Source organism: Betta splendens, chromosome 10, assembly GCF_900634795.4.
Source record: "Betta splendens chromosome 10, fBetSpl5.4, whole genome shotgun sequence".
Lineage (NCBI taxonomy): Eukaryota > Metazoa > Chordata > Actinopteri > Anabantiformes > Osphronemidae > Betta > Betta splendens.
In genome coordinates, this window is record NC_040890.2 from 2,069,710 (window position 1) to 2,141,798 (window position 72,089).

Here is a 72,089-nt window from a genome sequence, read left to right on the forward strand (position 1 = left end):
TATTTTGTTTCAGTCACTCCAGTCACAGACAAAAGAAGAAGAAGTCACTCATTGTGCAGTCTACCATAGGAGGTGGCGCTAATGCACCTTTCAGTTGATTACAACCCGCCATTTAAAAGACAAAAAGAAGAAGCAGTCACTCAGGTTAAAGAAGCGCCCACTTGCTGCTTCCCCAAACGTAAGTACATGCTTGATACTTATTTGATGTATGTACTCCAGAGGTTTCTTTGTTCATAATGTAGCTTCCCTCCTGTGTAAGGAATGCTAATTGCTAGAACCGTTGAATCTAACAGCTACAGTGACAGAGAGAGACAGTGTTGCAAGGTGCCGACACGCAATTTGGATGAGTCCAAACCTCTCCAGCATTTGTCCGGTTCGAATCGTGTGATATATGGTACTGAGGTCATTCACTTAGCTCACATTGTAGCTGCTAGCACGATGGTAGCGCAGCGTTAGCGGCTAGCGCTAGTAAGTTGTGAGAGTCAGCTGTGTTTCTAATTACTACCGAGCCTGTCGTGTGTATGTTGTAGCCCGAGTAGACCCGTGAATTTGGGTTATTGCAAGTTCCATTTACAGTCGTAGCACTTCAAAGCGACCACCTTTTTTACCGCAGTACGTGCGCGTCGCCAGCGCGCCACAGGTGCGTCCCCGACTAAGGATTTTTAATCCTGCAGCCAGCTGAAAAAAATCAGGGTGCTAGTCTCGTGTTAACCACCAGGTGGCGCAAAGATGGGAGGTCCGACTGTTCATTTCTATCTGTGTCTGCACATTAAGCACAAAAAACGATGTCATGGTATTGTATCATTAAATGTAGAGTAGTTCATTTTTAAATATTAAAGATTAAAGATTATTATGCTCTTATGTCTTTGCTCGCTAGTGCGCTAGTGTTTGTTGTCAATTGCCGAAGCTGCTGATGTTTTTACAGTTTCCAGGCCAGCCGAGAGACACAGTCCCTCCTCCAGCCAATCCAATAGAATAATATAAGTATAATAACATAAAATAGGAATCTATATTTAGTCATCAATCTGTGTTATAAATGTATTTTATATGTATATCTGTACTCGTCTTCTGGTTTGTTGATCATGAGGAAAAAATACAAAACAAACTTGGTTTTTGTTTCAGCTCGTAATATTAATTAACGGAATTCAAGTATTGTTGTTTTTTTCGACACAACGCACAGAGTTGGATTTAAAGCTGATTTTTCGTTTTGAGAAAAAAGCAGAGAACGAAAAACTAATTCTATAATGACCTATAGTTTGCTCTGATTCTGAATGAAACGTAAGAGCCTGAATGACAGATGATGTGTCCAGGTAGAGCTTAACCGGAAATGTATGCTTGTCAAATGCAGGCAACAAGAGAATCGGGGAAGTGGCGTCACCGTCTGAAGCAGACAGTAATGTGACGTTCCAACGATGGTGCTGAGGAGCCGCTTATTCATAGGCAGATGACTTGGATCAAGTTGTCAATACGCGCTAGTGTTTGATGTCAGTTGCTGATGTCGCTGCTGTCTTTATACAGTATGTCCTCGTGTTTAAGTGTCGGGTCCGTGTACGTTTTAACGGTTTGATTTTCCCTCCAGAATAAAAGCTGGGAAGACGAGAAAACACGTTGTTTTAGAACATTTTAAACCCGGAGGACCTGTTAATGTGTTTGGACACGCTCCCAGTAAGTCCAGTAACTTCGTATTGTAACGAAAAAGCCCCACCATCTCGTTTAAAAAGGACAAACAGCATTTATTCAAAGCAGCTGAAAAGAGCTGAAAACGGTGTTTTCAAAACCAGACACATTAATGGATTTAAAGTCGTTTCCTGTTTTCTCGTTTCGGGAAAAAACGAATCGACTGTGGCATTGGAGCATTTTGCCAGAATGAGCTTTGCAAAGAAAGGACACTTGGTTTCCAAACCGCGACCTAAGCATCCCCTCAAACTCCACGTTTGGGGAATGATTTCTTGGGGGGGACCAGGACCGATGATTATTTTCGAGGGGATTATGGATAGACAGTTTTTCGAGGAGTCCATAATCAAACGCACAGTGGGGCCATATATTAGAAAATACATTGAAACACGGCATCGGTTTTTCCAGGACAATGACCCCAAACATGTCGCTGCAAGAGCCTGTCTGGAGGCGAAAGGAATCAGCTGGGTGCGCACACCGACAGAGTCCCCTGATCTGATCCCCTACTAATTAAACAACATCTGGCTTCTAAAACCAATGGTCTTTTTCTTATACTCCTGACATTAATAACCTTTCACTTCACTGCTTTAAACGCAGTTCCTATGGACGTTCACATAAAATCTGTAAGAGGATTTTATTTAATATAAATAAATACATTGTATTAAATCGTTCTCTATGGCGCGTCAGAACGTCAGGACTCAGCAGATCAACAACGCATTAATGCAGCAGCTTGTTTGTTTTACATGTGCTTATTATGCACAATAAATGTTAACGTTTTAACTGAATGAAAACGAAAATAACTCCTGCTCTGCAGCATAAACCACTTTGACCACTTTTAAGTTGGTCAAGTTAAACCGTTAAAACAGTTAGACATAGGCAATGTGCCCTTTAAACGGAAGCTGCATTATTATACTTTACCGTAATGACATTTACCACAGTATCTGCAGAAAAACAATGTTTTATTACACAGGCAACACAGTGGATTTGGAACTCGCTTCGCGCGAGTTACAGCGTCTGATGCTGATTCAGTTCTAAAAGCAAACTTCAAACCCCATCCCCTACTACGTATTGGCACAGAGACATTAACATATTCTCTCCACTCGGTCAATAGGTGTAAAATACTTTAGCTCCGAGACAAAGAAAAACTCCATGGGAGATCGGGCGCATGATCAGCTGCACCTACGTAGCTGTGAGACGCCAAAACCTTTCACTTGACTTTTTTAAACGCTCTTCTTATGGTATTTAACACAGGTCTGGCAGACTACCGCTGCTAACGTGTAGAGAATATCATATAATAAAAATAAATAAATTGTTTCTCTGCTGCTACAGCCTCAGCTGCGTTGGGTTGTTAGTGTCCCTTTCACCTCTACCATATGAAATGTGTTCCTACGAAGTTGATCAGCCACTTTCAGAATCAGAATCGTTTTTATTCCCCAGGTTTAAAAAGGGCAAACATTATTTTTATTTGTCTGCTTTGATGTAGACAAAACTCTTGAAAGCATTTTACTTTACATTCCGTTTATTTTGTTAGTCTCACTTTCATATCTGTCTGATAATAAAAGTGGGCGGGGCTATCAGTCCCGTAGCAAAGGTAAGCACTGACTGTGGGGGCTGGGCGCATCAACATACAGGACAAAGACCTGTGTTCCTCTGCCACAGCCTCCTCTTTCAGCCTGTTGTAATTGCAAATGCTGCACTGAGCTCTCTTTTACTTTGATGAGTTTTGTGTCTACATGAAAGCGGGCAGAACAACGTCCATGCGTGCGTCACGCTGAAAGCGGCTGGTGAACCTCTTGGGAACATGGCTCTAGCTCTGCAATGACTTTATGTGGTATAGGTGAAAGGGAAAATAACGAAATAAACGGAATATAAAAAGGAAACGCTTTCAAGCGTTTTCTGTTTATATTTTTAATGCACATTTAATAAAACTGTACTGTAACTGTACTGTAATCGTTTTTTCGTAATTTTTGGTGACATGACAGTGCAAACCGTATGGGATTTTTTTTGATAAACAGCTGGTTAACTTTGTAGGAACATGGCTGTAGCTCTGCAATGACTTTATGTGGTACAGGTGAAAGGAGGAATAACGAAATAAACGGAATATAAAACGGAAACGCTTTCAAGCGTTTTCTGTTCACCCAAACTTGATGGGTGTACAGTCATCTTTTCAGAAAATCTTTAGCATTTGCATGTTGTTGTAAATGAATAACGAAATCAACAAAATCTACGTTTAAAAAAAACAGTGAAGAGTTCCGTGTCTACATGAAAGCGGGCAGAACAACGTCCGTCTATGACTCACTGCCGAATGCGGCTGGTGAACCTCTTGGTAACATGGCTGTAGCTCTGCTAAATAATACAGGCAGCCAGCCCTATTAATCATTTGTTATTTTCGTGTATGCCAAAATATAAAAATGTTCAGTAATTACAACTTCTGCTTCCACCGGGATTCGAACCCGGGGTAAAAAATGGACACGTCAAGGCTGTTAACAATAAACACACCATTACACCACGGAGGCGTTGTGACGTACTCTACATGGGCCTATATAACATAAGTATAAGACAGCCTCATAAAGGCCAGTGTGGGGGTTGATCGCCACCTATAGGCGACGCAACACAGCTCCAACGCGCTGAAAACCCGGTGATACCGCGCTGAAAATGCAAACAGATTGCCGTAAAGGCTGACACATTGAAGTGCTACGACTGTACAGGTGAAAGGGAAAATAACGAAATAAACGGAATATAAAACGGAAACACTTTCAAGCGTTTTCTGTTTATTTTTTTATTGCACATTTGTTAAAACTAGGTGGGTGTACTGTCGTTTTTTCGTGATTTTTGGTGATGTTACAGTGCAAACCGTATGGGATTTTTTTTTGTAAATAAAAATAATGTTTGCCCTGTTCAAACCAGGGAAATAATAACGATTCTGATTCTGAAAGCGGCTGATCACTTGGTACAAGTGAAAGGAGTAATGACGAAATAAATGGAATATAAAACGGAAACACTTTCAAGTGTTTTCTGTTTATATTATTTATTGCACATTTGTTAAATCTTGATGGGTGTACTGTCATCTTTTCTCTAATTTTTAGCATTTGCATGTTGTTGTATATGAATAATGAAATTAACAAAATCTACATTTGAAAAAACTGTGAAGAGTTCCGTGTTTACATGAAAGCGGGCTGAACAACGTCCGTCTATGACTTACTGCCGAAATCGACTGGTGAACCTCTTGGGAACATGGCTGTAGCTCTACTAAATAGTACAGGCAGCCAGCCCTATTAATCATTCGTTATTATCTTGTATGCCAAAATATAAAAATGTTCAACAATTACAACTTCTGCCTCCACCGAGATTTGGACCCGGGACAAAAAATTGGCACATCAAGGCTGTTAATCAATAAACAAACCATTGCACCACGGAATCGCTAATGTAGAACTCTGCATAGGCCTACATAACATGAGTATAGGAGAGCGTCATAAATGCCAGTGTGGGGGTTGATCGCCACCTATAGGCCAAATAGACGTAACACAGCTCCAACGCGCTAAAAATCAGGTGATACCACGCTGCAAATGAAAGCTGATTGCCGTAAAGGCTGACACCTTTAAGTGCTACGACTGTACCAAGTGACTGTTGTGCTGTTAGACAACAATGTCAGGAAAGATGCAGAAAATATGTCACTTTAATTGTGGTGTGTATTTGCTTTCCTAAATTTTCACAGGGTTTGATTTACTTGTGGCATTTTGTGTCTTATAACTTGTCCACTGAAGCAAACTATATTGTGTTCAGTATATAGTGCTTGAGAACTGCGGCCAATTTTACAACGCCCACAAGCGGGCAACAGTGCCACCTGCTGTAAAATGAAAGAAATTAACAAATAACTTGAAATGATTTGCTCACTTTTACTTTACTGAGTTAAAAGAATCGAATTTCCAATCTCTACTCTCGCTGCTGAATGTTGGCTCTTGGCTCTCTGCTGCAGGCTGCTGGACTCCTCCCTACCCCTCCCTGCCCATGCAAGTAACCACGAATATCAGACTGTACTAACACGTTAAAACTTGTATCATAAATAATCCAGAGCAGGTCCTCCGGCCATTGAACATTAGTGCTGTACGTGTATGCAAGGAAAAACAATAGGGGTTAGAGCATTTGGGCTGCAGCAGGCTGGCTCTGCCCCCCACTCAGCCTGTCTGTTGCTGAGGCAGGTACAAAGAAAACCAGGAAGCACTAGTTGTGGTCTGTGAGCCAACAGGAATCCACCAGGACACTTGAGAATGACGTGTTTGACCTGTGTCATCTTTAACTGCCCTGGCGGATTGATACAGAGGAAAAAATAATAATTTCTTTGCATAGAAATTATGGAGGAATCTGAGTGTCCCTTCATTCTTACATTTTACTCGACAGGTTTTTGGTCACTTACTATTGAAAAATGGTATTTTCATTAATATAGAAAGCAACATTTAAAGTATCCCGTTAAATGTTGCCTAAATGTTGTTGTACAGTTATGCACAGCTCATCCGTGTTCACTTGTATTGAACTGAATCTAAACTACTAAATGAATTTCCAATGGTCATCTGACCTGATAATATAGCTTGACAGCTGGGGGGCATCCAGTGGACAAATCTATTACACCACAACCCATCTTAAATATGGTTGGGAAAACAATAGAATTGTTGTTTAATGCACCTTATATAAAAGTGGTGTGGTGCTTAAATTAATTTCTTACCCAAGTCAGTAAAAAGCAACAACTCTAGGGATATATTGCATTCAAGGAGATGAGAATGAGGAAGCTCAGTAAACCAAATAGTGTAAGATAAGAGTCCTCATTCTACGCTCTCACCTCTGCTTGGAGAAACGTTTTTTTCCCCTCTGATGTCCTCCTCCATCCATCATTCTCCTTCTCCTCTCCTCCTTGTCTCTTCCTCTGCTCCTGATGTCTGTTCTAATTCTGATTAATGAGAAGAGACCTGATTAAGCCTAATAACAATATGTAATACTGCTCAGTCTGCAAATAGCCTGCACTGTCCAGACCTACTTTACACTCAAGGTAGCAGTGGCCTATTATGCTACTCTCTGACTGTGTGCCATGTTGTCTCCTGTTGGGTAGCTGCTGCATTAACTCCCTCTCTTCCCTTTTTTTCTTTTTATTGCTGCCCCTTAGTTTCCTGTCCTGTTTTTCAGAACCCCCTTCACCTGTCTTGTCTTCCTCATCTCTCTTCATTGATTTATCTCTTACCTGGCCCCTATTATGTTGGGAAAGCTGGAATATAATTCAAATTGAAAACAATAATAAACGCAAAAAACTATAGGTTACTTCATTCATAAGTTTTAATTATCTAACGCTCAACAATCGGGATGGGGAAATCTTGTGTAGTAGGTGTTTTAACATCATAACACAACATGTAACATATTTTCTGACTTGTTTTAAATTCACATGGTCAATTTAAGTGGTTTCGCAATTTTAATATTTAGTCATTAATTTTCATTTGCAAATAAACGTCCGATCTCTCTCCATTAAGATGGACGAGCTTATAGTGCTAACACGGCTTCAGAGGGAGTATCAGGAGTGTAGCCTCATGTGTTTCACGGAGACGTGGCTGAACACATCGCTGCCGGACTCAGTGGTCGCCCTGGAAGGTTTTAAATATGTCCGGGCAGACAGGAGCGTGAAAGGGACCGGGAACAACGAGGGAGATGGTATGGTGGTGTTTATTAACAACAGATGGAGCAACCCAGCGCACGTCTCTGTTAGAGAGCAGTTCTGCACCAAAGACATTGAGCTTCTTGCTATTGTCATCCAGCCATGTCATTGTGCTTGCTGTGTACATCCCCCCGCGGTCGACACTGCAGCAGCGAATGAGCAACTACATGGACCAGATGCAGGCGCAGCATCCACAAACGTCAGCGGCGACTTTAACCATGTCTTGCTCTCGTCCACCCTCCCGACTTTCCCCCAGCATGTGAGGAACCACACCAGGGATAAAGAGATGCTTACCCTACTGTATGCGAACGTTAAGGACACATACAGCTCTAAACCCCTCCCCCCACTTGGCCACTCTGATCACAACCTGGTATATCTGCTCCCGGAATACACACCAAGGGTGAGAGGAGAACCTGCACAGAAGGAGTCTGTGTATAGACGGATCAGGCCTGTGAGAAACTAAGAGACTGTTTCAAGACCACAGACTGGGAGACACTCTGCAGCTCTCATAGAGAGGACATCAAAAGCCTGACCCACTGCATCACAGACTACATCAACTTCTGTGTCGAGAAAACAGTACCCACCCAGAGGGTAAGGTACTTTTCCAACAACAAGCCCTACACGTAAAGCACTCCTAAACAAGAAGAAGTTGGCTTTTATCTCAAGGAGCAGAGAGGAGCAGCGGAGAGTTAAGCATGAACTCTAGTACAAGATCAGGCAGGCCAAGAAAAGCTACAGGGAGAAGCTGGAGGAGAGGTTAGCACAGAACAACGTCAGATATGTGTGGAAGGGCCTGAAGACCATCTCTGGCCACGGAGAGAACAGAGGCTCAGGATCAGCTAATGGTGACATGGACCTGGCCAATGAGCTGAATCTGTTCTTTAACAGATTTAAATCCAGCCCTCCCCCCCTCCACTTCACACGTCTCCAGTCCAGCAGTGGCACCCACCCCCACGTCTTCACACATCTCCACCCTAAGTGTGGTTCCAGTCCCTAAGACGACGCACACAAAGGAACCGAACCACTACAGACCAGTAGCCTTTACCGCCCATCTGATGAAGACCATGGAGAGGCTCGTCCTTAGCCACATTCGCTCTGTGGTGGAGACAGCGATGGACCTGCTGGAGTTTGCCTACAGGCCAAACATCGTGGTGGATGACGCTGTCATCTACCTGCTGCACTGGGTGCTGACTCACCTGGATGCTGCTGGAACCGCTGTGAGGGTCATGTTCTTTGACTTCTCCAGCGCCTTCAAAACCATAAGGCCGGCGCTTCTGAGAGAGAAGCTTGAGGGAGCAGGAGTGGACAAATAGCTGACTGCATGGACAACCGACTACCTCACCACCCAACCACAGTACGTGAGGCTACGCAAATGTATGTTTGAGGTTTCCAGCACTGTCCTCTCCGGGGGATGTGCTATCACCCTTCCTCTTCACTCTCTACACCTCGGATTTCACATACACACAACAACAAAAACAACACCAACAAATGTCACATCCAGACGTTCTCCAACGACTCAACCACAGCATCCACAAGCAGTCCTGCTCGTCAGCGGCGACTTTAACCATGTCTTGCTCTCGTCCACCCTCCCGACTTTCCCCCAGCATGTGAGGTGCCACACCAGGGATAAAAAGGTGTGGCAAGCTGGTGAGGAAGGCCAGTTTTGTCCTGGGATGTCCACTGGACGCTGTGGAGGAGGTGGATGAGAGGAGGATGTTGGCCAAGCTGACATCCATCATGGACAATTCCTCTCACCCACTGCACCATACTGTGGGAGCTCTGGACAGCTCCCTCAGTGGCAGACTGATCCACCCACAGTGTACAGTAGGAAGGAGCGGTACTGCAGGTCCTTTATCCCCACTGCTATTAGACTGCACAATGTAGGTGTCAGACAGGCTCAAATCTGCACTGTTGTTTGGTCACTTTATCTTGGATACTATTTCTCGAGCTGTGAATATGTACATATGTTAATAATAATAATAATAATTATTATTATTATTATTATTATTATTATTATTATTATTATTATTATTATTATTATTATTATTATTATTATTATTATTATATTGCCTGCCTGCCTGCCTGACTGAACAGATAAAAGGTTTTGTAAATTTTGTGTTCACAGTCACACATTTTAAAGGGAATGCGGTTGCGACATTTGTTCTTTTATTATTCCAATATAAACCTATTGTAACAATAGGAAATACAAAGCCCCATACAATGTGGGCCTATGTGATACAACTATCAAAATTTACTAAAGATGTTAGAATTAACCTCTAGCCAAATGTAAAATGAGCTGTACACCAAATCATTGTACTGGTAGAATGTAACCTGGTTAAATTTAAAAAAGGATTAGAGCAATTTTTTTATTCATTAGGACTTTCATATTTTTTTCAAATTGTCATGTAACAATTTTCAGTTTCATTATTTAAGTGCAAATTGAGTTCCTGTCAAATCACTCTTTCCTTTATGCTGCTGTTATGACTCTTTTTTGCTATGTGTGATTCAGTAAGTGGAATTACTTTGCAGAATAAAATAACGTCTTTCTCAATGCAAAACCTGTTGGGTGGGGCAAAGGTGCTTTTCTCTGTGTACTCTATGTACTATACACAGAAGTTCCTAGCATTGCCCAATCACATCGGGAATATTATGTTGAATCTCAAGCAGAGTTTTTATAAAGACCAGAGCAACTGCAATGCAAACCAGTGCTTGGGCCTGGCTGAGAAGGGTTGCAACAATTTCAGACCAACGCAATTACCAGTAGTTGTTTTATTTATTATCAACTGGACCTAGGAGATGATTGACTACAAACAAATGAGGCTACTGAGATTTTGCAGAGGACGGAGTGAAGGGGAAAAAAGGGAAGGGTAAGCAGTGAGAGATAACTACACTTTTATTATTTTAAAGACTGCCTTATCGTTTCCGCTCTGGTTCAAAATGGAGAGACCTGCTAACCTGTTATATAAGCTAGTGGCACCACAAAGGCTGGCACAGGGAGCCAGAGGATGTTCATATCAGGATGATGATTGTCCTCAAAATCAGAACTGAAATTGAGGACAATGTTGAGTACAATTCTTTTGCTTTGCCCACTTCTTTGTGCCCAAGTAGAAAGCAAATCTACTGAGAACCGAAATACATTATAATAGACACTTGAATGAAACTGGGTTGTGGTCTCCTTTGTATATCTGCAATATAATTATCTAATTGGACTGCACTCTGGTGAATTTCTAACCTTGTACTTTCAATTTAACTCCTGACCCAAAAACACACTTTCCACTTTGCATAACATTTTACAATATGTCACACATTACAGTTATATATCAGGTACATAAATTCATTATAAGAGTTTTAGGGTTTTTAAATTGGGCATTTCAGAATTTCAGAGAATATGATGACCTGAGAGGTGGAAATAAACAAATAAACAGGAGAACAAACTGACTTGAGGTACACACAAAAACTGACTCACTAGAAATATACTAAAAGGACACAGAGCACAACCAGTAAGGAAATGGGTTGACAGGTAAACACAGTTAATGAGGGGATAGACTGACGGAAGGAAGCTTAGGCTTTGGAATAAACGCAATGACCAGTGGCACGTCTGAATATGCTGAACACAGAACAAAACATCAACTTAAATTCTAACTGAGAAGGGTTCAGATTAATGCTTTGGCATGGAATAAACATTAACATTGTTGCAGAAAGAAATGCAGTGTGTAACTAATATGCAAATACAAAGTGAATGTATATCAAACTAAATTAAGTATTAACAGTTATGCTCTTTGGAATGGAGGACATTTTGACCTCTTAAACCCATGTAATTACAACAAATTAAGAAAGATTTGACATGTATGTCTGTTAGTAAATGTCAAATTATTTTTGCGTTTTAGGCTTTTTATTTTTTTCTTTATTATTTTTTTAATTGCCCCCTGTTACATGTGTGTGGTTTTGCAAGCATATGGGGTTGCTGACAGTGTGTGCTGAGGGCTCCTCAGCATCATTGCAGTAGCATATTAAGAAAGTGATAAGTCAGGCTATTAATGTTGCTATTTATGAAAAACGAACATCCTGTTTAAACATGAAGTCAGAGTACAGTCTAGAATACAGTCTGGATCCCTTTATTCAGTTCCATTCTACTGTCAGAACATAAATAAGATAACACAGAACAGCTGTGATCATGCTGTATTTAAAATACCTTGAATTTAAACATTGTAAAAAATGACAAACAATAAAGTGTTGATTACATCTGTTACAAACTCCCCCCGTCGGTTACCTACCATTGAGGCTTGAGGAGATGCAGTGGATAAGGAACTGTTACCATAATCACACCGAGCAGGGAAATACTTCTCTCACTGAACTCGGAAAAAAAGGAATTCAAACCGAGCGTAGGGGTACAGGCTGCTATGGCCCAAGTGCACACAACACACTGCTGTGACTCTGTTGCGACAGCATGGCTTGACTCTAAACCTTAATGTTTCTCTGGCCGCATCTGCAGCCCAGGGCACAGGAAAACGGGAAGGGGAAGAACCCAAATGCAATGACCCAGCACAGAACTGAAATTAACAATTAATGATATATTAAATGTTACACAAACTTAAACACACTGCACTTGCAGGATATATAAACACAGGTGGGAAAAAAAATAAACATAAATTTACTGCTTGGCAGGACTAAAATTAAAACTAAAAAGTCAGAATTGAAAATCACTGCTCATGCAGAAATAAATAAACACTCTAACTTTAACTAATACGCTCCGTACACAACGGACAACATGAACTCTAAATTTAAAACACAAGACAGACACTTAGGACGACTAAGAGCTAAACAAAACACACATCAAAAAATCAAAAACTCCACTTCTTCAAAAAACTCTTCTGTAAATTCCCTCTGTTTGGCATAGCTTCCATAAGCTTACGACCAACAACACACCAGCAATCACTAAATAAAAGGGCAGGAATTAAATACACATAAACACAGGTAACACAAATAAACCATAAGCAGGACACAGGAAATGAGGAACAACAAAAGCAAGAGGGCCATTGGATAACCAAAACAATAGCCCCTCAAGTGGTGCGAAGGGCCCATTGTGACAACATCAGAATCTGAAATCGGTTTAGATACTCATTAAACTTTCTTAACTTAAAATGATCTTGTAAGACTTTTCTTCATTAGATGGTGTAATTAAAAATTACTTAAATCAACTTGATAAACTTATAAACTCATATGACTGAATCATAAATGATGAGGCAGTTCAGACTTTAAGGGTTTGGGTTTATAATATTTTCAATTCAATTTTATTTTTTGCGCCAAATCACAACAAAGTTATCTCAAGGAACTTTACAAGGTAAGGTTTAATACCTTACGTAACTAAACCTAACAAATCCCACAGCAAACCTTTAATTTCAATTTGACAGCAACAGTGGAGAGGAAAAACTCCCTCTCTAACGTCGAAGAAACCTCCAGAACCAGGCTGGATGTTTGTGGCCATCTGCCTTGACTGGTTGGGGTGAAGGGATAGAGAGAGAGAAAAGCAGAGCAACAACAACAATAACAACAGAGCACAGGCAGGATGGTTGGACCAGAAACTGGGCACAGGCAGAATGGTTGAATCTACAGCTGCCTATCACAGACACATAGGTCTGAGTCTGATGACACCTGTACTGTAAGTGAGGAGAGCGGGGGAGAAGCACAACTACTGGAAAGAAAGAGACAAGGTTAGTTAAACATGGAACAAGACGGTTAATAGATAGAAGAGACGAGGAGCTCAGTGTATAAATTAAGTCCCCCAGCAGTCTGTCTATTGCAGCTTAACTAAGAGATGATTCCTGTGACTAACAATCATTGCCAGTGACCTGAACCATCTCTAACTATAAGCTTTATCAAAAAGGAAGGTTTTAAGCCTAATCTTAAAGGTGGAGAGTGTGTCAGCTTCTCGAACCTGAAGAGGCAGCTGGTTCCAGAGGAGAGGAACTTGGTAGCTAAAAGCTCTGCCCCCTGTTCTACATTTAAACACTCTAGGAACCACAAGTAGCCCAGCGCTCTGAGAACGAAGTGTTCTGCTGGGAGCATAAGGAACTATGAGGTCTTTAAGATAAGAAGGAGCTTTATCATTAAGTTCTTTTTAGGTGAGTAGAAGAATTTTAAGTGCAACGCTTTCCTACTAAACTTCTCTCCTATATAAATACTGTCATAGAAATACTGTCGTGTTCAGATTGATTCACTATCCAGAATTACTCATTCTACAGTCACATCACTGTGATTTCTGATAGCCCAGTGGTTAAACTTGTTGACTTTTGTTTTGGCTGTGTGAGTTTGATCCCTCTATGCTCTTTTTATGCAACTAAAAAAAATTCTGAACAATGCCTTAGTTTTTTTCTGTTCACTGCAAAGTTATAATTGCTCTGTCATGATGTTTTCCTTCTCCTCAGCTTTTTTGTGTCTTTAGATAGCAGGCATCTCTTAATAGAACTCTACTAAGGGTAATTTGACTTCCCAAGCCAATGCTGCAACAAATGACCCACCAAGCCAGGGCCAAACCTTTTATAGATATTTATTTCATCAATCACTCACAATCCTGGCAATGCCATGGCATCTCCCTTCTGCATTTGTCACATAATGATAAAATGGTTGTTTAGTTAGTAAGTTTAGTTTTTAGAACCAAAAAAAAGAGAACATTACCTGATGCCCCATTTTGGAGGGACCTGGTGCCCCATTTTGGAGGGAAGCAGTTTTAGCACACATGGGTTTTTTTCTTAGTTGAGATTTATTGATAACATATTACAAAAAACACTGTTACGCATATTTGCAAAGAATAATAAAAAGTGAGTGAGTACATTTCTTGCCACATAATAATAAGTTGGCATTACCGTCTGCTTCCCAAGCCAATGCGTTAACAATTAGGCCACAGCTCCTGGCCAGGGAGAGACTGGCCACATTTATAAAGCTTGACTGACTAGCACAAAATAACAAAATAGCACAAACGTCGTGCGTGCTACCAGTTATAATACAATATGTGCTGCTGCTTCAAAAATAAAAATAAATTGAGTTTTAGTGAGAGCATGAGGGTCAATGAGATAAAAAGGGATCTGAAAGTGTTTCATTTGATTTTTACAAGAAATCAAGAAAAGCCTGAAGAAACTGCCAGCTGCCTTTTATTCTTTGCATATGTGTAAAATGTTTTTGGTACCGTATTTTGCGCACGAAAAGACGCACCGCATCAAAAGGCGCACCTTCAATAAATGACGTATTTTAATTATTTTTACATATATAAGGCGCATCGCATCATAAGGCGCACCTTTAATAAAACGCTTCGCATAAGGCGCTAAAGTAGAGGCTGGAGTTACGGTGCGTTATGCATCCATTAGATGCATAACGCATCCATTAGATCAGGGGTCGGGGACTTATGGCTCGCGAGTCACATGTGGCTCTTTTGACGACTGCATCTGGCTCTCAGATAAATCTTAACTTATATTCCTTAACACGATATGTAAGAAATAATTCCGCTGGAAATCACAGTGTTAAAATAACGATCACACTGTAACTTAGAGCTTTAGCTGCTTGGGCTGTTTCCGCAGAGATTTTGACTCTTACAAAGATCATCGCTGTATGAAACGATGCCACACTCTGTGATATTTCCTGACAATAGAACGCTAGTCACGCACAGAGAGAGAGAGAGTGTGACATCCTCACTGCAGAAAGGATCTGTGTTCACACAGACACAACAGCGCTGAACCAAACAGGTGACAGCGTCTTAGCAGAAGTGGAGCGCATTTCACTTTTCCTGCGTTTTACTCGTTTTTAATTAATTAAGTGCAAATAAATCTTGTGCTTATCAACGATTAGCGCCAATTTGTGATTTCAATAAATATACTTAAAATATTTTGGTCCTGTGGTGTGCCTCGTGTGTGCCTGACTGATGGATGCGTTATGCATCTAATGATTAGCAGTCAGATAGGTCAGTCAAACTTTATTAACAAGAAAACAAAACAACAAAGCAACAAGCAACAAGAACAATAATAACTCTGTAAACGTAAAGCTCACTTTCTCAGTTCCTTATCTAAAATCCCTCGAAAACTTCTTCTTCCGTGTCCGAATTGAACAGCTGGGCTATTGCGGCATCCAAAACGCCTGGCTCCGTCTTATCAAAGTCATCATTAACCGAGTCAGTGTCGCTGCTGTTGTCTGGCAGTTCGGTGACAATTCCTGCCTTCCTAAAAGCTCGGACCACAGTTGTGACTGATATACCAGCCCAGGCATTTACTATCCACTTGCAGATATTAGCATATGTCGTCCGGCGCTGTCTCCCCGTCTTGGTGAACGTGTGTTCGCCTTCGGTCATCCACTGCTCCCACGCAGTTCGCAGTCGAGCTTTGAATGCTCTGTTGACGCCAACATCGAGCGGCTGGAGTTCTTTTGTTAATCCACCCGGAATGACGGCGAGCACTGAATTAGTGTGCTTCACTTGTTTTTTGACATGCTCGGTGATATGTGCGCGCATGGAGTCATAGATCAATAGGGACGGAGCTGTGTGAAAAAAACCACCCGGTCTCTTCACATAAATTTCTCTCAACCACTCACTCATCTTTTCTTCATCCATCCATCCCTTCGAGTTAGCTTTTATGACAATGCCAGCTGGAAAGTTTTCTTTCGGCAAGGTCTTCCTCTTGAAAATAACCATGGGTGGAAGTTTGTGGCCATTAGCCTGGCAGGCGAGAACTACAGTGAAGGACGTTTTCTCATTCCCTGTGGTGCGAATATTCACCGTACGTGCTCCTGTTTTATCCACAGTGCGGTTTACAGGGATATCGAAGGTGAGTGGAACCTCGTCCATATTGATGATATGCTCTGGCTGGATCTTTTTTTCAGTTATCTTGTTTCTGCAGTATGTGCGGAAAGTGGCCAACTTTTCCTGATAATCAGCTGGTAGTTGTTGTGACACAGTAGTGCGCGTACGGATGGAGAGATGACGTCGTTTCATAAAACGGAAGCACCAAGAAGGACCGCCTCTGAATTCACTGATGTTATGTTCGCGAGCTAGCGCTATTGCCTTCATACGAATTGTGACTGTACTAACACTTCTGCTTGCTGCTCTTTGTTCAGCAACCCACTGTTCAACTTTGTCCTCTAACTGTGGCCATCTCGCTTTGTTCCCGCGGAAACTCTGTGTTGTCTTCTTTACTTGGCGGAGCTCATCCTCATACTTCCTCCACTTCCTCGCCATTGATTCATTGATATTAAATTCTCTCGCTGCTGCTCTATTGCCGTGTTCTTGTGCGTGGCTTATCGCCTTGAGTTTAAACTCAGCGTTGTACGCGTGTCTTTTGGTAGGAGCCATTTCAGGGTATTTACAAAAATATTAAAATGGAAATGAAACGCCAGTTTCCCGGTATCCCAGCATGCACTGCGCACTATTACGGGGGAAAATCGAGTCGCGGCTGCTTACCGTAACTGAGACCTGTATGCGTTTTAATACTGGGCCATATACAAGACGCATTGTATTATTAGGCGCATGATCAGCTTTTGAAACGATTGAAGGCGTTTAGGTGCGCCTAATCGTGCGGAAAATACGGTACTATTTTTATGAATAAATCTGTTGTATAAAAAATACATGTGTGTGAATCTCTCCATATAATGGCATAGTGAGGCATAGCTCCAGCGTGCCTCTCCCCTTGTGGTGAGCCACACATTTGTATGACAAAAACAGCCATTCACAGATGTCAGCCACAACACAAGAGGTCAATTGACTCAACCCAGGAAATCTAGGTAGGCACAGAAAATCCAGGAGGACTAGTGTTAAGAATATGTACACACCCACTGCTCTAACATCTAACATAAAATATATTGGCTTCACATATTTCCGTGAATATAGGTCGCGGTAAAACTCAGCAGATTTACATCATCTCATTATTGCTTCCTATATGTTTACTCTGTTGGCTCAAAACTGCAGGAATGAGGAGGGAGTTTAAATCAGTGGGTGCCACTGCTTACATCAAAACTTGTGTGGTGGATCTAGTTTTACATGCTCATACATAGATTTCATGCCAGTTGCCAACATGTGGTTTATTTTGTGATTACTCTTAGTTTTCGCTGGACAAAGCTTTTTTAGCAGAAGTAAAACCCATAGCGTTTCTGCCTTTTACTTAGAGCACCTTACTTCATTGTTTTAAATAAATGGGGGAGCTTTCTGTCACACGCCCGTGCCGCCAGAGGGCAGCACCTCCACCGGCTGCAGTGGGACAATCAGGCACACCTGTGATCATCATTTTGTTTTTTTGCCTCAGTGACAGCGTGCCGTTTGCAAGCGTCTTTTGTTATACCGTTTTGAAATAAACCCTTTTCGTTTTGAGAGAACCTGTGCCTCCCTTTGTCACGAACCACAATAGATGAAGGACCCAAATGCACAGCGTTGGCTTGGTTATGATAAGAAGTTTAATTAACAAGGTCCGGTAGGCAGAGGTCATACACGTGCTGGTAGCAATCAGAATCCGACAAGGCGCAGGCAGAGGCGAGGTTAAGGTACAGGCGGTGGTCAACTTGGAGGTGCACATAGGGAACGGATCCTCTGGAAGATGCTGTCCGGGATGCCTGCGATGGAGGTGGGGATGTCGTCTGGGGGACCGAGGAGGCCCTGTGCTGGAGGAGAGGGTTGCTTGGTTACAGAGGCCGGGCCCTCTGGGGCCTGGGCTTTGGATCCGTGCTTTTGCCGGTGTCATCCGGAACGCCGACAACTGGATGTGGACTCCATCTCCTCACCCACCGTGGCTGAAGCAGAGGATGGGGCTAGGGCATGAACCGGATCAAACTGGAAGGCGTCTGGGACGCGAGCTTGGCTTGACTGAGCAGCGACAGGAGAGTGAGCTTGGCTCAACTAAGCGGCGACAGGAGAGTGAGCTTGGCTTGACTGAGCGGCGACAGGAACGTGAGCTTGGCTCGACTGAGCGGCGACAGGAACGTGAGCTTGGCTCGACTGAGCAACGATAGGAACGTGAGCTTGGATTGCCTGAGCGGCGACAGGAACGTGAGCTGGAGCCGATTGATCAACGACAGGAACAGGAAATTGTGGCGATGAGATGGCAGCGGGAACAGTTGGAAAGACGCAGGTGGGTGCCGCGCGCAGCGCGCGTACCAGATCTCTCCACACTGACTTGAGCCCCTCAAAAAGTGCCTGTACTCCGAGGTAATCACGCCACCAGAACTCCTCCTCCAAATTAGCGGTCGCCGTTTTTACGGTACGGAGCTGACCTCTTGGGCTGGATGCCTCCGCATACTGCTGGGCGAGCTCCGCAAAGCACAAGCGGAGGTACCCCGGCAAGCCTGGGCAGGAAAACGCCATTGCCTTCGCTTTCGTTTTTTATGTGTACAAGAAAAAGTATTGCTGACCTCAGGCAGGAAAAAGCAGGGCGCCGGGTCCAAGTTTGGCCAGATTGTTCTGTCACAAACCACGATAGATGAAGGACCCAAATGCACAGCGTTGGCTTGGTTATGATAAGAAGTTTAATTAACAAGGTCCGGCAGGCAGAGGTCATGCACGTGCTAGTAGCAATAAAAATCCGACAAGGCGTAGGCAGAGGTGAGGTGATTACTGATGACCTACAGGTGACGATAACAAGGACAGGAAGTAAAGTAGAGTTAACTGGGTAAGGGGCTAAACAGGAAGTGGTTACAAAATAAAACTGGAAAAGATTAAGACAGTGACTAATAAACATGAGCTGTGACACGCTTGTGTTTGCATTTGGGCTTCAGATCATCCTGAGTGGGTAAACACTTTCCCCCACGGTTATGTATTTATATGTAAATACCTACTGCACACCTAGACTGCAGCAGCAAACTGACTGTTGAAAGCTTTAGAGATGCCTGCCTGATTTCTTTACAAGCCGCATCAGAAAACCTTGGACGGATTCTTCTCAAACAATCCTGTAACTTGGACTACAGGCACCACCTGGCAAAACAACGTATGAAGCATTACAGACAGTCTCCGGCAGACTCATACCCCCACCTGAGAGAGAAGAACGGTTCAACTCACGTCATGTCTGGTGAGTGAGAAGATGCTGCGTTTTTCCACTGTCAGAATGGTGTAGCCTTTCTGTTAGCTAGCTAATGTTAGCATTAGAGCCCAGGACGCAGAGTCGCAGTCTTACACGCCTCTCTGCATGTTCTCTACAGCCGCCACCCACTCTTAGTCTTAGTTATAGCGTAGAGACTCTGTCTGCTCCCTGACCACCTAAACTATACAAGATAACAAATCAAAGAAGAGTGACTTACCAGAATTTAATAAACATCAAAACAGTTCCTCTTACAGAACAAAGTAACAGTAAGTTAATAAAGTGTGGTTTATTAAATACCGGATCTCTCTCATCTAAATCCTTGTTTATAAATGACTTGATAAGTGACCATCACATAGATCTGTTCTGTCTCACTGAAACCTGGCTGCAGCAGGATGAATATGTTACTTTAAATGAGTCGACTCCAGAGAGTTACATCAACTATCATGTTCCAAGAAGTACAGGTAGAGGTGGAGGAGTAGCAGCAATTTATAACTCAGATTTATTAATTACTCCTAAACCTAAACATAGTTATAACTCATTTGAGAGCCTCACTCTGAGCCTTTCTCACCTAGACTCTAAAACACAGAAGCCAGTTTTGTTTTGTATTGTTTACCGTCCTCCTGCTCCATATTCTGAGTTCTTAACTGAATTCTCTGAATTCTTATCTGACTTAGTTCTTAGCACAGATAAAGTCATTGTAGTGGGAGACTTTAATATTCATGTAGATGTTGACAGTAACTGTCTCAGTACTGCTTTTAACTCCTTAATAGACACTATTGGTTTTACACAACAGTGAATGAACCCACTCATTGTTTTAACCATACCCTCGATCTTATGACATATGGGGTTGAAATTGATAATTTGATAGTTCTTCCCCAAAACCCTGTTATCTGCCCATTTCTTATTAGGTTGACTGTCTTGTAGATGATGCTGCAGGTTCTCTACGTACAATGTTAGACACAGTGGCTCCTCTGAAAAAGAAGACAGTGAATCAGAGGAGGTTAGCTCCGTGGTATAACTCAGACATCCGCAGCCTAAAGCAAAGGACTAGACAACTAGAAAGACAGTGGCGTTCCAACAAAATAAATGTAAACTGCATTGCATGGAAGGACAGTCTAATAAAATATAAAAAAGCACTTTGTGCTGCTAGAAAAACATATTATTCCTCCCTAATTGAGGAAAACAAAAACAACCCCAGGTATGTTTTCAGCACTGTAGTCAGGCTGACAAAGAGTCATAGCTGTGTTGAGTCTACTGTCCCCTAAAATCTCAGCAGCAATGACTTTATGAACTACTTTACTAATAAAATTATCATCATTAGAAAAAACATTCAGCAGCAACTTCTTCCAAACGACAGAAAGCACTGTCTAGATCCATCAACTTTAAATATTCCAAATTCTCTGTCTTACCTAGACAGCTTCTTCCCCATAACTCATATGGAGTTAACCTCAATAATAAACTCTTCCAAGTCATCCACTTCTCTTTTAGATCCAATCCCAACCAAATTACTCAAAGACGTTCTACCTTTAATCAGCCAGGTATCACTGTCGTTACCCACATGGGCAATCGTGATATCTCCCAGAAGAACGATGGGGTTCCCAGTTGGAGCGCTTTCCAACACTCCCTCCAAAGTGAGGAATGAGTAATGATGAATTCTCCACATGCACAAGGATTAGCTATGGAGTACCACAGGGTTATGTGCTTGGTCCAATTCTGTTTAGCCTATACATGTCTCCTCTAGGTGAGATTATTAGGAAGCATTCTATTAATTTTCATTGTTACGCAGATGATACTAAGCTATATATGTCCTTGGAACCAAATGAAACAGATCAACTAGTCAAAATTCAGGGTTGTTTAAAAGACATCAAATCCTGGATGTCCCAAAACTTCCTTGAACTAAATTCAGATAAAACTGAAATTCTTATTGTTGGGCCTAAAAATGTGAGAGAGACACTATTGAGTCAGATAGCCACCCTGGATGGCATAACATTAGCTTCAGATTCTACTGTGAGGAACCTTGGTGTCATCTTTGACCAGGATCTCACTTTTACATCATACATTAAACAAATCTCCAGAACCGCCTACTTTCATCTTAGAAATATAGCTAAAATCAGAAGCATCCTCTCTCAGAGCGATGCAGAGAAACTGATCCATGCATTTGTTACCTCTAGGCTGGACTATTGTAACTGCTTACTCATAGGATGTCTTTAAAAAGCCTACAGCCGCAGCCAGAGTTCTGCCAGGACTTAGTTAGAAAGATCACATTTCTCCTACTGTACATTAGATTCTCTGCACTGGCTGCCTGTAAAAAAATCTATAAATGTAGAACGGAAGGCAGAGCTTTTAGCTACCAACCCCTCCCCCCCTGGAACCAGCTCCCTTTTCAGGTTCAAGAAGCTGACACACTCTTCACCTTTAAGATTAGGCTTAAAACCTTCCTTTTTGATAAATCTTATAGTTAGGGATGGTTCAGGTCACTGGCAATGATTGTTAGTCAATAGACATAGACTGCTGGGGGACTTAAATTATACACTGAGCACCTCTGTTTCCTTCTACCACTTCTGTCCAATAACCTCCCATCATTGTCCCATGTTTAACTAACCTTGTCTCTTTCTCTTCAGTAGTTGTGCTTCTCTCCTCTCTCTCTCTCTCTCCTCCCCACTCTCTCTCCCTCTCTGTCCTCACCTACAGGTATCATTGGACTCAAAGTTTGGTGTCTGTGATGGGCAGCTGCGGATCCAACTATCCTGCCTGTATCCAGTCACTGGTCCAACCGTCCTGCCTGTGCTCTGTTGTTGCTGCTTGTTGTTGTTGCTGTGTCTCTCTCTCTGTGTCTCTGTGTCTCTCTCTCTCTCTCTTTTTTAGGCGTTACAATGGTTTAATTAGTAATGTCCAGATTAGGTCATTTAGTCATTTATAATTTGATTTTGCTTGCATTTATTTTTCGTGTGTGTTTTAGTGTTTACTTGGTGTTACATAACACAAGACCAGTCATCATGAATAACATTTCATTTGTTACAGCCTTTTAAGGGACCACGTATAAGACCGTAATATTTTAGTTCTACCAGTAACACCCTAGGCGAATCGGATTTCCCTCTACCTTCAAAGTTCTTTCACCTTCTATTTTTGCGTCGCATTACCTTTCTTTAAAGGGCCCATATCATGCAAAATCCACTTTTTAGACATTTTGGAGCGTCCCTATGACTCTATGGGTCACATATACACACACTGAGCACGGTAGAAATGCATTTCCTGCTTTTTTCACATTTTGAAAACGTAAATTTTCTCATCCAATGAAAACAGCCACGACCTACTCTGAGGCCGTTCCCCAGGTTTCGTCATACTGGTTGAAAGTTCTCCTTGCAAATCCTGAACCACCACCCCCACAATGATCCCGAACCAAAACTGGACTTCCGCCATTTCCCCCCTCTCACTCACCGTGAACAGACCAACACGGCAGCGCCCAAGTCCTCCCATAGAAGTAGTTCGGTTCTTAGGTGTTCTAACCAACACCAAAGTCTCTTCACTTTACCAAGGGAACAACAAGTGAGGATTTGTGGGTCACTTTTATTTTTAACGGACCGGTGCCAGAAACACTGCCTCAGCATTTATACGTATGTGCATTTCAAACGAGGGTGCGTACAATGCTGGATTTGTTTCACGGCTCCTGTTGGAAAAAAAGGACCTATTCCTAAAGTCCGTCATCCACTCACTGCAGTAAGTACATGCTTGATATTTATAATGTTTTAAAATGTTAGTTTGTCCGTTTAAAATGTAGTAACTTATGTGTGAGGCAAGTTACTAGCTAGCTATGCTAACGGCTACAGCCAGTCGACCGAGCCTTTGTCCCCTTCAAATGTGCTCATGTGGGCTCCTGCAGCCACACACCTGTGTGGAGAAAAGCTAATGACTATCGGCATCGAGCGGCTACGGGCAGGGAGCGGTGGGTCTAGCGTCTGCCCTTTTTCTGTAATCTCATACACCTGCGGGGAACAGCTGATCGTTATCGCCCTTCCAGCGGTGACAGACAGGAAGCGGTGGATCTAGCTCGCTGTAGTAAGTTTGTGCTTGATACTTGTGATATCTAAATATGTTAGTTGGGTCTGTTTAAAATGCAGTAACCCACATGTGAGACAAGCTAATCGCTAGCGTCGCTAACGGCTACAGTGAGTCAACTGAGCCTTTGTCCCTTTCAAATGTGCTACTCTGAGTTGGTGCAATCACATACCTGTGTGGGGAACAGCTAATAGCGATGGGCCTTCGATCGGTGACAGGCAGGAAGCGGTGGATCGAGCTTTTGTCCTGTTGACGTGCTGCCGCTCCTGTTTGTGTTGCGTTAGCCGTTAGCATGCCTTTAGGCCTTTGCACTTTAGAGCTACAGTTGGTCGATCGCTACAAAAAGAACCTGCAGATGAACGTGGTTGTGTTTGTTATTACCCCGTCCTGTCCAGCCTAAATCAACTTGTGATTTGGGGTTATGTCATTGTTCTATCAAATTCTAACATGATTAGTTGGAATGATTACTGTGTTGTGTTTCAAGCTTAGTTGCTAATTAGTCACATCTCTACAATACCTGCTGCTTATCTGGTCAGTTACCGATAGCTTGTACCATAGCCATTATATTTGTAGGACCAATACAATTTACAGTAAATGTAACAGTCTTTTCTATACTGTAGGAGGGCAAATCCCAGTTGCCCACATGCAAGGAGGCTGTGAAACAGAGAAATCACTGCAGACTGTTGGTACACAGACATCTGCTGCCCAGCTCAGGAGTGAAGGTATGTAAGTTTGTATGTACCAACAGTAAGATAGGTAATAGAAGATTTTAATTGGTATATACTGTTTAGATTTTATATTTGAATTGTAACAACTGTTTATCTGTTGTTTTAGCACAGACAGGCCTGTCCTCTTGTTTGGTTTAATTTTTTGTCTGGTATTGTGTGTTCTTACATTGGAGAAGGTTTTGTCCTACATAATAATTAACATTTCACTAATCTACAATTCTGATTGCACTACCTTTTGTTTTGATGAGGTGATGGTGAGGACAGCCACAGCTTCCATCTGGTAGAGGACTGCTTCCGCTCAGTCTTCCAAATAGTGATGAGAACAAGGATCACCACATCTCCCTGTTTACCCTACTTTCATGCATTTCGTCTGCAAGGCCCTGCAAAAGCTTCTCCTTCGTCCTCAAACCCCCAGACTTCTTAATTAACTCAGTAACCTATACATTGCACATTGGAGTGTGAAGGTAACAGTTTGTTCTAGCTTTGGAGTAGTGGTGTATTTTTTTGGTTTACAATAAAGTTGGCTTTAACTATTATGTATTTCACTGAACTCTGTTTCTGAAGGGAAAACACTTTTATTTAGGAAATCATAGTATTGAAATTACATGTTTTTCTCTTTCTAATATGGTAAGCTATAAAGTTGAAGCGGCCATAAATAAAACGCATATAAATTATATATAAATAAAGTTAAAAAAATTCTTAATGAGTGTTGCACTCACAAAAAACACATTTTTACTCAAACGGTAAAGGAGTTATTCTACAGGTGGTCTACATCAATCATACTATGAGTGTTTTAGTGTTTTATCCATCAGGAAACTGCCTTCATCTACAACCCAAGCATGAAGAGATGGCAACTCAGATTCTTCACCCCAGGAATCCTCAGCACCAGCTCACTAGCCTCTGTAGACTAGATACCTGTAACAACTTTAGATACAGAGACATATTACTGTCAAATTTATCATGAATGACAAAAAACATAATTAAAAGCAGTAAAAATACGTTAGGTCAATATATAATTTGAACCAATGCTTTTTGTTCCCAGGTAGGTCATGCAGTGATTGCTCTAAATATTAATGCACATTTTTTAAATAAAATTGTCAGAGCAGCAGCACAAGTAAGACAAAAACAGTGAAATGTGTAAATGTAAAATGTATTTATATTATTTCAGCTATGCTCTCAAACTTATTTATTTGTATAATGTAAGCTAAAGTAGTGTTTTCTATTAACGAGAGTTTTCCAGGTAAGTCGTGTTGTGAATATTGAAGCTGCACACGCCATTTAGCATTCGCATTAGCAACCGCTAGTCGCTTTGCAAATTACATAAATCAATTAAATTGAAGTAAATGCGACATTACCAATGAGACACATCTTGCATCAGCCGAAATGTGGTGACTTCAACAGCCTCCTCTTCAGCTTCAGGGTCAGATTCGGGATCGTAGACGTATGGTTCTACTACGCTACGAACCAGATGACTAATGTCGTGCAGTTCTGTAGTGGGTCTTCTTCTTCTGTGGAGGATTGCGGTGGATTGCATTCTCAATGTCGCACTACTGCCACCTATTGTATCCTAACCGTGCGGTGGCTCGTATCCATGGAGCCAATTTAAAAAAAAAACAACAACAAAAAAGGTATGCGCTTCCGCACAGAGGTGTGGTGAGCAGCTACGCTGGCGACACGCCCAGAAAACACAGCGTTTGCTGATGGAGAGTGAAAACCACACATTGACAGGGGCAGTGTGGACGATCTAAAGGGTTTTATGGGATGAAAATTTACAGAGACCTTACTGAGACATTAAAGTCTAATATTTTTTAGAATGAAAAGCATGATATGACTCCTTTAATTTTCCTTTGTTCTTGAGTTTTGTAAACTTAAGTTAAACTTAGAAATACGGACGAGCAACAGATTTTGTTAATTTTTGTTTGTCAAGAAACACAGCGAAACTGAAACTATTACAAACAGTCATTAGTTGACTCGCTATTTTTGATCGAACTAATAAAATTAGATTCCAGCCCGTTTCCCTTTTGGGCTAGTTTAAGTAGCGCTGACGCTTTAAAACACCTTGGAAAGTCCAGCCTGGCTGACTGTTACTTCGCTGACCCCGAGCCGTCATCATCACCGCGGGCGACGATTCCTGGCGCAGAGGCACCTGGACCAGAGAGGGCACGCCTGCTCAACCAACCGGTAACGGGAGACGCTGCTTAGCGGCCTACAGCTCCAAACTAAGGCAAGACGAACATCTCTAATCCTCTGAGAATTCTGGTGTTTCTCAAAGCGCTAAAATTGAACATTCCAAATTGATTAGTTATTCTTAGATTTGTACAAGTTAGAAACCTATACTCTTTTCGGTTGATCAAAGCCATCACACAATCTGGTCTTGGCCATTCTTTGTGTTTTTACTCATTGATTCATTCACTGTTTATCATCTCATTCTGATTGCTTTCTCATTTTCTGTTTTGCTTATTTTAGTATTTCCATATTATGTTATTCATATATCTAGTAGTGTTAGATTAATTAAACGTCAAAAGGAATCTGGTTTTGTGTGCAATGTTCTTCAGATTTAAGCAGAGGTCACTAAACCGCGACAAGAATTCATGGCACAAGAGACTGTTTTGTTTTTATCACAAGAAAGTTGTTATTGTTCTCCATAACTGGTAACTCATTGAATTGACATCTGGCGTTGACTAGATTGATACAAGCGTGGTTTCAGCTTTAAAACAAACCTGGTGCCCCGACTTCGAGGAATATTAATGTTTCTGCATTAATATCAAACTGTTAATTTGAATCTGCTACACCCCTCACCCCAACCGGTCGAGGCAGGTGGCCGCCCACATCCAGCCTGGCTCTGCTGGAGGTTTCTTCCTCGTTAGTGAGGGAGTTTTTCCTCTCCACTGTTGCTGTCAAATTAAATGCTTGCTGTATATGGGATTTGTTGGGTTTAGTTGTGTCAGGTCTTAAACGTTACTTTGTAAAGTGCCTTGAGATAACTTTGTTGTGATTTGGTGCTATATAAATAAAATTGAATTGAAAATTGAATTGCGATTATACTGTATCTTCACACCAGTGTACTGTGGTTGTGAAACAGTGAAGTCAGTTGGTATTTTACGGGAACCATATATTGACTATTTAATTGCATTTACCTACTGTACTTGTTGCATAGGTGGCTATGCCTAACAAAGTTGTGTCTATCTAAAATCTAAATATTGCTTGATTACACTTTCTAAATTGCAGTTCGGAGATGTTTTGATTCTTGTCTTTCCTTTGTTATTTGGGCTGATCTGCAGATATCAGTTTGAGTGTTGGATTTTCTCTTATTTTTAACTGAGTCTATGGCCACTAAAACCTTTAGACGGCTGAGATACATTTAGATCATAATAAATCTGCTTAATTTTAACTGGCATGTAAAACAACAACACATACAATTAAATTTCCCACTCACCTTTGGTTGTGCACACTTCTTCCAGCTATATGGAAACTGTGGTTTTCTTCCTGGGTTTGCACCATAAAGTGTGCCAACTGTATGTTTTCATCTCCCTCCGATCTCACCCTTGGGGGCAAACCAAACTGCTGGACGGCACCAAGGAGTGCATGAAGAACTGTTGCAGATTGGTTGTTTGTGGCAGCCATCATGTACACCACCATACAGCTGAAACCATTAATCCAACCATGGATGATAAATCGCCAACTTATTGAGACAAAAGCACAAGTAAATTGACAAAAGACTCCTACGAAAGATTTTGCACAATAGTTTATCATTAAATATATTGTATGTTTACTTACCGAATCAACCTATGATTAACATCTATGTGCCAGAGGCAATTTGGTGTGGGGACACTATATTGCCGGCGATATAATGTCCTGTTAGCAAGGGCTCGAAGTTCTGTGGCCTCAGGGTCAACTCTTTTTAGTGATTTTCGCATGGTAAACTTCCCATGGTAAAGGGAGAGAGAATTTTATTTTAAAAAGGTAATATAATCTTTATAATCTAAAGTAAATTTATCTCTAAAAGTATTTCTCTCCCAACATTCTGGCAAAAGGAAATAATTTTGGTAATTTTACCTTACCTAAATGAGGTAAGGTTTAGTCTGATTTAAAGTTGGACAATGAGAAAAAAAGTCTGTGTCTTTTTATACAGTGCATGATATTTCAACAGTATAATCACTCTTTTTCTTATTAACTTTGTAAAAGCATATTCAGTGTGTGCCGGTGAGCCCTTTGAATGGAGCGCGCGTGTCTGGCGCTCACAGGGAAAGAAGCGTGTAAAGGAGTGTTAAGTGGGACTAGCGTGGATAAGGCTTGCGGTCTCACAAACATGTGGGGCTATATTCTGCGATATAGTCACGTGATCGCAGAAGCGTGCAGTGGTTGAAACGTGCGCTTGGCGTGGTCGCAGCAGAAACAGAGCACCGCACAGTACCACAATAAAGCACTTAAGCTAGCGAAATCACAGGCTACAACGCTTCAATGTGCACCTCTTAGATTCACGCAGATCTATAACAGCGTTACAGTCACGTGATCGTGGAAATGCACAGTGATCAGATCACGTGTTCACAACAGGATAGGAAAATATAACAATAAAACAATTACTGATACCCTAAGAGTTCTACTCTGCTCAGACTTAAGAATGCCTCTGCCTTACTTCTCAATCCTGGTGGAAAAATCTGGCATTGCGTGCGTGCTTGCTTGCGCCGTTGCGGTTCGGTCCAGGTGTGCGTCGCGGTGATCGCGTCGTGATCAGCTGATGCGGCGGCGAGTGAGGCGGTTAAGCTGGCGGTTTCCTGCCGTGTGGCTGGGAGTAGATGGGTGATCAGGCCTGTTCTCTGTGACAACGTCCCCGTTAGTTCAGCTGCTGGCTGTGGTGGAGGCTCCAGGCGTGCAGAGGGAAGCTCCAGGTGGACAGAGGCGATGGAGAGAGGAAAGGTCTGCAGCGGACTCGAGGTTGAGAAGACAAGTTACGAGTCTTTGGTCACGGCAGCGGTCACGCCCATCCTATTGTTTGGTCCAATCATGACTGGCCTGGTTTTGGCGCTCAGATTTGAAATCTCTGTGTTCTCACTCACTACTATGAGGATGAAGACGTTACATGCAGGCCGCAGTACCTCCTTTGTTTGAGCATGTGGGAGCTTAATAATAATTCTGTTAATAACATATTATACAGATGAGGTCCCCCAACAGAAGAGACCAGTGTAGTGACACCTATACATTGCACATTCAAGTGTGAAGATAACAGTTGGTTCCAGCTTTGGAGTAGTGGTGCATTTTGTGGTTGACAATACAGTTAGCTTTAACTATTACATATTTCACTGAACTACTGGAAAACACTTTTATTCAGGAAATCATAGTATTGAAATTACATGCTTTTCTCTCTCTTATATGGTAAGCTATAAACGTGAACCAACCACAAAAAGCATGTGTAAATATAAATAAAAAGAATCAATTGTTTAAAAAGATTCTTAATGAGTATTGTCCACACAAAAAACACAATCCTTTCTGTCGGCTCTGTCCATCTGACGCAGTCAGCAAGAGCACACTGAAGAGTCTCAACGCTAACGCACAGCATGACTAAGGTCGCATAAACCACACAAACCTCAACAGCTTTCAATTGGATCTGCATGGTGTAAACATCTTGGCTGTGTTCAGCAGCATAAAGCTCATGATCCGGTAAAAATCCACAAATTTACCGCACCGTTGTATAAGACGCAGGGTTTAAAGCTCTGGAAAAAAGTAGCGGCTTATAGATCAAAAAATATGGTAACTATTACTATTGACTATAACATATATATAATTTTTCTTAATTATTTTTAATTGAATTCTAACTCAACAACTATGGCTTCAGTAATTTTTACGAAGATTAATATTTCTCTTGATTTCATTGAGAACACTGGTGTTTCTTCAAAGCGCTGAAAGGGGGAGCCTTCCAAATTCAGTAGTAACTTCAAATATTTAGAGGTTAATAAAAAATGCTTGTTTGTTTGCACCGTTTATTCAGCAACCTGTGTTTGACAATTGCTTGTCCTGACTGCCGCCCGCCTGCTCCTAATCTGTACCTCAGCCTGTTTGACCATTGTGCTTTTTGCCCTTCGCCTGTCTGACCTCATCCAGCTCTATGATTTAAATCCTTTAACTGATTCCTGAGTCTGCGTCATGCATGTGAGTCCGTAGCGTCACTAAGCCTGACAGTTTTAGTGTGTTAGTTAGTCTGCCAGCCATTGTAGCGGCCTTCCTAGTGTGGAGTGTAGGGGTGGGCAGATTGATCTTAATATCAATAATATCACTACCAACAGTAGTATTGATATCGATCGATACCTCAACGAAAATAGTGATACTTTGGTTGAATATTTACTCCTCTGCACTGCTATCGGCAATACTGTGTAGCGGATTCAAATTAATTGTTTAATATTAATGCACAAACATTATTATTTCTCGAAGTTGGGGCACCAGGTTTGTTTTAAAGCTGAAACCACGCTTGTATCAATCTAGTCAACGCCAGATGTCAATTAAATGAGTTACCAGTTATTAACAACAATAACAACTTTCTTGTGATAAAACCAAATCAGTCTCTTATGCCGTGAATTTTTGTCGCGGTTCAGTGACCTCTGCTTAAATCTGAAGAGCAATGCACACAAACCAGATTCCTTTTAACGTTTTATTAATCTAACACTACTGGATATAGAAATAAAATACTCAAATAAACAAATTGAGCAAACAATCAACATGAGATGATCATAAATGGATGAACATAGTAGATAGACTGTTGGTGAATGAGGGTTTGTGTGTGTTTGTGATGAAAGCTTTGTATGACAGATAATGCTAACAGCAATTAATGAACATATGGGAACACCAACACAGAAAACACAGCAATCAGCAATGAATGAATCAATAAGTGAAAGAACAAGGAATGGTCAAGACCTAAGTGTGTGATGGTTTTGATCAAGCGAAAATATAATTTGTTTTTAACTCATAAAAACCTAAGGATAGCTAATGAATTTGGAATATTCAATTTTAGCGTTTTGAGAAACACCAGAATCCTCAGAGGATTAGAGATGTTCGTCTTGCCTTAGTTTGGAGCTGTCGGCCGCTGTGCAGTGTCTCTCGTTACCGGCTTGGTTGAGCAGGCGTGCCCTCTCTGGTCCAGGTGCCACAGCCTCTGTGCCAGGAATTGTCACCCGTGGTGATAAGGATGACTCAGGGTCAGCAAAGTAACACTCAGCCAGGTTTAACTTTCCAAGGTGTTTCAAAATGTCAGCGCTACTTAAACTAGCCCAAAAGGAAAATGGGCTGGAATCGAATTTAATTAGTTCAATCAAAAATAGAGAGTCAACTAAGAATTGTTTGTGATAGTTTCAGTTTCGCAGAGTTTCTTGAGATGATTTTCTAACGTAACAAAATTCGCTGCTTGTTTCTATTTCTAAGTTTGACGTAAGTTTACAAAATTTAAAAACAAACAAAAATTAAAGAAAAGTAATGCAACGCAAAAAGAAATGGCGAAAGAAGTCTGAAGATAGAGGGAAATCTGATTCAACTAGGGTGTCACTGGAAAAATACCCCTGGGGCAGTGGTCACTTCAGGGCGGAGAAATGAGTTCAACCAGTGGTGAAGAGTTCCACCCCTTCAGATCAGGTATCAAACTATTTGATTTGGATTGCTCCTTAATTTGGAATAACTAAGCTTTCCTCTTTTCATCAAGCTCAAAGTTCCATCACACCATAACACAATACAGATGTAACGATCACTTTGGCACTCAAATAAGCAGAGAAGTCAGAATGGTTAACAGCAATAATAAATGCATAGAATATTAAGGTTTTATATGTGCTCCCTTAAAACGCTGTAACAAATGAAATGTTATTTATGATGACTGGTCTTGTCCCTATGTAACACCAAATAAACACTACAACATACACAAATAATAGTTGCAAGCAAAATCAAACTATAACTGGCCTAATTAGACCTAACCACAGTGGCAGCCGTTAAAAATGTCTACCCCCACAGTGCTTTGCCCTCGAATCTACCACGTCAGCGCCTTGGTTGCACTGGGTGAAAGAGTGTGTTACGTCCTTTTGGCCTGTAGGTGGCGATTGGCTCCCACTTTTGGTCCGAAAGAATTGTAGTTGACTGTGTCATATAGCCTATTGTAGTACAGTCACTTTTCAAGTCTTAGCTGGTCTAGTGGTTAAGAAGGGTGTCTGTATAGTTTTTTGTCCCGGGTTCGAGTCTCAGTGGGAGCACTCTTTCAGTCTTAATTATTGGAAAAACAGCGTCTCATCCTTATCATTTGACCCATAAGATAACATCGTCGTAATATTTAGTGCATGGATCCCCAAGACTACGAAATGCTGGTCGCCTGTGGCGGACAGTTATAGTATTTAGTATAGTAATGTACGTAAGTAAGTTATGGCAAATTACAGCAGTTTAAAACCGAAAAGAAGAAGCTGAACGGTGTGCCCTCTCGCGTGCAGCATTCGATTTGTGGCAGAAAAGCTACTGTAACCCGGATTTCTTGCTGTTGGTACAGGCTACAATTTTCTTTACATGGTATTCTTCTTTAATGCACCACACGGCAAGACAGTACAGCACATGTACACTTTTTTCTTTGCGCCGCCTTACCTAACGTGCGTCACCTTTTTCCTGTCCCCCGTCAACAAGGGCAGGTAGGAACTAATGTTAATTACAAATAAAATCACAGTAGCTGAAATGCCACATTTTCCAAACATAAAATGAAAAAAAAAATAATAAAAAGGAATACTAACTAAAGTTTCACTACTACAATTTAAAAAAGTGAATAAGGATGATCTAGACCAGAGGTCGGCCACCGGAAACACCCACGTTTTCAATGAAAAAAAACACCAGGGGGCGGCAATATTGTATTATTTAAGAACATTCAACATTTTTTTTTATTCCAAAGAAGACATAAATGTTAGGGCTCAGAGGTTTACAGACTATAAAACATTGTCAAGGCATTGACAAGGACAGCTAACACGCTTTTCCCTGCTTCAAACAGCTGCTGTAACTGAGAGCAACCAGTGCAACATTACCGGTCAATCTGGAAACGCATTTATTGGTTCGGCGGCTTTAACGTGTGTGAACTGGGGAGAGGACGGCAGCAGCGACTGAAAAGCAACTCAATAGAGTGGATGTCTTCCCCGCTGACAGGCGCATTCATTTGATAATGCACGTACCTTTGCTGACAGTTCAGTTGAAAAACACACTGAATCTTTATCAAACCGTCCCTGAATAACATCTATGAACTGCAGTTTGTTCCTTGATTATCCATGATTATTATGGAAGAAAAGCAAATTATCACCAGTCCAAATTGTGCAATTAATACTGTGTTTAAAATAAAGGTAGTAAATAAAAATAATAGTATTTTCAGTTTAAAATGCATTGCATATTTTAAACGACAGTCTAAGTGCTACAAATAAATTAGACCAGAAAGCTACGATAAATACATACATTTACCCTTGCAGAGTAAATATGTAGAACAAACTCCTTGCTGCATTAATGAGTCTTAGACCTGCAGCTGACCACGCCGCCCGCTTCTTAAAAAGCTGAAAATTTTGATATTGGAATGGTTTCTGTAGCTCAAAGGATGTGGGAGTAGTTAGGTGCAGGATTTGAAGCTGACACTGTAGGCTTTAGAGTCAAGGACCTTATCTACTGAGCCAAAGGAGCTACTGCCATCATTTTAAATGCCTACATTACACATTCTAGTGTCAATGGTAAAATTTTAGTTTGTTTTAATAGACAGAAGAAAAAGTTTCATATTTCCAAAAGTATAAAAGATATGACTAAGAAAACTAATAGCACACTTCTCATTGAAAAGCTGAACATTTTTGCATAAACATGCCTCAGACAAGAATCGAACCCAGATCTCTCACTCCACAGTCAGGGACTTAAACAATTGAGCTACTGGACATAGTAGCTGCAAGATGACTTGGCTGAAGAGTTTCCTCCAGATCCAAAGAACTCCTTAGTCATTTTTACGTGTTTATTTTATTAAACAAAGACTTGAGAGTTGCAACAGTCTCGCTGAACGCTAAACCTAAAGCAAATAAGAATATTTTAACACAAAATCAGCATCAGTATGGCAATTACAATTTTAACACATTGTAACATTGAAATAGCTCAAAAGCTGAATTCATAGATAAATATATCTAACGATTAGTTTTTCAAGAAGAGCTGTATGTGCACAAATGAAACAAAAATGGTTGAATTAAAAGTAAAGAACTACTATTTATTACTACAAGACCATTGCCTTTGAGGTTTATGGCGCTGTGAATCACTTAGTTTCACATCTTGCAGTTGCTCCAATTTGGAATTGAACCTGAGACTGTAGGCGCCAGAGGCAAAGACCTTATCCACTAAGCCAAAGGTGCTAGTGCAACCATTTCATGTGGCTGCATTATACACCCTAGTATCAATAGTAATACACCTGTTTATTTAAATCGTGAGAAGAAAAAAGTTCATATTTCCAAAAGTATACAAGATATGACTAAGAAAACTAATAGCACACTTCTCCTCAAAAAGCTGAACATTTTACAATTCGAACCGTTTCTGTAGCTCCTTTAAATAGGTGCCAATGTGGAAAGTGCCAGTCTATGCCTACAGAGGATGAAAACTGTTGCTGTCAAGAGATTGCACAGGTATGTATAACAATTTTATTAATATAAAGTGGGGTTTGATATCAATCTTTGGATTAACCTTACCGCTTGTTTTGAAACTAAGGTTCAGAGACGTCTGAATCAGTTGCCAAACCCACCATCATGTATGGTTGACCATCCAGGACTGGAGCCAGTATGCCTGAATGTTTATTCTTTAGAGAAAGAATTTAATATTTATCGGGCAGATTATGGGCGGTTGCCTGTGCGTGGAATAAACCAGTTAGTGTCACATCATTTTATAAACACTTTATTAATTACAGATAAATCAAAGCATGACCTACAGAGGCAGCCGGTAAAAGTGTCTACCCCCACTGTGCTAGTTATGTGCTGAATCTGCCGCGTCAGTGCCCTGTTTGCACTGCGGGAAGAGTGTGTTACGTCCTTTTGGCCTGTAGGTGGCGATTAACTTCCACTTTTGGTCCTAAAACATCATAGTTGTTTATGTCATATAGCCTCTTGTAGGACAACCAATGATTAGGTCTTGGGTGGCCTAGTGGTTAAGATGCATGCCTACAAAGTTTTTTGTCCGGGATTCGAGTCTGAGTGGAAGCAGTTTTTCAATTTTAATTATTGGAAAAACAGCGTCTCATCATCATCATCATGTGATCACGAGATGACAACGTTGTATTACTTAGTGCATGGATCGCCAAAACCATGAACCGCTGGTCGCGTTATAGTATTTAGTAGTTATGAACGTAAGTAAGTTATGGCAAATTATGGCAGTTTAAAAACGAAAATAAGCTCAACGGTGCGCCCTCCTGCGTGCAGCGTTTGATTTGTGGCAGACAAGCTACTGTAACCCTGATTTCTCGCTGTTGGTACGGGCTACAATTTTCTTTACGTGGTATGCTTCTTTAATGCACCACACGGCAAGACAGTACGGCACATGTACACTTTTTTCTTTACGTCGCTCTTATCCAACGCGCGTCACCTTTTTCCTGTCCCCCGTCAACAAGGGCAGGTAGGAACTAATGTTAATTACAAATAAAATCACAGTAGCTGAAATGCCACGTTTCCCAAAAATAAAATTAAAAAATAAAAAGGAATACTAACTACTGTAAGGTTACACTACTACAATTTAAAAAAGTGAATAAGGATGATCTAGACCAGAGGTCTGCCACCGGTAACACCCACGTTTTCAATGAAAAAACAAACACTGGGAGCTGCGGAGGGCGGCAATATTATATTATTTGAGAACAACACAAATGAAGACATAAAAGTCAGGGCTCAGGGGTTTAACATTTTATACTTTATTGACAGAAGATCATAGCAGTTAACAGCCTACCTATTCAGTCCTCGTCCCCTTTATATGGAATATGAGCAACGATCAATTGTAAGCGTCATATGACCCCGACGCACACACCCCATAAAAACTGTTCAGATCGTTAACAGATGATAAAACATTGCAAAGGCATCGACAAGGACAGCTAAGAACTTGTGCGGCATCACCGGTCAATCTGGAAACGTATTCACTGGTTTGGACGTTGTTCTGCCCGCTTTCATGTAGACACAAAACTCGTCAAAGCAAAAGAGCTCAGTGCAGCATTTGCAAATCACATGTGAACATTTTAAATTTTGTTGTAAATAAAAATAATGTTTGCCCTGTTCAAACCTGGGGAATAAAAACGATTCTGATTCTGAAAGCGGCTGATCAACTTCGTAGGAAAACATTTCATATGGTACAGGTGAAAGGGAGGCTAACAACCCAACGCAGCCGAGGCTGTAGCAGGAAGAGAGACGCAGATCTTTGTCCTGCATGTTGATGCATGTTTCCCCTTCCCCCCCAGTGTCCCTGCTCTGGGACGTGGATGGCCACGTCCATTTTCATTCAACAGACGGTCATGAAAGAGGGAATAACAAAATAAACAGCTGGTTAACTTCGTAGGAACACCTTGTAGTAGGAACTGGTATATTTAGAAAACCCAGTAAAGGTGTGTGAACTGGGGAGGAGACGGCAGCAGTGACTGAAGAGCGACTAAATAGAGTTGATGTCTTCCCCGCTGACAGGCGCATTCATTTGATAATGCACGTACCTTGGCTGACAGTTCAGTTGAAAAACACACTGAATCTTTATCAAACCATCCCTGAATAACATCTATGAACTGCAGTTTGTTCCTTGATTATCCATGATTATTATGGAAGGGCAAATCTTCGCCAGTCCAAATTGTGCAATTAATACTTTGTTTACAATAAAGGTAATAAATAATAATAATAGTATTTTCATTTTAAAATGCACTGCATATTTTGAACAAATGTCGAAGTGCTACAAATAAATTAGACCAGAAAGCTACGTTAAATACATATGTTTTATTTTTGCAAAGTAAACATGTAGAACAAACTACTTGCTGCATTAACACTAGAACTACTGGGTTTTCTAAATATACCCATTCCCACTAGAAGGTGGTCAAATGATCTGCTCGGCTAGCTGAGACCCTGAATCATCTGTGAACAGCTGCCTTTGTTAGGTAAAGAGGGCCATCACTGACGCACTCTAGGTGGTGGGTTGCGTGGGCTTGCTGACCCTGCTCCTGTCTGCAAGGCTGCACAGTTCCTATGAGTCTAAGAGTGACATCCACTGTTACAATGTTCAACCGCTATGTGCTTGGATTTACAACGTGAAAGGACGAGTGTCATTGTTGCGGTCTCACCGAAGGAAGCAATAAGATATCATCATCAATAATACAATAAGACAGTTTTAGATCCTTCTCAAATGTGGCGAAGCTTTGTTTATTTACAAAAAAAACTAGTTCAAATATTGTTTGCACTGTAACGTCATCAAAAATTACAGAAAAGATGACAGTACACTCATCAAGTTTTAACAAATGTGCAATAAAAAATATAAACAGAAAACGCTTGAAAACGTTTTTTATATTCCGTTTATTTCATTATTACTGCTTTCACCTGTAACACATAGAGTCATTGTAGAGCTACAACCATGTTCCTACAAAGTTAACCAGATGTTTATTTCGTTATTCCCTCTTTCATGTCCGTCTGTTGAATGAAAGTGGGCGTGGCCATCCACGTAACAGAGCAGGGACAATAGGGGAAGGGGAAACGCTCATCAACACGCAGGACAAAGATCTGCGTTTCTCTGCTGCTACAGCCTCGGCTGCGTTGGGTTGTTAGTGTCCCTTTCACCTCTACCACATGAAATGTGTTCCTGCTAAGTTGATCTTGAGCTGCTATCAGAATCGTTTTTATTCCCCAGGTTTGAACAGGGCAAACATTATTTTTATTTACAAAAAAATTAAAACGTTCACATGTGATTTGCCCGCTTTGATGTAGACAAAATTCTTGAAAGCGTTTTATTTCGTTATCCCCACTTTCATATCTGTCTGATAAATAAAAGTGGGCGGGGCTATCAGTCCCGTAGCAAAGGTAAGCGCTGACTGTGGGGGCTGGGCGCATCAACATACAGGACAAAGACCTGTGTTCCTCTGCCACAGCCTCCTCTTTCAGCCTGTTGCTTTGGGCCGTTATTCCCCCACTTACTGGAGCCACATGTTGACAAAGTTGACCAGCCGCTTTCATGTAGACACCAAACTCTATAAAGCATTTTACTTTACATTCCGTTTATTTCGTTATTAATATACATGTAATTGCAAATGCTGCTCTGAGCTCTTTTACTTTGATGAGTTTTGTGTCTACATGAAAGCGGGCAGAACAACGTCCATGCGTGTGTCACGCTGAAAGCGGCTGGTGAACCTCTTGGGAACATGGCTGTAGCTCTGCAATGACTTTATGTGGTACAGGTGAAAGGGAAAATAACGAAATAAACGGAAATATAAAACAGAAACGCTTTCAAGTGTTTTCTGTTTAAATTTTTTATTGCACATTTGTTAAAACTAGATGGGTGTACTGTCTTTTTTCCTAATTCTTAGTGACGTTACAGTGCAAAGCGTATGGGATTTTTTTGTAAATAAAAATAATTAAATAAATGGAATATAAAACGGAAACGTTTCAAGCGTTTTCTGTTTATATTTTGTAAATAAAAATAAACCCGGTGAATAAAAACGATTCTGATTCTGAAAGCAGCTGATCAACTTCGTAGGAACACATTACCATGTCTATGCGCCTCTACGGGGGAGAGGGAGGGATGAGAAGTTTGCCTTTGCCTAGGGTGTCCTGGTGCCATGTGCACCGATGGACACCCTTATGTTCGAACATGGTGTTTGTTATGGCCAAACTGTGCCTAGCACAGAAGTCCAATAACATAACACCATTCGGGTTCAGATCAGGGAGGCCGTTCCTCCCAATCACGCCTCTCCAGGTATCACTGTCGTTACCTACGTGGGCATTGAAATTTCCCAGAAGAACGATGGGGTCCCCAGTTGGAGCGCTTTCCAACACTCCCTCCAGGGACCCCAAGAAGGCCGGGTACTCCACACTGCCATTTGGCCCGTAAGCACAAATGACGGTGAGTGACCTATCCCCCACCCGAAGGCGCAGGGAAGCGACCCTCTCGTCCACCGGGGAAAACTCCAACACATGGCGACTAAGCTGGGGAGCTATGAGCAAGCCCACACCAGCCCGCCGCCTCTCACCGCAGGCAACTCCAGAGTAGAAAAGGGTCCAGCCCCTCTCAAGGAGTTGGGTTCCAGAGCCCAGGCTGTGTGTGGAGGTGAGCCCGACTATTTCTAGCCGGTACCGCTCGACCTCCTGCACAAGCTCAGGCTCCTTTCCCCCCAGTGACGTGACATTCCATGTCCCAATAGCTAGATTGGTTATCCAGGGATTGGGGTGCCTAGGCTCCCGCCTTCGACTGCTGCCCAATCCACTCTGCACCGGCCCCCTACGGTTCCTCCTGCGGATGGTGGGTCCACTTGAGGACGGCCCCACGTCGCTCTTTCGGGCACCAGGCGCTCGCATACGAGCCCCAACCCCGGGCCTGGCTCCAGGGTGGGGCCCCGGCTGCGCCATACCGGGCGACGTCTCTGGCCTTGGTGGTTTGCCTCTCATAGGGGGGTTATGAACACATAACATATGAGCACATACATATAAATACTGAGGCAGTGTTTCTGGCACTGGTCCGTTAAAAATAAAATTGACCAACAAAGTCTTCACTTGTTGGTCCCTGGGTAAAGTGAATAGACTTTGGTGTTGGTTAGAACACCCAAGAACCGAACTATTTCTATGGGAGGACTTGGGTGCTACCGTGCTCGTCTGTTCACGGTGAGTGAGAGGGGGGAAATGGCGGAAGTCCAGTTTTGGTTCGGGATCATTGTGGGGGTGGTGGTTCAGGATTTGCAAGGAGAACTTCCTACCAGTGTGACGAAACCTGGGACACGGTCTCAGAGTAGGTCGTGGTCTGTTTTCATTGGATGAGAAAATTTACGTTTTCAAAATGTGAAAAAAGGAGGAAATGCATTTCTACCGTGCTTAGTGTGTGTATATGTGACCCATAGAGTCATAGGAACGCTCCAAAAAAGTGGATTTTGCATGTTATGACCCCTTTAATTAAAAGTGAAGTGTTATGTCTATCCATTTTTAAAATTCCTGTTGTGGTTGATGTAGGATTTGTAAAGTAATGATAATTCAATAATCCAATATGTTTTATGGAGAGCATTTATTACATTAATGTAATTAGGTTTTTAAAAGTTACCCAAAACTCATGTAATGATATAAGAATTTAATTTCAATTTTTATGTAGTCGCAATCCTGCAGGCATAAAAAGACCGTGGCAGCAGCTAAAAATGAAATATAAAAACATAATTCAAACAGCTAAGGCACAATTATATGATGGGTGTAGACTACCTCACTTTACAACATTTAACATATTAGAGCATACACCATGAAAGTGTGATGCGAAGAGCCAACAATTCTCAAGTTGCTTCTGCCTTTTAACCCCTCTGTCTGACTACGGTGGAATGTCTGTGTAGCCCATTCAAATTGCATGCACCATCTTGTCCTTGTCACTGTGTGTGGAGATGTTTATATTCTAACACCTGCATCGATGGCGTCTGACTATCAGAGAGGAAGGAGTGCTTCTCTCTGTCTCAACAGACAGAGAGACACAACTCCCCGGCCTTGGGTTTGGGTTAGAGTCTATCAGGCAGAGACAACCACTGAACAATCTAGGTGAAACGTCAAATACATAAAACAGAAGTAATACAAAACACAAGATATTAATTGCAGAACGTAAGTCATAAATTATATAATAACTGCATAGAAAAGGTAGATACAATTTTTCCCATAACACTCCCCCCTTTTGATTAAACATTTATCAAACATAAAAATTGTCAAAGAGAATTTCCTAATAATAAAAGACCCCTTGCAAATAAAGCATCAAGATTCAAGATTTTTGTGGGTAGTTATACAAGAATAACCTCTGTATAAGCATGTGAAGAAAATAAATCAATAATCATATTTGTATCAGATTATATTTCGTGATCAAATAACAAACAACAAAGGAAAGGTAAAAGGTAAAATAAAGGATAATAGAGACTATAGACCGTAGTCTCAGCATCTTCGTCGTCATCATCAGAGAAACCAAGATTATCATTAAAGTCATTAAGTGTCGGGGTTTGTGTCATTTGATACAGTGATGAGTGCTGCTGAGGTTGCTCATATCATATGATGAGACCTCTAACCAGTGGGATAACGCAACAACCAAGTAAGAGAATCACAGCCATCACAATGATAAAGGAAACAGCTGCAGACATGAGAACAGATTTCTATTTTCCAGTTGTCCTATAACCTCTATCATCTGTAGTTGAAGGATAAGAACTAATTGTAGCAGTGAATAAAGTGATTGTGAATAATTAAACACCAAGTCAACTTTAGGATGTTTGAACTCAGCGTTGATGTGAGTCTATATGTTGTCCAGCGTCGGCAACTCAAGGCTGCTCGTGTGTGTTTTCTCAGGAGTGTGTGTGTAGATGTATGTTCTAATAGTGTGATTCACCAGCGCAGCTTCAGGCGGCGCTTGGCTCACACCTTTAGCCCTCACCACCGTTTGTAGTTCGAGTGCTTCCTCCTACACTCCTTAAAGGTCCATGCACGCACGCTTTTTTCATGCTCCACAATGCTAAAGAATTGGACCTTGATGCCTCAGTAAGGTGTCTGTAGCTTTTCATGCCAAAAAGCTCTGTAGATCGCCCACACGGCCCGTTTGAAAAACGGGCCGTGTGGCCTGAAGTCGAATGGGAGGCTGTTGAAGTGGTTACACTTCGACTGGTGCAAGGTACGTCTAACTGGCAGATTCACATTTAATTTAATTTGATTTATATAATTCGCCACTTGATTAGCTGCTAACCCTAATACTAATGGTTGCAAACTAGCAACCTGAATTAATACAACAGAATATTCATAATACGACTACAGCTTGTTTGGGAGCATAGCTTGATAATCTAATATAAACTCATTTTTACATCGTTCTGCTGCTGTGTGAAAATATTTTTTCCATAATTAGATCTTCAGCTGCAGCTTATATTTTGCCGTATTTGTCTGTAATTAAGTGCCAATGTAGGAACAGTGAATGCCTACAGAGGCATGGTGTGACAGCAGCTGTTGCCGTCAAGATATTGCATGTGTTTATTACTAGTATTGATAAATTAAAATTTGGATAACTCTTACCTCAAGACGCCTGATCTAGTTGCCAAACCTACTGTCATGTATGGTTGATGATCCAGGACTGGAGCCAGTATGATTGAATGTGTATTCATTACACAACACATTTAATATACAGTATATCAGACAATTACACATGCATGGAATAAATCAGTATCTCAGAAATTTATAAAAAAAAATTAGAACATTTTACTATGTACAGATTAATCGTAATGTACCTGGGAACTCTGGTTGGAAAACATAGTTTTGTTTCTAAATATATATTGACCTAATATTTTTTATTTACTTTTTGTAAGGTGTATGATATATCAAGTGGTAACTTTTTTTTTTTTTTTTTTTTTTTTTTTCTCCGGCGCCGGTCGAGCTGGCTGCTGGTCACAACAGCTCCTGTCCTCTTACTTCTATTTATTACTTTCTTCACTTATTTAAGTTTACCTTTCTAGTGTGTTTTTAGTAACATTAGTGTACACAACCTGTACACAGCTTTTTTATAGTTTTTCTAAGTTTGGCGCAGTACAAACGCTGTTTTTAAAGCTACGATGTGCGTCGGGGTCAGAGTGCGCATTGTTTACACCGCGGAGCAGCTGATCGCGCTGCGCAGCGCCGTAGTTCTGCCCAGAGACAGACACGAGATCACCGCTGAGGTGCTGGTGAAGTCCCGACGTGGGCGCCGCGCCGGAAAACTACGACGGGAGAAAACGAGACGCTTCAGGCCCGCTGTCCCCTCCGTTATCATGGGGAACGTGAGATCTCTCGCCAACAAGATCGACGAGCTCGCGGCGCTCACACGGTACCAGCCGGAGTACAGAACGAGCAGCGTCCTGCTGTTCACGGAGACCTGGCTGACGTCACTCATCCCGGACTCGACTGTCGCACTGGACAATTTTCATCTGCTACGTGCGGACAGAACGGAGAACAGCGGTAAGAGGAAGGGAGGGGGTCTGGCTGTGTTTGTGAACATCAGGTGGTGTATGCCACGACATTGCACTGTCAAAATGAAGCTGTGTAACAGAGACATTGAGCTGTTGGCGGTGGGCATGAGGCCATTCTACCTGCCAAGGGAGTTCACACACGTTATAATAATTGCTGTGTACGTCCCACCCTCCGCTAACGCTGACACAGCTTCTGAGACCCTGCTCTCAGTCACCAGCAGGCTGCAAACACAGCACCCACAGGCCCTCTTCCTGATCTCTGGGGACTTTAACCATGCACCTCCTTTAGCTGCTCTGCCTACATACACCCAGTATGTGACCTGCCCCACCAGAGACAATAAAACACTGGACTTATTCTATGCCAACACCAAAGAGGCCTACGCTGCATCCTCCCTCCCACCGCTGGGCAGAGCTGACCACAACATCCTGCATCTCCTGCCTGTGTATAAACCTGTTGTACACAGGCAGCCGGTGGTGCCCCGCACAGTGAAGAGGTGGACAGCTGAGAGCGAGGAGGCTCTCAGGGACTGTTTTAACACCACTTTGTGGACGGAGCTCTGCGACCCACATGGGGAGGACATTAACGCAATAACAGACTGTGTAACGGACTACATAAACTTCTGCTGTGAAAACACTGTTCCCACCAGGCGGGTTCGGTGTTTCACCAACAGCAAACCATGGGTCACCCCTAATATTAAAGCTCTGCTAAAGGAGAAGAAGAGAGCATTTAAATCAGGGGACAGGGAGGAGCTGAGGAGGGTGCAGAAGGAGCTGAGGAGGAAAATCCGTGAGGGAAAGTCCAGCTACAGGAGGAAGATGGAGGAGCAGCTGCAGCAGAACAATGTCAGTGAGGTGTGGAGGAGCCTGAAAACCATCTCAGGCTTCAAAGCTCCACACCCACAGGCTGAGGGGGACCTGAGCTGGGTCAACGAGCTGAACTCACACTTTAATAGGTTTGACCAAGCACCCACTCACACCTCCCAGCAGCTGCCTCCGAACCTCTTGTCACCTCATACCAATGGATTACCAGCCCCCACAGCCCTTCACACCTTTACACAAAGCCCTCTACCCTCAGCCCTGACGACTGGTGACTCATCCCAACCACACCCCCTCACTTCACACCACACTGAGTCACTTCCTCAACCCCTCACTTCACACCACACTAAGACACTCCCTCCACCCCTATCCTTCTCCAGCACCCAGGTGAGAAGTGAGCTCAGGAAGATCAAGGCCAGGAAAGCAGCCGGACCAGACGGCATCAGCTCCAGACTCCTTAAGTCCTGTGCAGGCGAACTGTGTGGAGTTATGGAGCATGTCTTCAACCTGAGCCTCAAGCTGAGGGTGGTACCACAGCTCTGGAAGACCTCCTGCGTGGTACCAGTGCCCAAGACACCGCACGCCAAAGACCCCAGCAGCTTCAGACCAGTGGCTCTGACATCACACCTGATGAAGACACTGGAGAGACTGGTCCTGGGTAACCTCCGCTCTGCAGTGGGAACCTACCTGGACCCGCTGCAGTTCGCCTACCGACACGGCATAGGAGTAGACGACGCTGTCATCTTCCTCCTACATCGAGCCCTTTCCCACCTAGAGAAGCCCGGCAGCACTGTGAGGATCATGTTCTTTGACTTCTCCAGTGCCTTCAACACCATCCAGCCGATGCTTCTGAAACACAAACTGGAGGAGGCTGGTGTGGACCTTCATCTGACGGAGTGGATTATGGACTATCTCACAAACAGGCCTCAGTTTGTGAGAGCCAGGGACTGTGTGTCTGACACTCTGACCTGCAGTGTGGGGGCCCCACAGGGGACTGTACTGGCCCCCTTCCTTTTCACCCTCTACACGTCAGACTTCAGACACAACACGGACAGCTGTGTTCTGCAGAAGTTCTCTGATGACTCTGCGATCGTCGGACTGATCACCGATGATGACGATGCAGAGTACAGAGGACTCACTCAGAACTTTGTGGACTGGTGCCAGCGGAACCACCTCCTGATCAATGTAGGGAAAACGAAGGAGATGGTGGTGGATTTCCGCAGACAGCAGCCTGCTCTCATCCCACCGATGCACATCCAGGGAAGGGACATTGAGAGAGTGGACTCTTACAAGTACCTGGGAGTGCATCTGAACAATAAACTGGACTGGACTCATAACAGGGATGCACTGTACAGGAAGGGTCGGAGCAGACTCTACCTGCTGAGGAGACTGCGGTCTTTTGGAGTGAAGGGGCCACTCCTGAAGACCTTCTATGACTCTGTGGTGGCATCAGCCATCCTGTACGGTGTGGTCTGCTGGGGCAGCAGCATCACAGCGAGGGACAGGAAGAGACTGGACAGGATCATCAGAAAGTCCAGCTCTGTCCTGGGCTGCACTCTGGACACGGTGCAGGAGGTGGGTGAGAGAAGGGTCCTGGCTAAACTGACATCCATCATGGACCAGGTCTCTCACCCACTGGAGGACTCACTCTCTGCTCTGGAGAGCAGCTTCAGTAGCAGACTGATCCACCCTCGCTGTGTAAAGGAGAGATATCGTAGATCCTTCCTACCTGCTGCTGTCAGACTGTACAATCAGAACTGTTGACCACATCCCACCACAGTCACTCACCCACTGCATCAGTGGTTTATATAGCAACCTGCTCTGCACAATATTTGTGTAAATCTGTGAACAATCATGTATATTGTTACCGGTACAAATCTTATACCCATTACTGTGCAATAACCCTGCAATGACCTCATACTCACTCTAACTGTACTGTACTGCTTTGTACTGTGCCAACACAAACTGTTCTGTACCTGTATTCTTGCTCATCTGTACTGCTGTTGTGAGAGGTAATTTCCCCACTGCGGGACTATTAAAGGTTTTCTTATTCTTATTCTTAATATATAACTAATAGAAATGTAGTTATTGTTTTTTCAGTACTATGTCTGTGTGTATCTCAAGTTGTTGCAGGTATCTAGCCTAGAAGTCTTGTTAGCTGGTGCCGGGGACTTCTAGGGCGAAGAGTCCAAGTCATCCCACCTTCCCTGGTCTGGATCAGGGCAATGTTTCCTGAGGGACAAGGCACCTATGTTGGACTTAGACCACCTGTGAAATACCTAAATTATTGTTTTTGTGGCAATACCATAATAAAAGCTGAAATATTATAAAACATTTGTCTGTTTTCCCTCATAAAAAATAGTTAAGTGAAACAGCAATAGTCAAAGCCAACTTTATTGTCAACCAATGCACCAGCACTATAATGCTGGATAAGTTACCTTCACAATTCAATGTGAAGACCACAAAATGAATGGTTAGGATTCATAGTTATGTTGAAAGCATAGTTTCTGGAGTAGAAAAGGTACAGTCATGGGCAGTTGGCTGGGGAGATGTGAGGATCTTTTTTATCTTCACGTGTTGGAAGACATCGGAAGCAGTGCAGCTGCTGTACAGATGGAGGATGCAGCTGTTTTCCTTGACACCACTCTAGAAGGTATAGAGAATATAATAGCAGACTAATGAAATGACCAGTATTTCCTATGTATCTCACAACCTTTACAGATCTAAACAATAAATAGAGGTAGTTAGATCAGTTTTAATGGTGTTTGGAGCAAACACGTTTTCAACTTATTTTATAGTGCTGGTTTGTTAAATCTTAGCATGACATTAATGACCACCTTTCTGTCAGGTTGCTCAAATTCTGCTTAGAGGGCCGGTGGGACAGGAATGTTTACGGTCCTCCATAGAACAACCTGAGTCCAGCAGGACTTTATTGAAGATGGTCACATCACATTTTCCACATAATCTGCACCATAACACTAGAGTTACAAATTACCCGTCAACAGACTAAAATATTAAAATAAGTTGACCAACTGCATACAGAGTAAATACATAGACAATAATATAGATCAGATTATGAATACCACAACTACTGAAATGTGAAATGCAAAATCTCTGTCAAATAAAACTGCATATTGGCCAACAAATGATTATACAGTACTGCTGTTAAATGTACATACCTTTGCTCCTGAGGTGAGCAACAACTCTTCTACAAGGTAGCCGCGTGTCCACAGCCTGCAGTGGCGTCAGTTTGAGAAGCAACCTCCCTGTCTTTTGGTACCTGGCATGCGTCAGCCTGTATAAAAAAAACGTTTACAGCTAAAGTAGCTGACTAGATAAGCAACAACACACATGTTAGACTTAGATAGAACCTGCAATAACCCAAATTCACGGGTCTACTTGGGCTACAACATACACACAACAGGCTTGGTAGTAATTAGAAACACAGCTGACTCTCACAACTTACTAGCGCTAGCCGCTAACGCTGCGCTGCCATCGCGCTAGCAGCTACAATGTGAGCTGAGTGAATGACCTCAGTACCATACATCATACGATTCGACCCGGACGAATGCTGGAGAGGCTTGGACTCACCCAAATTGCGTGTCAGCACCTTGCAACACTGTCTCTCTCTGTCACTGCAGCTGTTAAATTCAACGGTTCTAGCAATTAGCATTCCTTACACAGGAGGGAAGCTACATTATAAACAAAGAAACTGCTGGAGTACATACATCAAATAAGAATGAAGCATGTACTTACGTTTGGGGAAGCAGCAAGTGGATAACGTCTTGAGGAAGAGGCGGGTGGCAACCAACTGAAAGGTGCATTACCGCAACCTATTATGGTAGACTGCACAGTGAGTGACTTCTTCTTTTGTCTGTGACTGAAGTCAGTGACTGAAACGAAATGTTTCAGGTACATTTCGTGGTCCAGGTTTGTCTGGGGGGCTGAAGCTGGTTCTGTGATTGGTCAAGCGAATGCAGACGTATCCAGTCCGCCAAATTTGAAACGATGCTTCTTAAACCGGATTGGATAAACTCTCAAAATGTGAAATAAGTAGGAGGCGTACTTCTAACACACCAGGAGTGTCGTAACGTGACCCAGGGAGTCAAATAAACGTACCAGAATGTCCAAAAAGTGAATTTTGCATGTGGAGGCACGTTTAAGGATCGCCTAGTGCGCTCAAAGATAGGAAGAGGGAGGGGGTTGACCTTCGCAGCAGCATCTGCAGCTGCATGTCGGCAGAAACAAAGTCATCACTGATGGTGTGAGTCGGACAGTTACAAACAGCATTAGCGGCAGGTTGCAGAACAACGTCCAGCAGAGCAACAACCTTATCATGATGTAAGATAGGTTTGCAATCAGACTTTAAAACCTTCCACAGATCACCAAATTGTGACACCAAAAGCAACTGTGGAGACTGTGTAGAGGGTAACAGACTTTCTTTCTGCTAGTTTACTAGCTTTATGTGATCAACTCTGCAGCCTGAGCAGAGTAGTGTCTTAGCGAAGCACCAGACTTCAAGACGACCTGAGTAGTGCAGACTGCATACCCAACCTGACATTGGCCCGAAGCAGGGTCTCTAGAGACCATCAACACAGTTGTGAGGCTCGCCATCGTCAGGGCCTGGAAGAAGAGAAGCGTTAAACACATTGCACCTCTTGACAGTAATGTTCAGCAATGTAAGCAAGGTGGTGTTAAATCTAAGCCTTCGGGCTGCAGAAAGATGTGATGTTTTCTATTCCGAAAGGATCAAATACACAGTATGAGGAACCAACAAGGTGACGTCAGAGTAGCCAACAATTTCACCTGAGGACACTGTGGAAGTTTAGCAGCAGCTGGATCAAGCTTGGCAGAAAAACAGGCTACAGGACAAAAGAACAGAAGTCGTACAACCTGATTCGCCTTCACTGTTTGAGTAAAATGTTGCGTAGGGTCAGATCAGGAAGATCCAAAGCTTGAGGTCGGTGAACGTTGTTCAGCCTCAGCCATCTGTGAGAGAATGGATGGATTGCCATCAGCTGCAATTGCAATGACCCAGAAAGGCAGGCTTTGTGGCCTGTACTGTAGCATCCAATGTTTCAGTAGCTTAGTGGTGTCTACAGTAACGCCATCTATGGCTTCCCTTCAGAGGGTGTTGTTGTTCACATGGTCTGTGGTCAGATTTAGTTGTGATGACCACTCAATTACTTTATCCGATCAAGCCTACATCATATCTATGTGCCAGCCACAGGGGAAGCAGCGGTTTTCTGTAAGGCTGAGCGTTGCATCAGAGCGTCCTCTGAAAAAAAATCTAAAAAAAAAACATTAGAGTGTGTCATTAGAATGCTGAGGTACCAAGTTCAATTTTGCTGCGCATGACAGGCAGATTTAAAAAAGTAGATAAATATGTCACATGGGGTTGGAAGTCGTTCACCAGTCTCCACCCTGTTGACATCTGTTCATGAAAGGACCCACGTCCTGCCATGGCAACATGCAGACACATTCTTCCCCAGAGTTATCTTTTTAATTCCCATTACTTTTATATCTCTTTTTACCTTTGGAGGTTTTGTTTCAATAGTTTTGCTTTTTCAAATCTCATCTTTATGACTCTAATTTTTTTCTTTTTTTCCAAATAAAATCAATCACCACAGAAAGAAATCTCTCTCACCGGGCCAAGCCAAGTTAAGATTTGAGTTTGAATTTGAGTTTGTTGGATCTCGTCAGAGGCGATTGTAATGGAAAACTTTTGCCTTTGTGCTATTTCTTATCCAACACAGTCGTCATGTGCTGGTTAGGTGCAATACTGAGGTGAACATTCTTACTCAAACAACTAATATCTTTCCTGTCATCCATTCAGCCCTGTGATACATCAAGTCTAAACATCTGATGTTCCACTTGACTTACTAATAATTTATGATATATGTTTGTCTTTTACACCCGGACTCTGGCTCCTTCCTATCTGACTCCCCACCAGACCCAAGGCTGTTAAAGCGAATGCATATTGTCTTGGAAGCTTGGTGTTCCTTACTTTGGATAACAAGACATGATGATGCAGAAGTGAGAAAGCAAACATTCTCACTCACAGCAAGATAAGGTGGAACAAACAATTCTATTGGTGCAGAGAGACATTCCACCAGAGAAAGGGGGGGGGGGTTAAAAGGGGTTAAAAGGCAGAAACAACTTGAGGATCGTGGGCTCTTTGCATCACACCTTTGTGGTGAATGCACTGATCTCCCCAGCTGGTTTTTGGTTTGTTGATGTGCACGATCAACATCCATGCTTTTTATTTGCTTTCCCCATTATTTTTATTTTCTTTATTATTCCGATAAATTGCACAAAAGGCCAACTCTCTTAACTGCCTCTTTATGGAAAATTTCCATCACAGCGATCCAGATGGGTGAGCAGTCCTCCCAGTTCTGAATGTCTGTAGAGGTTTGGAGGCTGAGCGACCCTAGGTCTCAGGACTATTGTCCCTGGTCACAACGTGCACAAGACCTGCAGCGAATCCTGTTCCGTGACGCCAAAAATGTGCTGGAAATTTTTCATAAACAAGCAGATAAGAGAGTTGTCTTTTGTGTGATTTATTATTATTATTAATTGATGATTATTAGTAATTATTAATTGCAGAACATAAGTCATAAATCATATAATAACTGCATAGAATAAGGAAGAAACTATTTTTCCCATAACACAGTCTGGGGGATAATTCGATGCCTAGGTATCTAATGTTCCCTGAGCGGATTGTGGTAGATGGAATCAGGCTAATAGTTGTATGGAGAGATACCTGTGGCTTTAAGAGGAACAGTAATACATCATCAGCATATAAACTTATTTTATGATGAAACTAATTTTGTCGATATTCCAGTAATTCCTTCATGCTATCTAATGCTGCAACTAAAGCTTTCATAAATATTGCAAATAGTAATGGAGAGAGTGGACAGCCCTGTGTGGTGCCTCTATGCAGACTAAACCTTGATAAATGGTAAATGGTCCATACTTATATAGCGCTTTAACCAGCCTTCCAGGATCCAAAGCATTTTACACTACTTCTTATTCACCCATTCACACTCACATTCACACATTGATGCCAGCAGCTCCGACGCACCGGCTCTCACTTGAAACTTCAGGGGCAACTTGGGGTTCAGTGTCTTGCCAGACATATCGCCCACAGCGAAGGCTCTAACCGTCATGCTATTGCCACCCAAAACCGAGGCTGGCTATTTGTTCTGACTGCTGTATAATATTTGGATCCAGTCTATGAATTAATTTACAATGCCAAATTTATGCGAGTGGCTAAAAGAAACCTCCAGTTTACTCTGTCAGAAGCTTTTTCTGCATGTAAGGAGACTGTGGCTGACTCTAATTTATGGGTGGAGACATAATCTATAAAACTGACTAATCTATTTATATTGTTTTTTTTAACTGTCTACCTTTGATGAAGCCTGTTTGAGTGAATTATGGAGTGATTTTTTTCTTATCTTCTAGCAAGTGCTTTGCAAATTATATTTAGATCTACATTTATTAAAGAAATTGGTCTCTATCTTGAAAGGTCTTTTCCTGTTTTTTGAAGCAGGCTTACGAAAGCTGAATTCATATTTGTGGGTAATGAATGCTTTTATTTACCTTCAACTACCATGTTATATAAAAGCCAGGTGCCAGTATGGACAAGAACTCCTTCTAAGACCTAAGACACTTTTTATAGTTCTTCATTAATAATCTGTCTTTTGCTTGACAAGCAATCTTTTTCTTTTATCTATTTCTGCAATATTGGATATGGAAAAAGGCCAATGTCTGGCAATGTGTCTTCACTACCTTGTGTCAGGAACGCTCGGAGACGCGGCCGGAGCCGGGACAGTACCCCCCTCCCAAGGGCGGATTCCAGATGACCAAAAGAAAAAAAACAACAAACCCGAGCAGGGCTGGCGGAGGGAGGACCGGCGGAGGGACAGAACCAAAAACTACCCGCACGGAACACCGACAGGGCGGGCGGAGGGCGGACTGGGGGGGGGGGCAAAACGGGAACCCCCATCAAACAAAATTCACGCCCGAACACAACAGACCAGAGGACCCACCAAAAACACAAAACAAGGACGAGCCTCAAACCAGAAAACAACATGAATGTCCACGAGACAGGAACAAAGTCCATGACCAGGAAAACTCAGAGTCCAGGAGTTCCCTCACGGCGGGTGGAGACGCGGTGAGATCCTGCTCAGCCGCCGCTGAGGCAGGGGGCCACACCCAGTGCCCTTGGGCTGGGCCAGCGTCCACGGGGACCACCCTGGACGGCGATGCCCTCCAGGTGGGCGCTGATCCAGGAGGCTGAGGAGTCGAGGCGGACGACGCCGCAGGAGGCAGCGCCATCCAAGCAGCAGGATGCGCCGAGGGCGAGGCCACCAGTCCGGCAGCAGAGACAGGGACGAGGCAGGAACCAGAGACAAAGACAGACGTGGAGACGCGGCCGGAGCCGGGCCGCCAGGAACCGATGCAGGTGCGGCCGGAGCCGGGCCGCCAGGAACCGATGCAGGTGCGGCCGGAGCCGGGCCGCCAGGAACCGATGCAGGTGCGGCCGGAGCCGGGCCGCCAGGAACCGATGCGGGTGCGGCCGGAGCCGAGCCGCCAGGAACCGATGCAGGTGCGGCCGGAGGTCCGCCGAGACTGCGGCTGGCGCGACCCCCTCCTGGAGGTCCGCCGGGACTGCGGCTGGCGCGACCCCCTCCTGGAGGTCCGCCGGGACTGCGGCTGGCGCGACCCCCTCCTGGAGGTCCGCCGGGACTGCGGCTGGCGCGACCCCCTCCTGGAGGTCCGCCGGGACTGCAGCTGGCGCGACCTCCTCCTGGAGGTCCGCCGGGACTGCGGCTGGCGCGACCTCCTCCTGGAGGTCCGCCGGGACTGCCACTCCGAGACTGACTGGAACGGCCGCAACATGGCCGACAGGAACAGGGGCTGGAACGGCCGCAACATGGCCGACAGGGACTGGAACGACCTCTACTTGGCCGACAGGAACAGGAACTGGAACGGCCTCAACATGGCCAACAGGAACTGGAACGGCCTCAACAAGGCCGACAGGGACTGGAACGACCTCAACTTGGCCGACAGGAACAGGAACGGCCTCAACTTGGCCGACAGGAACAGGAACTGGAACGACCTCAACTTGGCCGACAGGAACTGGAACGACCCCTACTTGGTCGACAGGAACCGGAACAGGGACAGGAACGGCCTCAACATGGCCGACAGGGACTGGAACAGGAACTGGAACGGCCTCAACATGGCCGACAGGGACTGGAACGACCTCTACTTGGCCGACAGGAACAGGAACTGGAACGGCCTCAACATGGCCAACAGGAACTGGAACGGCCTCAACATGGCCGACAGGGACTGGAACGACCTCAACTTGGCCGACAGGAACAGGAACGGCCTCAACTTGGCCGACAGGAACAGGAACTGGAACGACCTCAACTTGGCCGACAGGAACTGGAACGACCCCTACTTGGTCGACAGGAACCGGAACAGGGACAGGAACGGCGTCCTCACTTGAACCGGCGGCGCTGCTCTCAGGCTCCTCACAGGAGCCGGCGGCGCTGCTATCAGGCTCCTCACAGGAGCCGGCAGGGACTGAAACGGCGTCTCCGAGCTGGCACGGCTGCTTGCCACTGCCGAGCTCGACGGAGCAGACGTCGGGCCTGATCGGGTGTGCATAGCACTTGTTCTACAGGTGATGACCTCTGGCTGGGACAAGACCTGCGCGGGACTGGGCTGGACCGGGACAGGACTCGACTGTACTGGGACAGGACTCGACTGAACAGGGGCCTGGACTAGACTCGACTGGACTGGGACGGGACTCGACTGGAACCTGGACTGGACTCGACTGGACGGGAACCTGGACTCGACTCGACTGGACGAGAACCTGGACTGGGCTCGACTGGACTGGGACGGGGCTCGACTGGACTGGAACGGGGCTCGACTGGACTGGGACGTGGACTAGAGACTGAACAGCGCGCGGCTGGACTGGAGACTGAACGGCGCGCGGCTGGACTGGGGACTGAACGGCGCGCGGCTGGACTGGGGACTGAACGGCGCGCGGCTGGACTGGGGACTGAACGGCGCGCGGCTGGACTGGGGACTGAACGGCGCGCGGCTGGACTGGGGACTGAACGGCGCGCGGCTGGACTGGGGACTGAACGGCGCGCGGCTGGACTGGGGACTGAACGGAACACGGCTGGACTGGAGACTGAACGGAACACGGCTGGACTGGAGACTGAACGGAACACGGCTGAGCTGGGGACTGAACGGAACACGGCTGAGCTGGGGACTGAACGGAACACGGCTGAGCTGGGGACTGAACGGAACACGGCTGAGCTGGGGACTGAACGGAACACGGCTGAGCTGGAGACTGAACGGAACACGGCTGAGCTGGAGACCACGGAGACAGGGGACCGCATGAGTGCAGGAAGTCCTCCCAGCGGAGTAAACGTGGAGCTGGGCAGGCTGGTGCAATCATGACGGTCCGACGGGGCTGGGAGGAGGAGACCGAAGCCATCGGCGGTGCGACTGGGGCTGGCGTGGCCCGAGCGGACGGCGTGGAGGCGGGTGTGGTGCGGAGTGCGCTGCTTAACTCCCCAAGCCGCGCGCACAATTGCTCGTAGAGGTGACGGACACTGGAGCGTTCTAGCACGCCGTCCTCGTCCTCTAGGGTCCACACCGCCACTTCCACGGCGCTGCGCTGGGCTTCCGGGTTGGGCGCCCTTCGGTAATCCTCCGCGAGGATCGAAAAATAATGGCGTAGATCGCTGGGTAGCTCGGCGCATGTAAACTCCATTTTCCCCGCGGGTGAATGGGACTTGCCGCCAAAAACAAAAACCAAAACAAGAAACTAAAAACAGTCACTGACCTAGACGGAGGCTGGATGCTGGCTGGGTCCAAGTCTGGCCAGATCGTTCTGTCAGGAACGCTCGGATGAGGACCCAAATGCACAGCGTACACAGGTTGACGGTGATCAAAAGGTGGTTTATTCCGGTTAGGCAGAGACGGCGTCAGGGACAGGCAAGGTTCATACACGAGAGAGATACAATACCAGAATCGTCGAGCGTCAGATCGTGGTCAGGCAGGCAAGGTCGGTAACAGGCGGGTACAACACCAAGGCAGACAGAACAGGCAGGGATAAGGCAGGCTCAGAATCAGCAGTCCAGAAACAAGGTACGTAAAACACGGCCGGACAGGATCAAAGAAACTGGGAGCTATGACGGGTACACACAAACAACGATCTGGCGGAGAACTAAGGAAACAGGTGGTGGTTAAATACAAAGTGGCTTGATTATTGATAAAGTGCAGGTGTGGATAACGACCAGGTGAAGCAGGGACAGCTGTGACAAGACAAAAACCGGAAGTAAAGCTCGAGCAGAAACAGAAACCAGGAGACTACCAAAATAAAACAGGAAACAACTAGACACAAAACCCAGATCGTGACACCTTGAGCCTAATGTGGCCCAGATTCCAGAATAGAGAAATCCACCAAATGCCGCACTCCTTTAGTAATTGCCTAGTCTATCATTTATGAGGCAAAAAGAAGAACAAGCAAGGCCCATATTCATATAGTAATTGCTCACAGTTAATCATTGGTTTCTGTGTGTCATGAGACTGGACAAATTCTGCTTTGGGGCGAAATTATGGTGTGATTGTACAGCAACGGTTGCCACAAAAGTCAGGCATCAAATTAAAGATAAGGGGAGGTAGTATGGGGATTTTATTCCACTAGATTCACTAGATTTCTGACACAGAAACAATTACACCTGGGAAGGCAGTTTCAGCAGCTTTGGTTAAAGGGGAATACTATTACTTTTTTCAATTCCCACATTGTTGTAGACTGCCATTTGTTCCCCTTTGTCTTTTAATTGATATCAGAGCATTATCTTTTAATTGCTGCTAACGTTAAATCTCCTTTGAGGTGAAAACCAAAAAGTGCATTTTAAGTAGGGGTCATCCAGAAGTCAGATTTTAAAAAAGAAGATTGACAAAAAGAGGAGATGCTCTCCTTTCTTGGTTGATGGTGTAACTTTCTTAATCAAGGAAAAGGACACTGGTGCATGATTAGTGAATATTGATGTCAGAGACATCTGGTAAGACTGAGTTATTTACTAAAATGTAATCTATACGGGAGTGAGAGTGGTGAACCGAAGTGTATTCCGCATTAGACAGACATGAAAGGGGGAATAATAAAATAAACAGAATGTAAAGTAAAACATGTTGATGAGTTTTGTGTCTACATGAAAGCGGCCAGAATGACATCCGTGTATGTGTCCGAAAGCGGCTGGTCAACTTTGTAGGGACGTAGTTGTAGCGCTGCAATTACTTTTATGTGGTAAAAGTGGTAAAAATGATGTTACAGTGTAAACCATATGTGAACTTAAATAAAGCCTCACCACATTTCAGAAAGATCTTATACTGTCTCATTGCATTGTCTATATCTAACTACTAGGTCTGTGTACCTTTCGTTTGAAATCAAAAATTTAAAAATGAAAAAGCGAGCCGTTATTTTATTTGAATGTGGTAATGAAAAAACAAGTAAACCTACTTTTTTCTGACATTTCGTTTAATTTACTAATGCTTGTTTGGAGCCGTGTTCTTTTTCTCCATTACCAAACGCTGGAAGCACTCATCGATGTACTCAAAACTTTCTTCGGTGTCATCCAGAATGGTAAGATGATTGATTGTTTTCCATAGGATGAAGTAGTAATTTATATATATTTATTGGTGGATAGTTTATCAAGCTGTTGTTTACTGCCAGTGTTGGGCCACGTTGTTGAATTTCTGGGGCTGTTCTCGCAGTCTTGCATTCTCTCATAGCATCGTGTTTCCTTAATATCAGGGTCACCCCTGATATAAATAGTGTTTAGATCAGTACACGGGGAGAAGCTAAGGAAGGTGCAAAAGGACTACCCTCCACAGCACTTCAGACCTCTATACAAAGCCCTGCACAATCAGCCCTGCAAACCCAGCAACACCCGCTCACTTCACACCACCCTGATACTGCAAAACTCCTTCAACCCCTGTCCTTCACTAGCACCCAGGTGAGAAATGGGCAAGAAAATCAAGGGCATGAAAGCAGCCTGACCAGATGGCGACACCTCCAGACTCCTAAAGTCTTGGGGCCAGTTTCAAGAAGGAGGTTTTATGTGAAACTCTGAGTTTGTTAGCCCTGAAATGAGGAAAACTTAGTTATTGCTTTCAGAAAGGGAGGTAACTTAAACCTGTAAAAGCGGGGTAAGTTAAACCCGTTTCAAGAAGAGAGGTAATCGAAACTCAGTCAGTTACTGTGGCGATTTGACTATTATGGTGAACCTAACCTGCTGAACACTGTTTAAATAGGCTGACCTCGTTTAATCTTTCAGTACATTCACAGATTGCACATGTTTCCTTTGCGCAGAGACCAAAATAGCATGTCCGTTACTAGACGATCCAGTAGATGAGGAGGCTGTATTAACTCGCAGGGCATTGGATTTACCCCACGAGAGGATTTTAAGGCCACGAGTTAATTTTCTTTCATATCCGCATGCATATTTATTTGAGCCGTACCGTCTTTCTCAAGACTCCATAACATATATAAATAATTGTATCCACCCATACATCAGACAAATCACCCATCGTCTTACATCCGAGCATATTCTTTGTGTTGCATTATGTGTTTTTGCAAACGGTAGTTTTCTTTAACATCGTGGATGCTGAGCACATTAATAAAGCCACTGTATGCAGAGTAGTTAGAAAAGTGTGCCTCGCCCTCAAGCGCTTTCTGCAGATGTTGCTTGTGTTTCCTGGCCACAAACCCCTCAGAACCATTAAAGAGGAGTTTCACAGAATTGCAGGTATGTGGTATTTAATTTGTTTCAGTAAGGCTAATCTGAAAAACGATGATCAGTTAATAACATCTTGCTGTGACCTCTGGAAATAAACTAATAATTAGAGTCCCTTTCAGGATTTCCAAATGTGTTTGGATGCATTGATGGCACACACATTACCATCAATGCACCTTCTAAAAATGAAGGGGACTATGTGAACAGGAGTTCCATCCACAATATAAATGTGCAGGTACACTGACTATTCTTTCTAAAGGTCAAAGACTACATCACCATACTGTAACTGAGATGTATCATTTTTTGCACCACCAAGATCATATGTGATGCTGCACATATTATCAAAAACGTGGAGGCCAAGTGACCCGTCTCGGTTCATAACTCACAAATATATCATGAGTAAACCCTAAGTAACAGGCTGCACTGTGGTAAGTACATGTATGTCCTATACACTTATTTCAATGCATGCACTACACGCACTCACATGAGCACTTCTATGCAGCACTAAAGTAATGTAAACTTTCTTAAAGGAGAGATTGACGGCTTTCTGCTGGGAGATAGGGGTCACCCGTGGCAACCCACACTACTGACCCCTCACCCAGAACCTGAAGCAGGCCCCCAGCAGCACTTTAATGTGGCACACTGCAGAACAAGAGCCCGGGTGGAAATGACCATAGGCCTGATAAAGGCACGTTTTCAGTGCCTACGTCACCTTAGGGTAACACCTGAGAGGCCTGTGACATTATTGTGACGTGTTGTTCTCCACAATATTGCAATTATTAGAGGGGAGCAACACCCTGCCCTACAAATACAAGACCCTGAGGAAGACCCCATCCACCCTGCAGAATACCGTGATAGAAGGACAGTCAGAGATGTGATTTGACATAATGTCTTCTCGGATTAATCAACCACCACCACCACCAATAAAAGGAACTGAATCAATGCAAATCATAATTTATTTTGTTTTCTTAATTTCGTACAAATACAAAAGCAATATTTAGATTTCATGATTATTCCAATAATTCACGAAATTCACCTGCAACTATACACTCACCCCCAGCTTGTGTTTGAGAATTTCTATTTCAAGATCAGTTTTCTCAATCTGGGGATGAAATTTATATACAAGATGAACTGGTAACTGGACTTAGAGAAGACCTAGAGTTATGTGACATAGATACTCATTATTTTTACAGAATTGAACTCTGGCATTTACTGTACAGTGTGCATCTGTGCAGCAGAATGTGATGGACCCTCCTCCTGCTGTTCTTCCACAGTCTGGGACAGAGGGAAGATAATAAAGTCAGTATACTTGGAGATCAAGATACATCATTTAGGCTATGCAACACAAACATCAGAAATCATGAGATGTGTATGTACTGTATTAATATTACCTCTAGACTTTTCTGTGGCAGCCATGGTTTCATTATTGTCATAGTCCTATGAAGACGAGCATTTGGTTAGAATACACCTTATGATACTACTCATCATAATCTAAGCTTTATTTAGTAGGATACAGCCTGGGCTTCTGTGGTGACAGGAGGATCAAAGAGGTTAAGACCAACAAAGAACTCAACTCAGAGTCTAACAAAAAATATATATATCAAAAGTAGCCTATGTGAAAAATAAAATATATAGGTAGGCCTCTTACATCTTACAAATGCACTCGTATCTTGGTTGAGTGACTGTTTCTGATGAACTTCCTCTGGGAATTCCTTCAGCCACTGGCCTTCCAGTATTCAGGCTGTGGGCAATCTCTCTCTGATAGCCAGACGCCAGTGATGCAGGTGTGAGAATGTAAACATCTCCACACACACAGCGAAAGGGATGAGATTCTGCATGTAGTCTGATTGGGCTACACAGGCGTTCCACTGTAGTCGGACAAAGGGGTTAAAAGGCAGAAGCAACTTGAGGATCGTGGGCTCTTTGCATTACACCTTTGTGGTATGTGCACTGATCTCCCCAGCTGGTTTTTGGTTTGTTGACGTGCACGATCAACATCCATATTTTTGTTTTGCTTGCCCCATTTTTTTAAATGTTCCTTTATTTTTACAATAAATCACACACAAGACAACTCCCTTTCATATTCATGGGAAATTTCCACCACACTGTGTGAAATCATTACATCTTGAAAATGCTGCTGCACTGCTATACTCTGCGTGCTACTTAATTTAATATGTGAAATGTTTGTAACATCAGGTAGTCTACACCCATAATATGATCATGCCTTACCTGTTTGAAATATGTTTTTATTGTATGCCTGCTGGATTGCACCTACATCCATCCATCCATCCATCTTCTTAACCGCTTACTCCCTAGTGCGGGGTCACGGGTGGTGCTGGAGCCTATCCCAGCTGGCTACGGGCGAGAGGCAGGGTACACCCTGGATGGGTCGCCAGTCCATCACAGGGCAACACATAGACAAACAACCATTCACTCACACACTCACACCTACGGGCAATGGAGAAGGACTACATGGCAATGAGAAGCCAATCAACCTAATGCACGTCTTTGGACTGTGGGAGGAAGCCGGAGAACCCGGAGAGAACCCACGCAGACACGGGGAGAACGTGCAAACTCCACACAGAAAGGCACCAGGGCCGCCTCCGGGAATCGAACCCAGAACCTTCTTGCTGTGAGGCGACAGTGCTACCCACCGCACCACCGTGCCGCCCGATTGCACCTACATGAAAATTGAAATTAAATTCTTATATTATTACATCAGTGTTGGGTAAAGTTCACAAAGGTAATTAGGCTAATGTAATAACCCATACAACATGTAACATGTACATGTAACAACCCCAGAACACCACATGCCTAAGACCTCATCAGCTTTAGACCAGTGGCTCTCACTTCCCATCTGATGAAGACACTGGAGAGACTGGTTCTAGGTAACCACAGATCTGCTGTGGGAAGCTTCTTTCTCACCTGGAGAAGCCCGGCAGCTCTGTGAGCAACATGTTTTTTTATTTCTCCAGTGCGTTTAAGACCATTTAGCTGGTGCTTCTTAAACACAAACTAGAGGAGGCTGGTGTGGACCTCCATCTGACGGAGTGGATTATGGACAAACTGTCGCCTGTTTGAGAGCCAAGGACTGTGTGTCTGACACATCACTTGCAGTGTGGGGGCCTCACAGGCGACTGTATTGGCCCCTTTCCTCCTCACCCTCTATAAGTCAGACTTCAGACACAACACGGACAGCTGTGTTCTACAGAAGTTCTCTGATGACTCTGCGATTGTCGGACTGATCACCGATGATGACAATGCAGAGTACAGAGGATTTACTCAGAACTTTGTGGACTGGTGCCAGCGGAACCACCTCCTCATCAATGCAGGGAAAACAAAGAAGATGGTGGTGGAATTTTGCTGATGGCAGTCTGCAGTGATCCCACCAATGTACATCCAGGAATGGACATTGAGAGTGTGGACTGTTACAAGTATCTGGGTGTGTATCTAAACAATAAACTAGACTGGACTCAAAACATGGATGCACTGTACAGGAATGGTCAGAGCAGACTCTATCTGGTGAGGAGACTGCGGTCTTTTGAAGTTAGGGAGCCAATCCTGAAAACCTTCTTTGTGGCTCTTTGGCGGCATCAGCCATCCTGTCTGGTGGTCTGCTGGAAGTCCAGCTCTGTCTTGGGCTGCACTCTGGACATGGTGCAGGAGGTGGGTGATAGACAGGTCCTGGCTAAACTCACATCCATCCTGGACTTGGACTCTCACCCACTGGAGGACTCACCGTCTGCTCTGGAGTGTGAAGGAGAGATATCGCAGATCTTTCCTACCTACTGCTTTACAATCAGAACCGGTAACTACATTTGCTCTGTTGATGGATGTGTGCTCTGTTTATGGTGTGTGTTTGTATGGTTTTTCTCTGTTTTCTGTTCTCTTGCTGTTGTAAGGTGCAATTTCCTTGCTGTGGGACTAATAAAGGCATTCTTATTTTTATTCCATGATGAATGGTCATGTCACCATCTAAGTAAAAGCAATAAAACATACACAAATGTAACACACAATAAAAAGCAAAATCACAAATTATAAAAATGGCTTAATGCAAATATTACTAATTACACTATTGTAGGATTGAACTACTTAAAATACAACACAATAATGACCTTGTGTAATTTACCTGGTATATCTAGAATATATGCATGGTGCACGGATTAAAAGAAGAATGTGAGTATCATTAATTCAACTTTATAAGTTCACACAAAGAAAAACATGGTGAACAGTTGTCTTAGGTCCCTTTGTTGTTCTTGAGGATTTTCCTGGCAAATCTGGAGATTAAGAATTAAACATCACACAGAAACCAATCTGGTATCAAATAGCAGCATTTTGTCCACAGAATACACTGGCACCAGTCTCATGACTGTTGGGGATATGAGAGGAGCACAAATTATAATAATTAGATTTATAGCTCCTGAGTGGAGATACCAATTATTTTTATAATTTAGATTCACAAATTTTGGTTATTAGCTTAAATATATATATAAATATGACAAAGGTCTATAGTTTGGTAAGTGAAAGACTTAACTATTATTGATTAATAAGTAGTAATTGAATTAATAGTTAATTAATTTAGGGGGCACCACCCTGTTACCAGGGACCAATAATCAATTTGGAATAGCCAATATAGTCTCAATTGTATTTAAGTTAGTTGAAGGGTAACCTTCGTACCACAGCCGACTGAAATACCAGTGCTGTAAAATCATATACAAACAATCACATACAACATTCAATTAAATTATGAACACTTCATTAAACAATTACTATTAACTCCAGTATCAACAATATTTTGAATAACTCAGAAAATCACAACTTAATCGTATGGGGTGTTTGTCTGGAAGTAATATATATGTATGCGTGTTACCTGAGATAAAAGTGTGTGTGTGTGTGTGTGTGTGTGAGAGTGTGAGTGTGTGAGAGAGAGGAGGAGGGAAAGCGCGCCCCCCTTTAGAGGCATGGTGAGATGGCACAGCTGCGCGGAAGCTGCATGTGCCAGTGAGCCCTTTGAATGGAGCGCGGGTGTCTGGCGCTCACAGGAAAAGAAGCGTGAAGTGGGACTAGCATGAATAAGGCTTGCGGTCTCACAAACACGTGAGGCTATATTCGGCGATATAGTCACGTGATCACGGAAGCGTGCAGTGGTTCCTGCTGTGACCACGCTTGGCGTCATAGATCATAGATTACAGCACTTCAATGTGCACCTCTGAGATTCACGCAGAGCTATAACGGCTATAAGTTACACTTACGTAATCGCGGAAATACACAGTGATCAGATCGCGTGTTCAGCAACAGAAAAAGGAAGCAACACAACAATAAAACATCCCATTATGTTGTCCAATCAGGATGTCTGACATCCAAATTCTTCTGCTGTTTGTTTCTTGTATCAGCGGGGAGTCCGAACGTCTCAGCGGGGTTGGTAAGCCCTCTTAATGAGCACACAAGAGTAGGTCCATGGTATTTGATATGGGAATGTAAGATGTTGGCCCCAGTTGGTCGCCTTTTGTGATAGAGGCTAGTCTCCTGTGGGAATGAAAGGGAGTTCTGTGTTTCATCTGATTCACAGGTTCCTTATCTATGGGAAATGGCAGGGGCTTAGAGGATCTTCAATGAGGGAGATAAGTGTCTTAAATGTGTTAGATTACCTCAGTCCAGACATAGATTGCTACAATACTGATGTAGGAATAAATTAGTAAACGGAAGGACCTCTACAATTCTAATTTGCTAAAAAACACAACTCATAATCAGGTGTCAGACTAAAAAAGCCATCATGTAGACAAAGAGTAATTAGAAGAAACACCAACACCATCTTATATTAAAAGCTTTTACATTCATTTCTTTTATTTGCAAGTTACAGCTTCCAGTGCAAAACTGTACAGTTACTGTATATTGATAGTATGCTGTCCAGCTTAACCTGACACACCAGGGAAAGTTTGGGGTTTGGTGTCTTGCCTGACGACACTTTAACACATAACTGGGGAAATAGAGAATCCAACCAGATTCTATAATGGGTTGATTTCTGCTGAGCAGCAGCGGTAGAGGTGATAATTACAAGGCACGACTTTAAATGTAGTTCAAAGAGTGATCTGTCTTTCAAATCATAAAAAAACTCCACATAACCGTCACATGATGACAAATGTGGACTAAATGCCATGTGCTGTAGCATTCATCATTCAGAGCAGACACTCCTTATAGTTCTTCCTTGATAATCTGTCTTTTGCTTGACAATGAGCCTTTATTTCTGCAATATTGTGCAGTGCATGGAAAAAGGACAAAGTCTGGCAATGTGTGTTCACTGCCGTGAGCCTACTGTGGCCCAGTTTCCAGAATAGAGAAATCCACCAAAAATGACAGGTCACACACAAAACACACTGCCACACTCCATTATTAATTGCCTACTCTATCATTAATGAAAAAGAAGAACAAGCAAGGTCGTTATTCATATAGTAATTGCTCACAGTTAATCATTGGTTTCTGTGTGTCATGAGACTGGACAAATCTGCTTTGGGGCAAAATTATGGTGTGATTGTACAGCAGCGGTTGCCACAAAAGTCAGGCATCAAATTAAAGATAAGGGGAGGTGGTATGGGGATTTAATTGCACCAGATTCATTAGATTTTATGCTCTGACACAGAAACCATTACACCTGGGAAGGCAGTTTCAGCAGCTTTGGTTAAAGGGGAATACCATTACTTTTTTTCAATTTTCACACTGTTGTAGACTGACATTTGTTCCCCTTTGTCTTTTAATTGATATCAGAGCATTATCTTTCAATTAAAAATTTCACGGCTGCTAATGTTAAATCTCCTTTGAGGTGAAAACCAGAAAGTGCATTTTAAGTAGGGGTCATACAGAAGTCAGTTGTCAAAGAGAAGATTGAGTAAAAGAGGAGATGCTCTCCTTTCCTCAGTACTCTGTGGAGAGTGCAATGTATTTAATTACTTGGCTAAACCGATTCCTCTAGCAGTATTCCTCTGCTGGAAGAACAGCAGAGGAATACGAATGTAAAAGGCAAATGGTTTTCAAGCCACAAGACCTTGGTTTAAGGGGAAACTCCTCACAGAATGTTCTCCCCACACTGTAAGCCCGAATAAGTTGAGTTTACTTAAGAAAACCTGACAATGCCGCTTGCCTTACAAAATTTAAGTAATGGTAAATTAAAATTTAATTGAACTCTGTTGCGAGTCAAGTTCCATGCCGCCAGAGGGCACTCTGGTTTACATTGCATTAATGCCCTCTTGGCTGGTTTTTTGTTTTTTCATTTCCTGTCATGTCGTGTCCTGTTATTAGGTTGATTAGTGTCACCTGTTTTAGTAAGTATTTAAGTTTCTAGTTGGGATACTGTCTTTGTTGGTTCGTCATTGGTGTTACACGGAGGTTGCTTCTGTTTTGTTATCCAGTCTAGTCCTGTCCCTGGTCAAGGTTTGTCTAGTCTCTATGTTGTCCTTGTAGTTGGTGCATTACCTGTTACATGTCATCATGCTCTCTGTCTAGGTTTGTGTTCGTTCTGAGTATGTTAGGTATTGTTTGCGTGTTCTGTGTTCTTAGTTGGCTTAGTTGATAGCCACCCTGGATGGCATAACATTAGCTTCAAATTCTACTGTGAGGAACCTTTGTGTCATCTTTGACCAGGATCTCTCTTTTACATCATACATTAAACAAATCTCCAGAACCGCCTACCTTCATCTTAGAAATATAGTTAAAATCAGAAGCATCCTCTCTCAGAGCGATGCAGAGAAACTGATCCATGCATTTGTTACCTCTAGGCTGGACTACTGTAACTTCTTACTCATAGGATGTCCTTAAAAGCTCCTTAAAAGCCTACAGCTTATTCAAAATGCTGCAGCCAGAGTTCTGACAGGACTTAGAAAGAGAGATCACATTTCTCCTACATTAGTTTCTCTGCACTGGCTGCCTGTAAAATGTAGGATAGAATTTAAAATTCTCCTACTCACCTACAAAGTTCTCAATGATAAAGCTCCTTCTTATCTTAAAGACCTCATAGTTCCTTATGCTCCCAGCAGAACACTTCGTTTTAGAGCGCTGGGCTACTTGTGGTTCCTAGAGTGTTTAAATATAGAACGGGGGGCAGAGCTTTTAGCTACCAAGCTCCTCTCCTCTGGAACCAGCTCCATCTTCAGGTTCGAGAAGCTGACACACTCTCCACCTTTAAGATTAGGCTTAAAACCTTCCTTTTTGATAAAGCTTATAGTTAGAGATGGTTCAGGTCACTGGCAATTATTGTTAGTCACAGGAACCATCTCTTAGTTAAGCTGCAATAGACATAGACTGCTGGGGGACTTAATTTATACACCGAGCTCCTCTGTTTCCTTCTACCTCCTCTGTCCAATAACCTCCCATCATTGTCCCATGTTTAACTAACCTTGTCTCTTTCTCTCCAGTAGTTGTGCTTCTCCCCCCCCCTACTCTCTCTCCCTCTCTGTCCTCACCTACAGGTATCATAGGACTCAAAGTTTGGTGTCTGTGATGGGCAGCTGCGGATCCAACCATCCTGCCTGTATCCAGTCCCTGGTCCAACCATCCTGCCTGTGCTCTGTTGTTGCTTGTTGCTGTTGCTGTGCTTTTTCCTCTCTATCCTCTCACCCCAACCGGTCGAGGCAGATGGCCGCCCACATCCAGTCTGGTTCTGCTGGAGGTTTCTTCCTCGTTAGAGAGGGAGTTTTTCCTCTCCACTGTTGCTGTCAAATTAAATGCTTGCTGTATATGGGATTTGTTGGGTTTAGTTGTGAGGTTTTAAACCTTACTTTGTAAAGTGCCTTGAAATAACATTGTTGTGATTTGGCGCTATATAAATAAAAATGAATTGAATCGAATTAGTAGGGTTATTTAGTTTCCTGCTCGGCAGTGATCTTTAGTTACTTATCACTCCTTGTCCCTGTGGCTTTTTTTTTTTGTTGTGACGTTACTGTTATACATAGCACGTCACGTAAATGGTATTGTTTGCAGGCGTCCTGTGTCTGTCTTCGTGAAGGTTTGAGCTATCCTGTGTTTGGTTATTAGTTGGGGGGTTGTAAGTCACCTAATCACTTTATGTGTAGTTATTGGGATTCTAGCAATCATGCATGTCTTTTTCCCTGTATGGCTGTTTATTTTAATTAGTTATTATTTTTGGGTACATGTTTATGTATTGTGGTTTAAATAAATAAGATTATTGTTGCACAGCTTGTGTGTGTGGGTCGTTGCATTTGGGTTTTCCGTCCAGTCCAGTTTGTAGGCCATTGTAGTCTGTTTTCCGCTCATAGTGAGCGCGTTTTAGTGCACAGTAGTTCCAAATCCAGTTTGACCCGCTTGTAACAAACTTAACTTGAAAAAAAAATTGGAGACTGAAATGTTAATTTTGAGTTCAATACACTAAATGTATGTTCATTTAACTCAATCTTAAATATTAAGTTATATGCTAAACTACGCCACTTAAAACTTTACATTCAGTGCACTAATTAGTAAATTGATTTAACTCAAATCAACTGTTATTCAATGAGTTCACTAATATGGTAAGTTAAGTCAGAACTAATTCAATTTAAATCATTAAACCAGACCATTGAAATCATAAAAACACACAGTCAAAACAAATGTATTCTTGTTCTTTTATTTTAAATTCCAAATAAGAATTTACAAGACAGGTTATAAAAGACAGTAGAACATGGGTTCACATGTCAATTATTTGAATACTGGGATGGCATGCAGCAGTCTAAGCACTACACTGGTCATCTTTTGCTGCTATCTGCTTTAGTTCTGAATCCTATCGATGAGAGTATCTGTATCTCGTACTCGCTGATCCACACCACCAGGATCTACAGCTCAGACATCGGGATGTCATTCGGACTCGAGAAATGTGGGAGGATGGTGACAAAGAGAGGCAAGGTAATCCACACAGAAGGGGTCTCACTCCCAGAAGGAACAATAGCAGACATTGAGGACAATTACAAGTACCTTGGAATACCACAGGCAAACGGCAACCTTGAACAGGCAACAAGGAATGCGGCAACAGCCAAATACCTCCAACGAGTAAGGCAAGTCCTAAGAAGCCAGCTCAATGGCAAGAACAAATCCCGGGCAATAAACAGCTACGCTCTGCCAGTGATCAGATACCCTGCAGGAATAATAAGGTGGCCAAAGGAAGAGATACAGACCACAGATGTTAAGACACGAAAGCTCCTCACCATGCACGGAGGGTTCCACCCCAAATCCAGCACCCTGAGACTGTACGCTAGCCGCAAGGAAGGAGGCCGAGGACTAGTGAGCGTGAGAGCCACTATCCAGGATGAAACATCCAAGATCCATAAGTACATCAAGGATAAGGCCCCGACAGATGACGTGCTGAGTGAATGTCTCAGGCAGTGGAGAACAGAGGATGAGATGCTGGAAGAGGGACCATCATGGGAGGACAAGCCCTTGCACGGGATGTACCACCGGAACATAACTGAAGTGGCTGATCTCAACAAATCCTACCAATGGCTTGAAAGGGCTGGGCTGAAGGACAGCACAGAGGCACTCATCCTGGCTGCACAGGAGCAGGCCCTGAGCACCAGAGCCATAGAGGCCCAGATCTACCACACCAGACAAGACCCAAGGTGTAGACTGTGCAAAGAGGCCCCTGAGACGGTCCAGCACATAACTGCAGGGTGTAAGATGCTGGCAGGCAAAGCATACATGGAACGCCATAACCAAGTGGCTGGCATAGTATACAGGAACATCTGCGCGGAGTATGGACTGGAAACCCCAAGGTCAAAGTGGGAAACACCTCCCAAGGTGGTAGAGAACGAGCGAGCCAAGATCCTGTGGGACTTCCAGATCCAGACTGACAGAATGGTAATGGCGAACCAACCAGACATTGTGGTGGTGGATAAAGAGCAGAGGAAAGCCGTAGTGGTGGATGTGGCAATACCAAGCGATGGCAACATCAGGAAAAAGGAACATGAGAAACTAGAGAAATACCAAGGGCTCAGAGAAGAACTGGAGAAGGCTTGGAAGGTGAAGGCCACAGTGGTGCCTGTGGTGATCGGAGCACTAGGGGCTGTGACCCCCAAACTGGAGGAGTGGCTACGACAGATCCCTGGAAAAACATCCGAAATCTCAGTCCAGAAAAGTGCAGTCCTAGGAACAGCAAAGATACTGCGCAGAACCCTCAAGCTCCCTGGCCTCTGGTAGAGGACCCGAGCTTGGAAGGTGGATGAGACCACCCGCGGAGGGTGAGAATAGAGTTTTTTTTTTTTTTTTATATGTATATATATGTATATATATATATATATATTGTTAGATATAATAACATAATACTTAATAATTAGTGTTGGAGAAAATATATTTTCATCTATTATTCATCTCATTTATCTTGTTGTTTATTCATTTATCTTTTTACATTTACCATTTATGGTTTGCATTTGCTGTGCCTTATAACCACATTGACAATTGCACAGACGTTTCTGCATGTTAACAAGTGCACCCATGATGTGATACTGAAGGCGTGTACAAGCATCAATAAAGTGTTGTGCTTCGGGGAAGTTCGTTGGAGTTGGTGGTCTCTGAGTGAAACGCTAAGATCTCAGGCTGTCACAAACAGACGATGGGGGAAGGACCCAAATGCACAGTGTCTACTTGAGTAAAACAATAGTTTTAATAATCAAGGTCGGACTTAAGGCACAGGGTTGTCAGAAGATGGGCTAGAGGCAAGATCGGTGGTCAAGAGTACTAGGAACGCTGGAATGCTGGTCAGGAACAACGCAGACAATCTGGCAAGGTACTGGGGTGAGAGGATGACTAATTACTGATGACATGCAGGTGATGTTAACAAGGACCAGAAGTAAAGCTGGGTTAACTGGGTAAGGAGCTAAACAGAATATGGTACCAAAATAACCAGAAGTGACTAAATAACATGAGCTGTGACACAGGCGAGCTCCCCTTGGCCAAGTAAAAACTGGTTGGCACTCAGTTGTGCTTTATTGTTCTCGTCTCCGTGTGTATGAGTGCTGTTGTGGTATTTTAAGACCCAACATAATGTGGTTCTTCGAACCGGATCTCAACAGTCAACGTCGTGGGAGGAGGGTGATGGAACACTAAAGCCTGCCGGCAACCGGACATCTACTAGTCCAACACAAAATCCTGGGGCATGGATTTGTCACTGGGTCAGTGAAATAGATCCTGATGTTCTCTCCGATGGCGTTGATGACAAGTTCCGGGAGACAAGCAATACAGCAACAATAAGTAAGTGTCCGTAGTGCCATCATTGGGGTTGATTGGGCCCGGAAATTCCAGGATAAATACCTAAGGGTTGACTTGTGTCATAATTCCAGAGTCGATTAGGATTGACTGGGTTGACTGGAGCCGTAATTCCAGCATAAAACAGTACAGTACAGACCGAGAACGAGGCCCTGAAAGGAACGGTGCAGTCCCTGACGGAGGATGTGGCTCAGCTAGCGGCCGAAAATAAAAAAATAAAAGAAGGTATCATCGATCTGCAGGCCCGCAGCATGAGGGACAACCTGGTGTTCTCGGGGATTCCAGAACAGGCGGAGGAAAACACGGAAACCACAATTAAAAACTTCATTAAACAACAGATGAAGATTCCAGCGGAAGTTGTCGACAAGATGGCGTTCCACCGTTCGCATAGACTTGGAGGAAGACGACCGGATGGCCAGCGCCCCCGACCCATCGTTGCCAAGTTTCATGACTTTAAGCAGAAGGAACTGGTTAAGAGCCGGGGCAGACAGCTGAAGGGAACCGACTACAGCGTCAACGACCAGTTCCCCAAGGAGATCCTCGACCGCCGCCGCCGACTGTTCCCCATCCGTAAGAGGTTCATGGCAGAAGGCTGCAGGGCTGTCATCAGCGTCGACAAACTGTACGTCAACGGAGAGCTCTACCGGGACCGGGAAGCAACTCCGTGGCTGTACTAGCAGGTGGTATGTAAGAAAAACGGTTTAATATAAAAGGTTTGTTAAAAAAAACAATAGATGCAATGCAACTATGTGTTATAACTTTACATCCAGTATTCAAACTCGTTCTCTCGCAGATGTTTCATATAAATGTTTACTGTCATTCTAATGTCACTCACTCACTCACTTTGCAAAGCGCTCACCATACGTAATCACTCACTTTCCTTTCACTTTAATTTTCCTTCCCTTTACTCTTTTTCCTTCACCTACTTTCACTCCACACTGTCTACATCCTTTTCTCTATTCTTCTCCCACGTAGTCAGCCAGCTATGTAGCCCTCCAACAGCCACACACAAACATCTACTGCACAGGGGAAACACGTGCACATACATAGGTAACACACAACTCAGAATACACAGGTACTTAAGGTTAGCCACACACCTAAAGTCTGTCACACTACATACACACAAGACTAGTGATCCACAGCAGTCAGGTAAAATATGACACCACTGAAGATTGTCACTTGGAATGTACGTGGAATCAATAAGAAGGAGAAACGATTTAAAATATTTAACCATTTGAAAACCCTACAAGCAGACATTGTTTTACTACAGGAAACTCATATTCCCAAAATTATAAATTACACTCTGGCATCAGCAGAGTTCCCACATGCTTACTTAGCCGGTTACAATTCTAAACAAAGAGGGGTCGCCATCCTGATAAATAAAAAGATTAACTTTACGCATAACGATACCATTGTAGATCCAGAAGGGAGATATATAATCATTAATATCTTGATAGGAAACATTGAATATTGCATAGCTAATGTGTATGGCCCTAATGCTGACGACCCCTCTTTCTTTCACAGCTTCTTCACATCACTGTCTGCTCACTCTGGTTCCAAACTTATAGTAGGAGGGGACTTTAATTTAGTATTTAACCCAGAGTTGGACAGGCTAAGCAAAGCTGTGAGCAACAGGAACTGGCAATCAGTACAGACCTTAAAACAGTACATGGATGACTTTGGTCTCTGTGACACATGGCGTTCTCTTCATCCTACATCCAGGGAATATACCTTTTTCTCACCAGTTCACCACTCTCACTCCCGTATAGATTATATTTTAGTAAATAACTCAGTCTTACAAGATGTCTCTGACACCAATATTCACTCTATCACAATCAGTGATCATGCACCAATGTCCATTTC

At 43.2% G+C, this 72,089-nt stretch overlaps 3 long non-coding RNA genes across 3 annotated transcripts; 1 reads left to right on the forward strand and 2 right to left on the reverse strand.

Moving 5' to 3' along the window:
- Positions 1–10,743: 10,743 nt before the first annotated feature.
- On the reverse strand, positions 10,744–29,183 carry LOC129604751 (uncharacterized). The gene is made up of 3 exons (XR_008695932.1): positions 28,831–29,183; positions 27,631–27,837; positions 10,744–12,304 (listed from the first exon to the last, which is right to left on the reverse strand). It is a non-coding gene; the product is annotated as an uncharacterized LOC129604751 (long non-coding RNA).
- Positions 22,402–24,730, forward strand: LOC129604750 (uncharacterized). Its single transcript, XR_008695931.1, has 2 exons — positions 22,402–23,127; positions 24,087–24,730. It is a non-coding gene; the product is annotated as an uncharacterized LOC129604750 (long non-coding RNA).
- Positions 24,750–27,338, reverse strand: LOC129604749 (uncharacterized). The gene is made up of 2 exons (XR_008695930.1): positions 25,550–27,338; positions 24,750–25,118 (listed from the first exon to the last, which is right to left on the reverse strand). It is a non-coding gene; the product is annotated as an uncharacterized LOC129604749 (long non-coding RNA).
- Positions 29,184–72,089: the final 42,906 nt, after the last annotated feature.